Source organism: Chrysemys picta, chromosome 6 (assembly GCF_011386835.1).
Source record: "Chrysemys picta bellii isolate R12L10 chromosome 6, ASM1138683v2, whole genome shotgun sequence".
NCBI classification, from domain to species: Eukaryota; Metazoa; Chordata; order Testudines; family Emydidae; genus Chrysemys; species Chrysemys picta.
The window spans coordinates 131,391,019-131,463,107 of record NC_088796.1 but is presented as its reverse complement, the minus strand read 5'-3'; the positions used below and the strand labels follow the sequence as shown (position 1 = coordinate 131,463,107).

Sequence of the window (72,089 nt, the reverse complement as noted above, 5' to 3'; positions counted from 1 at the left end):
AGCCCCAACTTACCTGCTATCTGCCTGCTTCAGGCTTCCCGTGAATCAAATGTTTGCAGGAAGCAGGGGAGGGGGAGGAGCAGGAGGGCGAAGCGTTCAGGGGAGGGGGCGGAGTTGGGGCGGGGACTTTGGGGAAGGGGCGGAGTTGGGGCGGGAGCGGGACCCTGTGGAGTGTCCTCTTTTTGGACACTTAAAATATGGTAACCCTAAAACCCACTTCATCGGATGCAGAGTGCTGGGCTATTTAGACCTATATAAGTTAAGCCAGCATGTGAACTCCTCTCAAAAACTAACCAGCAACCAATGTACTGGTATCATGTGCTCATGATGGGATCCACCGCTTAACAAGCATGCTAAGTATCAACACAGAGCAAGTCTGACATCTGGGTTCTAAGTAAGCCCCTGAGAAGAGACCCCCCCTCTCTGCTCCGGAGATCTAGAGCAGAAGTGCTGCAGGCACAATTTTAAAAAGACCATCATGTGTGATGGGGTCACTATAATGAAACAATGAGGCCCAATGAGCAGTGCATTTCTGGACGATCATAAGGCACTTCTGATAGAAGACACCAAGCTGAAGAATGGGTTACTTTTGCCATCTGAACACTGCAGTAATTGATCTGGAATGTCGGCCTCGATTGCCTTATTACCGTTCACTTACTGATAGATTGATTCATGCCGTGCCCTCAAACACTTATTTGAGCACGTGTACAAAACCTTTAAACTGTCACTTCCAATGGCCAACAGCTAGCCACAAAAACCAGACTCCTTGACCTCATCAGCCCACGGCCACCACTAATAAAAACCCTCCAGGGCTCTAAAATGCTCAGTGGAACAGATGCATCTTGTTATGAATTGGATAAATAAAAATTAAGTGAACATTTTGGCTTGCGCATTTACTGGGCCGTATAGACAACGATTGCACATCCTGGATGGCCAACTACAAAGCTCCAGTTCTCTGATCCAGACTGTCCTAGGCAGTTTTGATGTGTGTGTTTATACATTAGTATGGCTTGGTAAGACGTTCCTTCCCCTCAGTGAGAAACAGACTTTCAATGTTTGGGAGGCAGCATGATCTAGTGGATACAGCACTGGACCCAGAGTCAGGAGATGGACGTACTGTTCCTAGCCCTGCCACTGACTTACTGTGTGACCTTGGGCAAATCTCTGTTCCTCTTTCCCCTCTTATTCTTTGTCCATTTTGTCTCTTTGGGGTAGGAACAGTCTCTCATTATGTGTATATGCAGCCTCTAGCACAACAGGCTCTGACTCGAGCGGTGCAAATAACTGATTTGTGGGATTAGTGGTCACACCAAAAAATATTGTTTGGGATCAAACCAAACGTCTAGTTTAACCCAAAAGGAAACAAAACATTTCTTTTTCAAGCTCTTTTAACCTTTTTTTTTCCCAATAAAATTGAAGTCAAATTCAAAACAAAAAGTCATTTTGAAAATGTGGAAACAAAACATTTTGATATTTTGGGGGACATTTTCTGTTCGGTTTTTGTCAATTTGGCGAAATTGACATGAATTTGCAAAAGGTTTTGTTTGACCCAAATCAGCATTTTTAGGTGAAAAAAGCATCAGCTGAAAAAATTCCCCTAGTTATAGCTGATTTTGATTGGGTTCTTACTGTAATGTAAATAAATGATGGGGCAGCTGCTCTTCTAGTTATTTGTGTGTTTTCATACTCTCTGATATTCGAGAGGAAGAAATCAGTACACTCCCGGCGGGGTGAATGAGTTAATGAGAATGGCAAGGCTGGGGGTGTGGCTTTTTAGTCAAAAAATGGAAACCGAGGACATTTCAACCAGCTCTAATATTAATAAAAAGAAGAACAGGAGTACTTGTGGCACCTTAGAGACTAACAAATTTATTAGAGCATAAGCTTTCGTGGACTACAGCCCACTTCTTCGGATGCATATCCGAAGTGGGCTGTAGTCCACGAAAGCTTATGCTCTAATAAATTTGTTAGTCTCTAAGGCCTTGTCTACACTACGAGAGTAGTTCGATTTTACTTGCATCGAATTTTTGTAATCGATATTGCAAAGTCGAACGTGTGTGTCCACACTAAGGACAGTAATTCGACTTTGTGCGTCCACACTAACGGAGAAAGCGTCGACATTTGAAGCGGTGCACTGTGGTCAGCTATCCCACAGTTCCCGCAGTCCCCTCTGCCCATTGGAATTCTGGGTGTAGCCGGCAATGCCTTCTGGGTAACAAAATGAGTCGAGGGTGCTTTTGGGAAACTGTCGTCATCCGTCCATCACTCCCGCCCTCCCTCCCTGAAAGCGCCGGCGGGAAAACAGTTTGCGCGCTTTTCCAGTCATTGACAGCGCGGACGCCACTGTACTCCGAGCATGGAGCCCGCTGCGACCATCGCTGCAGTTGTGGCCGCTCTCAACGTCTCGCAGCTTATCATAAAGGTTTCCCTGAGGCAGATGCAGAAAAGTCAGGCGAGGAGGCTACGGCACCGCGGTGATGTCCTGAAGTCTGAGAGTAGCACAGACCTGTCAGAAAGCAGGGGACCCAGCGCCGAGGACATCACAGTGGCAATGGGTCATGTTGATGCCATGGAACGGCGATTCTGGGCACGGGAAACAAGCACTGAGTGGTGGGACCGCATAGTGCTGCAGGTCTGGGATGAATCCCAGTGGCTGCGAAACTTTCGCATGCGGAAGGGAACTTTCCTGGAACTTTGTGAGTTGCTGTCCCCTGCCCTGAAGCGCAGTGACACCCGGTTGCGAGCTGCACTGAGTGTACAGAAGCGAGTGGCCATAGCCCTCTGGAAGCTTGCAACGCCAGACAGCTACCGGTCAGTCGCGAACCAGTTTGGGGTGGGCAAATCTACCGTGGGGGTTGTTGTGATGCAAGTAGCGAAGGCAATCGTTGATGTACTGCTGCCAAAGGTAGTGACCCTGGGAAACGTGGAGGCGATCATAGATGGTTTCGCAGCGATGGGATTCCCAAACTGCGGTGGGGCCATAGATGGAACTCACATCCCTATCCTGGCACCGGACCACCAGGCCACCCAGTACATTAACCGAAAGGGCTACTTTTCCATGGTGCTGCAAGCACTGGTGGACCACAGGGGACGTTTTACCAACATCTACGTGGGATGGCCAGGCAAGGTTCATGACGCTCGTGTTTTCAGGAACTCTGGTCTGTTTAGACGGCTGCAACAAGGTATTTACTTCCCGGACCACAAAATAACTGTTGGGGATGTGGAGATGCCTATAGTCATCCTCGGGGACCCAGCCTACCCGCTAATGCCCTGGCTCATGAAGCCCTATACTGGCGCCCTGGACACTGAAAAAGAACTCTTCAACTACCGGCTGAGCAAGTGCAGAATGGTGGTGGAGTGTGCTTTTGGCCGTCTCAAGGGGAGATGGAGAAGCTTACTGACTCGCTGTGATCTCAGCGAAACCAATATCCCCATTGTTATAGCAGCTTGCTGTGTGCTCCACAATCTCTGTGAGAGCAAGGGGGAGACCTTTATGGCGGGGTGGGAGGTTGAGGAAAATAGCCTGGCTGCTGATTACTCACAGCCAGACAGCCGGGCGATTAGAAGAGACCAGCGGGAAGCGCTGTGCATCCGGGAGGCTTTGAAAGCAAAGTTCCTGAGTGAGCAGGGTAACCTGTGATTTTATAGTTTGTGTACTGAGAAGCTAAACCTGCCCCCGTTTCTTTACCCAGGTAATGTTGACTATCCTATCCAGTTACATACCCCCTTCACCCCCCCTCCAACACACGTGTCGAAATAAAAATAGTTCTACTTTGTTAAAGCACACCGTTTTCTTTAATACTGTTTTCGCGGGAATTTTTTAAAACTGGGACGCAGACTGTGGTGCGGAGCGGGTGTAGTGTTGTGACGCGAATGCAGCTTCTAAACTCAAGGATTGACAGGCTCCGCTGCGGTGGGATGCTTGTTTCAACGGAGCCTGTCAACCCTCCTGATCGGGACTGTGTGTATGGGGGGTCTATTTGACTTTGTGGCAGGGGGAGGACGGTTACAGATCCCCTGCTGTGTGGCTCTGTGATCCTGCCTAAGGACCGGCGCTCAAGATCTGTAACTGCCCTCCCCCGCCACAAAGTCACAGAGCAACCCACCCACCCCCAACATTACATCAAAACAACCTCCCAGACTAACCGGGGTAACTAGTCACTGCATCACTGCACTGTGTATGTGCCCTGCTGCTGTGCCTGCCCCCGACTATGTACCCTGCCAAAGGAGACTGTCCTGTCCAATTACCAACCCCCTTTCCCCTCCTCCTCCAAAAGAACATGATTGAAACAGTAGTTAACAGAAACGAATTTTTTATTATCAACTACACATGGCATTGGGAGGTGAAACTTGGACGTGGGCTTCTGTCAGGCGGGAAGGAAAGAACTTTTCAAATTTTGGGAAATGAGAGCCTTCTGCTACTAGAGCTCTCTGCAGGGGTGGAGTGAGACTTAGCAGGGACTCTGCCGCCTCTCCTTCTTTGCACTTTGGGTGAGGTGGGTATGGGACTTGGTGGCGGGGGAGGGCGGTTACAGATGGACTGCAGCGGGGCTCTGTCCTCCTGCCTCCGTTCCTGCAGAACATCCACAAGGCGCCGGAGCGTGTCCGTTTGCTCCCTCAGTAGTCCAAGCAGCGTTTGAGTCGCCTGCTGGTCTTCCTGCCGCCACCTCTCCTCCCGATCCATGTTGGCTTGGTGCATTCGGGTCAAGTTCTCCCGCCACTGGGTCTGCTGTGCTGCCTGGGCTTGGGAACAGGCCATAAGCTCAGAGAACATGTCCTCCCGTGTCCTCTTCTTCCTACGCCTAATCCGCGCTAGCCTCTGGGAGTGTGATTCCAGGCTAGGTTGTGAGACAGTCGCAGACGGGGCTGTGGAAATGGGAAAAAGGGAGTGAATTCCTAAGAAAGATAAATGTAGTTGTGAACAAAGAACATAGTCTTTCTCTGTGAACAAGACCATGCACAGCACCTTTCACATGCGCACTCAGCACAAGGTCGAATTCTCGGCCTTCGCATTCAGTGCCTGGGGTCTTGCACAGCACATTTGAGAAGCGAGGCAGCACAACGGAATTTCTGTTGCAGGCAGACATGGTAAGCCGTACACTTGTGGCAGTTTAAAACTTTTATATTACCACTGGCCTCATTTCACATTTAAATCAATGTCAGTCCCTGCTGCCAGCAATCCGGCAAGCGGGAACTCTGCCCCTGTCCCACCCCCTCGCGGCTGTCCCCGGGAACGATCCCTTTTGGCTGCCCCTCTCCCGCCTCCACCGCGTGGCTGCAAACCAGCGGTTACAGTTCTGTAAAGGAACGGGAAAGCAGTCCCAACACTAACATTCCCCTACCTAATTAAAAGCAGGTCACCATGGCCGACATCACCCTGATGAGGATCTCCGAGAGCGACAAAGAGAGAATGCTCCGGGAAAGCCTCCAAAGACCAGGGCCGTATGCCGCCCTGCTGTGCAGAGCAATGATCCCGGAGTACTTGATAATCTCGTGGCGCGGCAACGTGTCGTACTTCGGAGGACCCAATAAGGCCGCTCTCCCCAAGAACCTCATGCAACGGCTTTCAAGTTACCTCCAGGAGAGCTTCATCGAGATGTCCCAGGAGGATTACTGCTCTATCCCCGGACACATAGACCGCATTTTACTGTAGCTGCAGTAGCAGGGAATAAACAGTAGAGCGGCTTGTGCAGGACAATCACTGAAAACCGGACATTGCTAGATTTCTTTTCAAAACTTGCACTGCCCCTTACTAAACCGTTAAGCGCCTAGGGCACACTAATCATGAACAACCCATTCTTTTAATTGTTAATATTCCTGTTTTGTTAAAAATAAATGTTTAGATGTTTACAACACTTACTGGCTGATCCTTCACCAGATTCTGTGTCCGGGGTAACGGCTGGGGACGCTTCGTAGGGGATCTCTGTAAGGGTGATGAAGAGATCCTGGCTGTCGGGGAAATCAGCGTTGTGAGAGCTGCCGACTGCCTCGCCCTCCTCATCTCCTTCCTCATCTTCCCCGTCCCCTAACATGTCCGAGGAACCGGCCGTGGACAGTATCCCATCCTCAGAGTCCACGGTCACTGGTGGGGTAGTGGTGGCGGCCGCACCGAGGATGGAATGCAGTGCCTCGTAGAAATGGGATGTCTGGGGATGGGATCCGGAGCGTCCGTTTGCCTCTTTGGTCTTCTGGTAGCCTTGTCTCAGCTCCTTGATTTTCACGCGGCACTGCGTTGCATCCCGGCTGTATCCTCTCTCTGCCATGTCTTTAGAGATCTTCTCGTAGATCTTTGCATTCCTTCTTTTGGATCGCAGCTCAGAAAGCACGGACTCATCGCCCCACACAGCGATGAGATCCAAGACTTCACGATCAGTCCATGCTGGGGCTCTCTTTCTATTCACAGACTGCACGGCCCTCACTGCTGGAGAGCTCTGCATCGTTGCCAGTGCTGCTGTGCTCGCCACGATGTCCAGACAGGAAATGAGATTCAAACTGGCCAGACAGGAAAAGGAATTCAAATTCAAATTTTCCCGGGGCTTTTCCTGTGTGGCTGGTCAGAGCATCCGAGCTCGCACTGCTGTCCAGAGCGTCAACAGAGTGGTGCACTGTGGGATAGCTCCCGGAGCTATTAGCGTCGATTTCCATCCACACCTAGCCTAATTCGACATGGCCATGTCGAATTTAGCGCTACTCCCCTCGTCGGGGAGGAGTACAGAAGTCGAATTAAAGAGACCTCTATGTCGAACTAAATAGCATCGCAGTGTGGACGGGTGCAGGGTTAATTCGATGTAACGGCGCTAACTTCGACATAAACGCCTAGTGTAGACCAGGCCTAAGGTGCCACAAGTACTCCTGTTCTTCTTTTTGCGGATACAGACTAACACGGCTGCTACTCTGAAATCTAATATTAATGAATGTACTCTGTGCCAGCACTGAAAACATCCCCTCCCTGCACTGCACAACAGGGATAGGCAGAGGCATATTTTATTAAACACTTTGTAACTAGCGTTCTGTTGTCTAGAGACAGAGGAAGGATGGCCCAGTGGTTAGGGTGCAAGCCTGGGACATGTAGGTTCAAGTCCTTCCTATGCCACAGACTTCCTGTATGACTTTGGGCAAGTCACTCTCTCTGCCTCAGTTACCTATCTGAAAAATGGGGATACATCACAGGGGTATTGTGAGGATAAATACATTAAAGATTGCACAGTGCTCAGATACAGCAGTGACAGGCCCAGTATAGGTAGAGTGCAGCTCAGTGTCTATCTGAGAGACCACTCCTCTCTCAAAAACAGGGGATCTGAAGCCACATCAGCTTACTAGAGACGGCAGATGTTTCCCGCAAGGGAACTTACACTGTGGAATTCCCACCTGCCGACAGTCTGAAATAACCTCAGTCTGGGGACCTTCAGGGTATTCTGCCAGACCTATCTCTTGTCCTCAGCTTTTAGGGAAGGAGAGGTACATTGAGGGTTGGAATTTGTGGTTGGGGTGGTTTTTGGTTTTGCTCTTTCCTGGTTTTGGAGAAGTTGCTGGGTTTACTTTTGTTTGTACACGTATTTGTATATTTAATATACGACAAAGCTACCTACAATGCTGGATAAACAGTGGGTTAGTGTATTTATTGTGTCAATCTATCTATCTAGTTTCTATAACATACTCATCACTACAGTATCTGACCACAAGATTTTCCTTTTTCTTAGGCTCTGGCTTTGCTAGAGAGCTTACAGTGGCCCAGCTGAACCCATGGAGCTAAGCTGCTGTAAGCTCTCTAGTGGAGCCGCTTTAAACTGAAGGGAGAGACCTTTCCCGCCAGCTTCATTAATCCACCCCCAACGAGCGCTGGTAGCTAGGTTGGTGGCTTATTCACACCCCTGAGCAACATAAGTTATACCGACGTAAGTGGTAGTGTAGCCACCCCCTCTCCCCACATACTGTAGTCTGACGTTTGTTAGCGTCTTGTTATCATTGTGGGGAAGCTACATCAACTAAGTGAGTTCTGCCTTCATTTTGTTCTGAAAGCAGCAGAGTGTGTGGTCTTTCTGATCTCTTCCCGGACATCTGCCGAGAACTGCTCTGTCTCCTTTGTTCCAGTGGAATGTGCCAGGCCTGGGCCTTTCCTTAGGTAACTTGGTCCAGCCCCAATGAGGGCTTTGAACGTACGCCCCATTTGATTATGTGGCAGCTTAGCTTCCCGTAGCAGGCTTCAGGCTGGGGCCAGCAGGCCTAATGGCCAGGCCATGGCCAAATCGTCTCTCCAAGTCTTGGGACAGCTCTTCTGGGCCATGCTGGGGCAGGGGCAGTGGGCAAGGCACAATTCATTGCCCCCCCTGGAGTCCTCCGGGATCTCTCAGGCGGTCAGGGGAAGGAGGGAAGTGTAGGGGGACCTGGGACCTCCCTCTCCACCTGGTCCCAGCCCAGGGCCCCTGGGGGGAAAGGCAAAGGATGGCTCAGTTGCTTCTGGCTGCTACGCCAGATTAGCTTCCCCAGATTGCTTCCCAATTCCCTGTTTTCCTTTCAATTTGGGCGTGGCCTCAGCCTCTTCCTTGCACGGTCTCAGTGATTCAGAGCCCCAGCTGGGGGAGCTTCCTAGCACGCTCCCAGAGTCCAGTTGTTCCCCTTGTCAGGGAGACGGGAGAGGGGTCGGGTCAGGCCCCTGGTCTCCTGCCAAGTTTTACTCACAGTCCCAGTCTTCTTCCTATAGATCACTGTGCTTCAGCAACTTCTGCCTGTCTGCTTTCTTGTAGCCAGGCTCTCCTTCACTCATCCCCCCTGCCTGACTTTCAGAGCTCCGTCTCTAGGCAGGTCCTCCATAGGGAGCATATCCATCAGCTGTTGTGAGGTGGGCTTCTTCCACCACTCTGAACCTTAGCATGGGGTCCGTAACCCCCATCACACCCCCACAGGCCATTTATTAATTTTAGTACATTTCTGTGTAGGGATAAAAATTGGAAGGGAGTTTAGATTACAAAAGAGATAGGGGCAATATATTCATATCCACGCAGCCCTGTAAGAAGGGTGAGAAAATGTGCATCCTTTTGAGGTCAAAGGCCTCCAGTGTAGCCCATAGAGGATAATTAATGAGATCTGCTATCCATGTGGGTATGAGCCCTGAGGGATTTCAGGTTCTTAGAGTAGCAGCCGTGTTAGTCTGTATCCGCAAAAAGAAGAACAGGAGTACTTGTGGCACCTTAGAGACTAACAAATTTATTAGAGCATAAGCTTTCGTGGGCTACTGCCCACTTCTTTGGATGCATCCGAAGAAGTGGGCTGTAGTCCACGAAAGCTTATGCTCTAATAAATTTGTTAGTCTCTAAGGTGCCACAAGTACTCCTGTTCTTCTTTTTTCAGGTTCTTAGGAACCCAATGAAAAATCTAGGATTAAAAATGATCTTTGGGGGGGGGGGGAGATTTTTATGAATGCAGCTAAAGCAGAGTTTTGAGGTAGAGATCTAGAGCAGATCTCCATTGTTAAAGAGTGACCAAGAGACAGAAGGGAGGAAAGGACTTCTATCATACTTACACCCCCAATTACTGTAGTAATGGTGCCCCTCATAATCGTCAATGTATTGATCTTCACAACATGCCTGTGTCGTAGGGAAGTGCTGTTATCCCTATTTTACCTGATGGGGATCTGAGGCACAGAGAAACCAAGGCCCGGGCATTGTTGCACTCAGCTTTAGACTCCTAAATCAGTTAGGCATTGCAACACTGAATGCAGCAGTACCTAAATGCCTTTAAAAACCTGGGCCTATGAGCGCCCATCCGTCATTCCTTGGACTTCCCAATGAGCCTTCCACAAAGCCAGGGAAGATCCAACGCGACATTGCTGATGTTATTAAGAGAAAAGCGCAAGCAGAAAGGAAACATTATTTTAAAATCATAGTAATAACAACAGCGCAGGCCTTCCCGATACATCAGCAAGAAGCAAAAAAAGACACAAGCCTAATAATTATAGGTTACCTTCAAGCAAACCTCTGGCCCTTGTGAAGAGGACTTCCCCAGGATAAACAGGCCACACACTGGGTAGTTCTGAGACAAGGGTTCAGGGAGTGAAAGAAGTTGAGTGAAATATTAGAAGGGGCTTTATTTTTACTACTCTGTGTCAGGTTTGGACAAATATCAACTCGCACATCATTATTTCCTTTCACAACCCAGCAAAAGAGCTCCTCTTGCTCAGGGAACCCTTATCAAAGATAGGAAGCACTAGATTCTTTGCATTCCTAGAAGAGATGCGGGGTGTGGCTGAGAGCAGTTTTGAGAAAGGAGAGTTCACTAACACAGAGAAAGCTTCTTCCTGTTCTCCAGGACAGCCTACCTGAGAGCAACGTGGTTACATTCAAATGAAGGCAGAGATAAGGTTCCACTAGGCCACAATTCTGCTCCCACTGAAACTAGTAGGAATTTTCCCAATGACTGCTCAATGGAAACAGGGTTGGACACCCTTTCTAAACTGCAGGGCTGTTCTGGCCTCTGCTGCATCCCCTATAGATGTCTCTAGAGGTGTACCTAGGGGCTACAAGCGATCCACAAGAGACCAGACGAGAACTCCCCCAGAGCGGGAGAAGTGTAGGACCAATGTAAGCAGCCCTGTTCATCCCTCCGTCCAAAGCCCCTGGGTAGGGAACATGTTGCAGGCTAGGCTAGAGAGCAAGAAAGGGTGTATAGGGAGTGACTGTCAGACTCAGGCTATGGAGAGTGTGGGCTGAAGTGCATTCCAGGAAAGGCTGCAATAAGTTAGAGTGACCCCAGGGCTTCTCTAACTTAAACCAGGGCCTATTTCAGCCACTGCACTAGCCCAGAATCCCAGAAACATCATGGTGACCTAAAGCCACCTTTGCCCCTTCTGCCTTTGGGTTTCACTTCCCAGAAACCACAGCACAGAATCTGTCCATCTATTTATGAAATACACCATAACTGAATCATCTATCTCGTTAGAGACTGAAAGCTGACACTTTGAGACACCCACAAATCATCTCCTAGGCTAGGGTTACCATATTGTGTGCCTCCAAATGGAGGTCACTCCACGGCCCCCGGCCCCGCCCCCAGCCCCGTCCAACCCCGCCCCCTCCCCAAAGTCTCCGCCCCCTCCCCTGCTTCCCGCGAATATTTGATTCGCGGGAAGCCTGAAGCAGGTAAGGGGGGTGTGGGGGGAGGAGGCGCGGCCCAGGCTGGCCCCCCGGCGTCCCCAGCCTGGGTCAGCTCGGGCCCTGGGGTGCCGGCCCCGGCCGACCACCCCCGGCCCGCCCAGCACTGCCGGCCCCCGGCGCACCCCCCGGCTCCCGGCTCCCCGCGGGCCCGGCCGACCTGGCTCCCCGCCGGCCCGGCCGACCCGGCTCCCCGCCGGCCCGGCTCCCCGTGGGCCCGGCCGACCCGGCTCCCCGCCGGCCCGGCTCCCCGCCGGCCCGGCTCCCCGCGGGCCCGGCCGACCCGGCTCCCCGCGGGCCCGGCCGACCCGGCTCCCCGCGGGCCCGGCTCCCCGCCGGCCTGGCCGAACCGGCTCCCCGCGGGCCCAGCTCCCCGCCGGCCCGGCCGACCCGGCTCCCCGCGGGCCCGGCTCCCCGCCGGCCCGGCTGACCGGCTCCCCGCGGGCCCGGCTGACCTCCCGATTTTCCCGGACATGCCCGGCTTTTGGGGATTTCCCCCCGGACGGGGATTTGAGCCCCCAAAAGCCGGACATGTCCGGGAAAATCCGGACGTATGGTAACCCTATCCTAGGCCCTGACCCTGCACTTATGTAGGAGCTTTGCCACTGACGTTAGCCGATGGAGGATCAGGTCACTAGGCTATAGCTGAATAAGCAGTAGACAAAGTTAATAATACCTCCCTTTATCTGAATATATTAAGAGGTGAAAAGAAAACAAAATTCCATGTACTAGCAGTTGCACCCCAGGAAGAGGTGAGAAGAACCCACTTTGGTTTGGGAGTCCAGCCCCAACTTTATTTCTAAACAGAGTCACCATTGCAATGAGTGCTGTCTAGATGCATAAAACATCAGATCATAGCTGCTAGCAAAACCTGTAATGTTTGGATAAGCACCCAAAAAATGCCAGTCTGAGCTTCTTTAGAGCAGGAACTCTGAGTTGAAAAAACAGCTTTTCTTGTGGCATTTCTGCTTCTTAATCCGGCTGGAACCAGGAAGTAGAGAGTGGTTTCAAAAATGAAAGTGAAAAAGATAATCAAATTTTGGGTGGGGAAATGTCAGATTGATGTTCAGTTTGAAGGGTGGATGAAGTTTCATTTCAGTTCTTCCCTGATCCAAATGAGCTTGCCTTTCCCTGTTTATATGGTTGAGATTGTCAAAGCTGCCTATGAGATTTAGACACTATTTACATTTACACTGTGTACAAATCCCCCTAGGCAGCTTTAAAAATTTCAGTACTGTTTTGAGCTGGCTGGAAAATAGAGACTTTTTTTGCAAAATAAATTGTGAACATGTATTCCTTTTCCTTTCATTGGAAAATTTCAAAAGGTATGTTTTTTTTAAATTTTCCAGCCCGCCCTCCCCCTAGTATTTTTCAGGTTAGGGCAGGCGTTCTCAAACTTCATTGCACAACATTGCCCCAAACTTCATTGCCCCTCTGACAACAAAAATTACTACCCGGCCCCAGGAGGGGGGCCTGAGCCCATCCGAGCCCCCCCACCTCAGGTGGGGGGCAAAGCCCAATGGCTTCAGCTCCAGACGGGGGCCTGTAACCTGAGCCCCGCCACCTCGCACTGACGCCCTAGATCTCCAGCTTTGGCCCCGGGTAGTGGGGTCGGGCTTGGGCCCCAGGCCCCAGCAAGTCTAATGCCAGCCCTGGTGATCCCATTAAAACAGGGTCACGCCCCACAGGTTGAGAAGCACTGGTTTAGGGTATTCTCGTTCCGGGTGTGTGAGGGGATTGTCTGGTTAACTTTGGATGTTTCACTGGAGGACAAAACCTTTCTGGAAACCTTCAGTGCTAGAAATAAGAACTTGTACATCTCTGTTTGAAGCTAATAATTAATAAAAACAATTCTAAAAACATTGGATTTGTTTTTACTGATTAATGTGTGTTACTGAGATGATTGGAGACATATTTCTAAATAACTTTTCACTCTCTGTTCAACTGGTGAGAACTGCCTCTGAACTGATGTGAACTGGCGTTTCCTTTCTGAAACATGTCCATACGCTAAAGTTTGATGCTTGGGTGGCAATTTAGCCCTAGAGAATTCAAAACCTTTTGCTTAAAAGAAAAAAACAAAAAACGTAGTGATCCAAATGCAACAGAACTGTTCCACAAGGTTACTTGTGGCCAGATCCTTGGCTTGTGTAAATAGATCTCCACTGCACCTATGACAATTTACACCATCCAGGGATCTGCCTATTCAAACAGGGCCAAATGCCCTTAGTCTGAGAAGCTTTTTACCATGTGCATGGTCCCATTGGTTTCAATGTACTTAGTCACTCATCGATTAAGGGGCTATATTTATTTGTATTGTGGTAACACCTAGGAGCCCCAACTAGGGGACCCCAATGTGCTAGGTAACACCTAGGAGCCCCAACTAGGGGACCCCAATGTGCTAGGCAGTGGCTATCAGAATCTAACCTTTAATGAGTCAGGTTGGACCTTGCTAGAGTAGTGTGTGTCACATGGTATTTTACACGGTGAGGCCTACCTCTCTTTACTATAGAGACGGCAATCTGTGTGTGTTTATAGTACTTCGTGTGTACTTGGCATTGCTAAGAGAGAGAGGTTTAAGTAAAACATTTTTTTTCCCAGTGTATGCAGCGGGGAGAACTTTTTAGTCTGATATTTATTTGCTGGCACACTTGTGCCTCTTCATAATAACACTGACTCTATGTGTTGCCAGAGCACCGGATGCAGTCCCGAGAGGATCGCTGGGAACGCAGCTGTACTCCAAAATGCTGATGCCATGATTTCTCATATGTGCCTGACCATATTTCTTGTCTGCTTTGGTTACAGATTGGGGAGGACCAATACTAAGGCTCAGATCCTCAAACGTATCCTCAAAGATCCAATGGGAGTTAGGCACCAAAATACCTTTGAGGATCTGGGTCTAGCCTGTCTCTCTAGGCCCCTGTTCCCCATCTGTCAAATGGGGTTAATAATACATCCTTTGCTGGTCTTGTCAATGTAGAGTGTAAGTTCTTAAGGGCAGAGACTGTCTCTTACTATGGATATGTATGGCACCTACCACAATAAGGCCTAGATTGTGATTCTGCTAATACTAAGATAATGGGCCTTATTCTCACTTCCACTTTGGCACTGACTTCAGGGGAGCTACTACTGATTTTACACCAGTGTAAGTTGAAGAGAAAGAGGCCCAGAGGATGCAGCCTCCTATCTAATGCTTTCTTAGCTGGATTGGTAATACCCAACTATAATTCATCTAAACCTAGTGAGGTCTTGAATGAATCAGCTAGCAGGGTCTGTAGCAAGATAAGCCAGTGTTCAATGGACCAATGCATCCTCCTAAATTAGGTGGCTTTTCATTTTATTTACACTGAGTTTAACTTAATATGCTTGTATGCTAACTTCCTGCTCAGCTGGATACCACATAAGCATATGCCCAGTTCAATTAGGAGCAGAATGAGAAAAACAGAGCATGCTGTACATTTAAATAAGCGAAATAAAATGCCAAAGCCATTGGGTGTGTTTATATATGTGTGAGAGAGAAGCAAACAGTAGACATGGATGGCCCCAATACTCAGATTGTGAAATTGGAGATCATCCTTTCACAGCAGCTGGAAATTTCAGCTGGGTTCAACAGCCAAGAGCCCCAGATTGGGGATGGTACGGTGGGTGGGAGGAAATATTAGCAATAAATCAGATCAAGCCACTTTGCTCAACGTTCACGAGTAATAATAAGTGGCCAACTGGAAGGCATGGCAGGATCCCTTCGTAATGTCTAAGTCATGCTGCTGAGCCTTCTCAAACACAAAGAGCTAGGAGCAGAGTTTCACAATTTTCCACCATGTGAGTAAACTTTATTTTGGATACCAGTGAGGCAATAATTGTTCTATGAGGTTGGGGGCGGGGTGTGTGTGTGTTTAGTGAAAGGAAAGTACAGCTTTCAGGCACTCAAATGATTCTATCTCTGGATGAATCAGAGGTTGAGGCAAGAGAAAAGAGAAGTGAAAAAGCTTTGAAACAGAGAGTGGGATATGAACCAAAGCAGGAGACCCAGAATATGTGGTTCAAGCTAATCTACGGGGTCAGCTTCCATGCAGGGCAGCTACAGTGATATTCCCGGTCTTTCGTTGCTTAAGGGGTTTTCTCTTACCCCTAAAGTGTGATTCAAGTTTCAAAAAACCTGCCTTAGAGCAGTGGTTCTCAACCAGGGGTCTAGGGCCCACTGGGGGGCTATGAGCAGGTTTCAGGGGGTCCGCCTAATTGTAGAAGAGCACTGAGGGAGACTTGTAATCACATAGTCAATAAGCCAGGTAAATACACCACAGTCTATTTTGCTGCATTGTGTCAGCTGGCAGAACCCCAGCAGTGACACAGACAAAGGATGAATCTGGCAATTAGCAATCAGCAGGCACCAAACAACACTCCCAGTTACACAGATGAGAACCTCCTGGTTCACCGAGTCCAGTACCAGGCCTTTTTGACAGGCAGATTCTAGGAACTGTTGCCCTGGCCCCGTTTGTGGTGGTGCTGTACTCTCTTGGGAGCACATGAAGGGATCAGAACTTGTGTTTCTCTGATCATGGGGACTGTACTTGTGCTTGACCCTCACATGGGTTGCACAAGTGTATAGGTCCAATTCTCCTGGTGTGAACTGGGAATAATGACTAAGGTGGTTTCATGAAAAACATTTCAAAATTGGGTTTCATTTCACTTCGGAACAAAACTGAAACCTTTCCAAAAGTTTGTGAGAAAACAAAAACTGAGAAAGAGAGTGCCCAGAATTACTTGATTGTTGTGGCACTCACCTGGGAGACCCAGGTTCAAGTCCCCTTTCTGACTGATTCAGAGTGATCTGGGATGAAAAATTTTGCATCAAGTGGAGCAAGGACTTGCACTGGTGTCTCCTATAACCGGGATGAATGCCCTGGCACTGGGCGATTGGCTATTCTGGGATGGTGTGCACACACACACATTTATCTTGGACCTGAGAAACTTTCCCAATGAAAATTTCAGCAAAACCATGAAACACTTCCAGTTCAACAAAATGGCATTCGCCACTGGGAAAGTTTCATCCAACATTTTTGGACCAGTTTGAGTAATGAATGTATTGACAGTGAAGTAAAATTGGTCTAGGTGAGAATCTGTTCCCCTGTGAGCTGGGGGGAGGAGAGGAAAGAGGAAGGATCCATAGACACCAACCCACCCTTCTGCCCCGCAATACACAGGTATGAACTGGGGACAACCTTTTGTTTTATTCTTCGAGTTCTGTTTTTTGAATTCCAACTTCATAATGGCTTACCTTTTATAAACAGCCCTTTCTGTAGATTAGAAACAGATTCTCCAGAATCGTGCTAGGCTGAAAGGAAACCCCACTGGGATGCAGACTCAAGAAATGTAAAAGCTGTATATAAAGAAACTGGAATTATAGCAGCTTGGGGGGCTTTTGCAAAGGTAGGTTGAGCCCCAAGAAGAGATGATCTAATATTTTCAGATAATAAACCAGTGGGATTTGCGTAAACACAAAAGTTCCGCTTGAATGTCAGATCTGGGCCCAAAGATTTGGGTTAAAAAAAGTTCCAAGCTAATAGCTGGCTTTCAGCTCCACATCCTAGAGGGAGAGACAGCCTTGGCAGAAGCTGATTCCAAAGGATTCAATTTATGAGGGTACACTTAACTCAGAGGGGTTTGTATTTCTTCCTGAGCTAAAGGCAGGCACGTGCCATTTGCCTCCCCACCAAGTCACAGAGCAAAGAGAAGGCACTACCCAGGCCCACACAAAAATGGATTTGTACTGATTTGAAATTCCAAAGCAATCAGGCCTCCCATGTCAAACAAAATATGCAGAGGGAAAGAAATGACTCAATCGATGCTGCAGCCTTGGAAGAGAGCACTATGGTGCCATCGCATCCACATTGCATGAGAGTCCAATGGAAACACTGAAAGGGTGGGGGGGACATGTCCTGGCAAACGCATGCCTCCTGAGAATTGAGGCCAGTCCTCCAATATCCTCCGTGCTTCTCCCATCCCCAGTTCTGGCAGACAGGACCGTTTACTTTCCCATGCTGTGCTGCCTGCCATTGGCAGGCTCCCGGTCTGTTTCATATTCTGGCACCTTGAATTGGTACATGGATGCCACAAAAGGGAAAGTAAATGCTGGAACTGCCCGTATGAATGCAAGTAGAAATTTGCTATCTACATTATGGTGAGTTTTACATGGGGATATGTTATGCAGAGAACCAGCTTATCGCAGGACAGAAAACAGGCGGGCCACTGAAATTCCCTTTATCTTCAGTATTGCATTGGGTGGAATATGTACTGAGCCAAATGCAGCCGTGCTGTAATGCTATCTAGTTTCCCAAGCGTTTCTTATTTACTGGGCACTTGCAGAGTTGCGCTAATGAGCAGTGCCAACCCAAAGGTCTTTCCAACTCAATCGGCTACAAAACGAAGTCTGAGCTTATTAAAACAACAGCTTCCAATCAAAATTAATGGAATCATCATAAAAAAAAGAACATAGGCCTGTTATTCTGTGGTGTAAGAGCAAATTAAATCTGCCAGGGCAGAACCTTAACCTGAACTACAAGAACACTCCGAGTTGCTCTCAGGGACATGCAAACGACATGATCACGTGGCACCCTATCAGTCGCCAAAAGGCTGGAGAGCGAAGCAATGCCAGTGCAAGTAAGCTTTGATTGGTCACTTTTTATATTAAGGATCCATTAATAAATGCTGACTCAATTGTTAGAGTCCAATAGGTCAGTAGGTTGCTTATAACCACGGCTCATAACCATCTGTAATACCTTACACTGATGTGCTTATAACCACCTACAGTGCAATACTCTCCTATCTATCATATGCTTGTAATAGCCATTAACCATGTATTAACCATTTACAAATGAAACCTTAATATAAAGTGGGACCTCTCTATTTTTCTTAATGCAAATGGAAGGATGGCCTTATTGTTAAGCAGTGGATTGGGACTTGGGAGAGAGGTGGGTTTAGTTCTTAGCTCTGCTACAGACTTCCCTCTGTGCTCTTGGGTAAGTCATTTAATCTCTCTGGCTCTTAATTCCCTAACTGTAAAATGGGGATTGTAATGCTCCCCATCTCCATTGCTTGTCCATTTATGCCATAATCTTTTTCAAGGCAGGGAATGCCTTTTAATATGTGTATGTACAGCACCAAGCACACGGAGGCCCCATATTGGATGGAGTCTCTAGGCACTACTGTAATACAAATAACAATCCTAATTGGGGTGGGGGAGGAGAGACTGAAGAAATTGGTCTCCCTTTCCCTCCTCTGCCGATTGTTCCTCTTCCTCTAAAACCTCTGTAAAACTAGCAGTGAGATGGCAGCCAAAGTCTCTGAGTGTCTCAGCAAGGCTGGAGCTCTGTGCCAAAGCCGAGCATATCCCTGATAAGGGACGCCTGTCTGCGGCGTGTTGGGCCGACCTTTCTGCCCAGCTGCACTATGGGCACAGACAGAAACAGAGGTAAATACAATGGAGAAGGGACCATAAAAAAAAATTAAGATAAAATGAGATTCCCTTGCCTCTTAATCATGTAAATTTGTGAATGTAGCTTGATGACAATGACTCAGAGGAAAACAATTACCTTATCAGCAGTCCTCGATAGCCCTGTGCTGTAAATGAAAATCAATGATCAATTGACGTTCCCTACCACTTCCCTAGTGTCTATTGAAGAGTTTATTTCTCCCTATCAGATCTATTTCCTTTCGCATGCTCAGCATAAGGAGAGTCTGCTGGCTCTTCTTAAGCTCTTTTCCCCTTTAAGAAAGTAGACTATAGGGATTCAAGCTATAACGCTCACTTTATCTTGGCTTTAAAACGGCAGCGAGTGGGCTACCCTGCTTGACAGGACACCAGCAATGTGAACAATCGTATTTCTCTGCCATCATTTTATCGCTACTGAGCCCGATTCTTTTTTCCCCTTTTACACCATTCTGGAACTATGAAGGATAATTATAGCCACGCTAAGGCTCCTCTTGGACTGCCAAATAGGGTGATGAGATGTCCTGATTTTATAGGGACGGTCCCGATTTTGGGGTCTTTTTCTTCTATAGGCTCCTACCCCCGTCCCGATTTTTCACTTTTGCTGTCTGGTCACCCTACTGCCAAAATGGTGCCCTGGGGCAATGAGAATAATGCACAGTTATTACAAATCGTACCCAGGATCACTAGACCAGAAAGCAGACTGCCTGCTGAGCGGAATGCTGGGCCTGTGCAAAGCTGCCTTGGCGTCATGGACCACAAGGGGAGACTGGGGTGGGGTTTTCCACCAAAAAAAATCAGTTAGAAAAAAAATCCCACTTTTTGTCAAAAAATGTTTTGAATCATTTGGACCGGATCTAGCCCCTAGTTAACTCTATTTTTCTCTACAGCTAGTGATATTTTTAGCTGACTTAACCTGAGACATATTTGCTTTGAACTATCTTTTTTTTTATGATTAGTTCCCTGGGGATTCCTTTTTCCTAATGAATTTGGTTTCATTTAACATGGTCTTCATTAGATTAGGTGGGCTCTGATGTTAAGCCTGGCCAGACGCTCGTCAGAATAACTCTAATGTCTGAACTCACGGTCGGAGTAACCGGGGCAGATTGAGCGAAGTACTTGGTGGAAGGGAAATCTCCAAAGTTTGCTGCAATCAGCACGTAGGTGCAGGGAGAGCCATGACACCTGGAGTGGGTTTGTATTAGATATATTAATTTTTCAGCAGACACTGGGCCTGATTCTCATTCACACTAAAATCCCTTTCCATTGCCAGACTGGCATAAAGGGGCCTTAGAGCAAAGAAGAATTAGGCCCCCCCATCACCCCAATACGTCACTGTATTAGGAGGTCATGCTGTCGGGTCCTTTCCTTTCTGTCCTGCCATTAGGTACCTGCATGCCACTAACACATGTGAAATGAAGGTAATATAGGATTCTCGGTCTACTAGGAGCCTGGGCATAAACCAAGGGTCTCTTGTTTGTTTGCATCCAGTAATAAGCTTTACCAGCTCACTTTGCAGTTCCCAAAAATGTTGGCTGTGTAAGCAGAACCAAGGTATGTGGTATGAGTTTGGGTCATATTTTATCCTGTCGTTAGCTAAATAGAAATACTGGTGCTCTAAGTTACTCCAATTTTAGGCTGGTGTAACTCCAGTGAAATCCAAGGAAATCCCCTGGATTCAGTAGAATGTATATGGCCCTAATCTAGCAAAGCACTTAAGCACATGCTTCACTCTAAGCATATGAGTAGTCCCATTGACTGCTCAGGGACTGTCACTTACTGTGTATTTGTCCAGCACCAACCTCAATGGGGGGGATCTGATTGAATGTTAAATAATAATACTCGTGCTTAAAGCGAAGCATGTGCTTAAGTGTTTTGTTGGATAGGGGCTTGTGTGATAGCTGAAGCATGAATTAAGATTTTATTGTTGCAGCTGGTCTGTACCTCGTCAGCTCCACTCCCTCCCATTGCTCGCACTCTGACACCGGCATTTGTACATATCAGGTAGAAAATAAGGCAAGGAGAGAAGAAAAAAAAGCAGGAAGATAGCAAAAAGGGGAAACTCCCAAAAGACAGAAGTCTGTGTGTTTGCTGCCAGCTATTATAACCTAAAGGCCACAGAGCGGAGATTTTGCTGTCTCCTACCTGACTGCACGGAATGCCAGGACTTTAGCCTAACAACTCAGTCAGAGGGTGAAGACACTGAACTTGGGACTCAGGTTCTCCCGATAAAGGGAGGTGCGACAGGCAGAGCAAAAGCTGGAATCTACCTTTTGCACACTGAGAGTAATCCCAGTTTCGTGCTGATATTTAAAAGATCTTTGCCCTTTAGCTCAAACAGGAAATCTTAAAATGGAAAATATGCAGCATAAAGGAAGGGGTGAGGCTCACTTGAAATGTAAGAATGTACATGGGGATAGGAAACAACAGGTTGTTAAGAAAATAAAATTCAGCTTTAAAAAAATCAAGGCCCAATATAGAATTTGTTTCCATTTTGGGTCAGGAATATTATTAATATTGTTCTAGGTTTTGCAGTCAGCAGAGAAGGTTTTGCAAGCAGCAGGGAAAACTCTTTTTCCCCCCTCTCTTGCTCCTATTTTTTTGCTCCTCTGTTCATGGGCTGGCTCTGAACAGAAATTTGACATGCAAGAGTAAAAAAAAAATAAACACAATGAAAGTGCATTTCAAACAGATCACGAGGAAGAAAAACCAGGGAGATGAGCTGAACCCCCATCCTGTAATGCGTTCCATCTTGGTGGACCCTTTCCCCCAGCTGGAGATCCAGAATGTGGGTCAGATCCTCAGCTGGTGTCAATTAGCATAGCAGAGATGCACATTGACACCAGTTGAGGATCTGGGCCATTGGCTTTAATGGGGCTCTGGGCCGGTACATAGGACTGTCTGTTCAGAGCTCCTGGCAGGATCAGGGCCTGTAATTGCCTCTAAACACAGGGATCACCAGGTAATTCTATTGCTGCTATTACATCAATGCTGTTGTTAGCTGAGTTGCTGAGGATAATTTTATTTACTTGCCCAACTGCCGTGCTTAGTAAACTGCCTTGTTTTTTTTATTTGCTTGCTGAACCCAGATGCCATATAAAGGCGATGGCAAGAGAGGAAAAAGTTAACTCAGTATCATCAATACTATTTTCAGTAATATCCTCCAATGCTAATTAAAGAAACAGCTAATGCCAAGATATACACTGTCCCACAAGCCAACTGGGAACACTCCCAACCTGTTGGCAACAGGCAGCCTGGGAGAGCACTGGAAAGCCTCAGGACTGCAATCATGAACAATGACACTGAGTCTACAAGCCATGGCTCTAGATTATCGGTCCCCGCTCCTTGTAGAGCAGCTGATACAGCTCTCTAGAAGCTCCAGGGTGGTGGCTTTGCCTGTATACTCCTGTCATTCATCCAGCAGCAGTTAGAATAGGATTAAAGGACAAGTACTGTCCTTGGCCTCGAGCCCCAAGAGGCTGTTTGCCAATCATACAACCCTCCTTTCACTCTCGAGGCTGTATTGGGCCTATCAGTAATTCACTGTAGCCATGGCACCAAAGCAGGAGGCCAGATTCTCAGCTGGCGTAAATCAGTGGAGCTCCTTTGGCTTCAGTGGAATCACGCTGATTGACCCCAGCTGCGCATATGGCCTCTAGTCTCTCTCTGGCTTTCACCAACATGGCTGCAGATCTGCTGTAGTGTCCTAATTTTACACCAGATCAGTGCTCCTCTCAGTTATCACAGCTTTACATCATGTAATTCCATTGGCTTCCATGGAGTCACCACTGTCTTATGCCTCCCGTGGGCTGCCAGACTGCGGCTGCGCTCCGGGGCTCCCTCCAGCATGCTGGGAGGCTGAGGAGCACGTGCTAATGCAATTCCAAGCAGCATCAGGTGACCCCCATGTGGGTTGGGTTCTACCTATCTTATATGGCCCACGTCACCATAGTATCCGTGTATTCATCCTCCTAGCACCCCGATGAGGTAGGGCGGTGCTGTTATCCCCAGCATACAGATGGGAAGTCAGGCACAGAGGGGCTAAATAACTTGCCCAAGTTCACACAGAAAATCTGTGGCAGAGCAGGGGATTGAACCGCTAGGCTAGTGCACTAACCGCTGTACCATACTTCTTCTCTTTGTGCATCATGGACCACACAGAGCAATTAACTGGGGCCTCTGGTCACAGCCCTGTTTCTATATTGTCTGCCTGCTCTGCCACCTGATGCTTGTGCAGAGGGGATGGTCCCTCCTCAGCATGAGTAAGGGAGACTGATAGCAACTTCCCAGCTCTCTAAAGCCTGTGAAGCCGTGATATGTCAGCACAGTTATTCCTTCACCTACTCTGTCCCGAATGGCATCTCCAAGGGGACAACAAAATATGTGACGAGGAAGGGGAAGTTACAAGATTTTCTGTGTCATTTTACTTTGTGTCTCTCAGAATCTGGTTCATGGATTTCCACTGGGAACAGTCGCGGGCTGGAGAGTCTCAAAGTCAAGGCTTAGGTTATGTGGTCGTTTAAAGTCAGTTGTTCTGCCAAGGCTCACCTAATGTAGCTCAACTGTTTGACTGGCAGGAGAGATGGTTGAAAAGCTTCCAGCTACCTTGTAACAATCGACATTCTGTTCATTTGTGCTAATACAGAAAATTCAGCCTCCTATATGAAGCCAATTGTTTGTTTTCCTCTGCGGGGGAGCAGCCAGATCTCACTGTGTCTTTGCTGTGACAATCTGTAGTGTTCTGTTTCATTATACAACCAGATGTTTTGCGGCTATACAAATGTGTAGTGGATTCTCATCAAAATTAATAGGGCACTTAGAGCTGTTTGCTCGACTGATCAAACAATTATAAGCCTCTCGTTCTGAATGTAGAGTGCCTTGAACAGTCTAAGAGTGATGTAGGCACTCCAATGCAAAACCTTAGTGGAGACAGGGGAACCACTTTCCAGCCGGGGTTAGCTCCATCAGTGCAAATGGGAGCTTTTCCTCTCGGCATGAGGCGGTTTGCACTGGTGCAGACAGGCTGCTGGCTGGGCAACAGCTGGGTAGAACTAGGGCAATCCCCAGTAAAGATAAGGCCTGAATCAGCTGACATTTAGGACATGCTGCAAGGCTCTAAGGTGCCACAAGTACTCCTGTTCTTTTTAGGCTGGTAGCTGAAGAAGCCACTTTGGCTCAGATCCCTTCTTGCACTCGGCCATTTAACTGTGCTGCTTGACCACGGTGGGCCAGATGTTCAAGAGAGCTCTGGGCCAGAATTTCAAGTGCTCAGCACCTGCTACTAAGGCCAGATTTTCAAAAGAGCTCAGCTCCCATTTAGGCACTTGAAGGGCTCAGCGGTCTGACTGGATTGTCAAGAGCTCAGCATTTTGGGTGCCGAGCACTGTTTGAACATTAGGCCACTCGTCTGTGGTGCCTAAAGGGAGCTGAACTCTTTTGAAAATCTGGCTTTATGTGGCCACTGAACCTTTTCCCCTGCCCGCCCGTGGGGGATGGTAGCCCACGTACTCTGCATGGGCATTGTCTGTCTGACCGGCACCTCTAGAGGATTTCAAAGGGTCACATAACCTAGACGTAGAGTTTCTCTCTGAAGTCTCTGAAACAGCTGTCATTTGGGAGAGAGGGCAATGCCAGGGCCTACCACCAGCAGTATGTGAAGATCCACAGGTCTTGAACCCAGGTCCGCTGCCAACCTTAACATCCCAGGTGCCATCTGGGAGCTTGCTAGTAGCTTGTGGGTTGAATGGCCAATGGAACCCTGGCCTCACCAGAGGCATCGCACATGGTTGTATTAATTGGAGAAGGGCCCAGCCCCACTGATTGGTTGGGCTGTGCTATTTAAGCCAGAAAGCGGCACAGGAAGTTGTCTGTGTGGGTTAGTTCATGGCTGCGATGTTGGACCTTGACTTCTTACCTGACTCCTGGTTCCTGCTTCCCTCACCTGCTCCTGGTTCCTGTCCCTGTTCTCAGCTTCAAACTTCACCACCAACCTGCAGCCTGTCTCTCTGACTCTGATTCCAGCTCTGACCTTGGCTGTGGTATTTGGCCACTGACTCCAGTTCTGACCTTTGGCTCCAATTTCTGGCTCTGACTCTGGCTTGACCTGGCATCCAACCTCTGATTCTGGTTCTGACCCTCAGTTCTGTTTCATGACTCCTGGCTCCTCCTCCAACCATTAGCCCTTGCTCCTCCTCTGACCACTATCTCAGACTGCCCATGTCCTAGTCCCTAAACTGAGCTACCAGGGTGGGGGGAAGAAAAAAGGTACCCAGCAGCCTCCACATGGTTCTATTCTGTGCGTGGGGTTGTGCTATTTCAGATCTCTTTTGCCCATAGTAGTTGCATGGTCGTCACTCAGGGCTTCAGCAACTCCTTGTGCTGCAATGGAGGCAGAAGGATTGGGGGGGGGGGGGTGACAAGTGCCTTCAAGGGGATGGGAGAGTCACTATGTCCTCAGCAGGGATGACTGACTGGGGATTAATTACTGATGGCCTAAAGCATGGTTTAGAGCCATTAAACCCAGCTGGTCACTACTGTCCCAATAAATGCCCCACACCTAAGGAGTGCTATTTTAAAAATGGAAAAATAATATAGGTGTATGGATTTTTTAATGGGTGTTGCAGTTGCAGTTTGGTATGTGCAGATATTTCTAGAGAATTAATGACCTTTACATTAGCTAGTCAGACTGATTGAATCATCTCTTCACGTTGCATTTGGTTTATAAGTTCTGTTCCTTGTACTTCAGTCAGGCAAAGCAAAGTGAATAACTTTTTAAAATGTAAAGTAAGTCTAACAAGCCTCTTAAGTGCTTTTGTTTTAGCTTCACTGTAATTTGAGATCTTTTTAGGTTTATGAGCAGGATAAATTTGGAAAGCGTATTATAAAAAAAGGTAAGTGAGGTCACTCACACAACACACGTTTTCTCAGGACTGCTTTAATCAAACATTTTAATTAAAGTTTTTAGACTCACTTGTTCATGTCAGATAGGATGGTGTAACCCACTGTAAAATAGCAGATTGGTCAAACAGCGATGGGAAGTGCTGCTAAAAAATCTGCTTGAGCATTACCCAGAAGGGAAAATACTTGTAATGAACTGAAATAAACGAAATGAAGTGTAAAAAGGGAATTCAGAATAGGCTTTTAAATCACTAATTTCAATCACTAACTTTGTTATGAGGGGGAAAAAGCACCTCACCTTGGGTCATTCGATAGTTTAAAAAATGAATGACTATGTTCAAATAACTATAGTTTTAATTCAAAGATATTTAAAAAATTATAATCTTGCCTGTCATTATTATTTGTATTTCTTTTCAAAAACTATTTGCTGCACCAGATGTACTCAAGATTCAAATCTCTGCTCCTTTTTATATAGCTAGATGATAGCTGAGCTGTTGGCCTGGCCCTGTCTGCAGTCTACATAATCATAGCAATTAAACACAATGATAATTTATAATTCAGGTAACTTATTAACTAATTTCTTCAAATGCAGTCCATGCACAAAGTTTCAATGGGTCTAAACTACATGAAAAGTCTTAAGAGTTTGTGTTGTTTTTAAGGCCAAAAAAAGATCTGAAATGCAGCCCCAGCTTCCCCACAGGACCCATTTTTAACTTAATTTTAACTCATAAACTAATTAACTGTAAGTGCTCAGAAAGTTCATTCTGTTCTCAAAGAGTAAGAGCCTCTTGTTGGGGAAGAGACACTGGAGTCTTCTGATATCACAAAGTGGTTGAATTCCAGCTTTCAGTGCAAAACTCAGCTCAGTTTTCTCTCTGGAACCAGACCTGGCACCTCTGCCAGTGGACATGGTGCTTTACAATACAGAGGAAGATAGAAGGCTTGATCCTCATTCATGCTAAGGCCAACTCTGCCAGTGTGAAAGGGCCTTGAAGTGGGTGTAAAATTCTCCATTCCAGTTAATGGGAATTCAGATAAAAATATGAGGCAGCTTTGAAAATCTCAGCCTTGGTGCAGCCACTCCATAACAGCACAGGAGCTGACATGGGACCAGATTATGGAACATCTTACGCACATAGGTGAGCAGTTACTCTCACGAATTGTCCCATTTACCTCGCTGGGACTACTCGTATGGGTAACTGGAGGTTCATCATCTAGCCCTGATAGCTTGACTGTCAATAATTCTAGGTATTTTAAAGCTGAATAGTGCCTAGAGGCCACTGGACTGTATTAGAGGAGAAATCTTTTGTGTTGTCCCCTGATGTTCAGGGAGACAAACTAGCTCCTACACCCAACAAATGCCCCCCCTTGCACCTCACTTCCTGTACATTCACAAAACAACCTGCCAGAATCCAACCCTTAGACTGCAATAAGAAACAATCTTAGTTAGGGCCAAATTCTGTGTTCTCACACACCCTGTGTAATCCGATTGACACCAGTGGGCTGACTTGTGTGTAAGGTGAACTGGATTTGACCCAATATCTTCTAGTATATTTAATATCAATATTTATATTTAATGAAAAGCTGATGTGCTGTGACAAGGGATCATACAAGAAAGCTTAGATAGACAGATTACACCAGTCATCATTGTCTTGCTGTTACCTAGTGCTTCCCCCATCTGTTTGTCATATCCACCTGTTGGCTCCCATTTAGCAGGGACCATCTTTTTTTATTTAGTGGTATGGACAGCCCCTAACGGATGGGGGTCCTGATCCCAAATCGGGGCTATCAGGCACTGCCGTATGACAGATAATAAGCAGGATGAACTCTTGTAAAGTTGGAGCTGTTAAACTGAATTTTGTCTGAAGTATTGTATTCTGGGTCCAGTGATGAGAACTGAAGTAAGAGGGGGTAGAGGGGAAGCTAGGAATGGAACTAATCCATACACATTTACCGGGGCAGGAACTGATCCATTTCTAATTTCCAGGGAGTCGTGTACTAGTTGTACAATTACTTGCAGATCTGGGGTCTGTTTCTCTATTATCGTTCACCTGGAGGTGTTTACACCAGCGCAGAAAGGGTATAAAGCACTAGCAGATCCAGAGCACAGTGTTTTACACCCAGTTTACTTTGCCTTAGTGTAAATGAGAATCCAGCTTGCTTTGTCTAATTTTAGCTGCTCATAACAGTTTATTGCAACCAGAAGCAATTAGTCCAGTATGGACTAGCTGATGCCACTGCTGTTGAGAAGAGGACAAAGTTTAACAACTCTTGGCAAGAGCCTTCTAACTACCTCACTAAATGGATCTGCCAGCATATCCGGATTTGAAATGTACCAGATCACTGTGACGTATGGGGTTTATGGCTTTGCATAGCTTGGCATTATCCTCGAATGCACATTGCCTGGGGAAATGTATCATCTGGTCCCTAATAACAAAAACAACAAAGATGTCAGTTCTGGTTTTCATTTCTTGTCTAGGGAAATTAATAGGGACTTCAATTTATTGCAGGCCAGCATGATACAACATGTAAGCATGTGAGCTGTGGCAAATAACATGTCTTCACTCTGATTTTCAAAACCCTTTGGACTAAATTGATGCTAAACTACAAAAATGAGGCCACTGTGAAATTGTCAGAGTTCATAAAATGGGGGGAGCTGGTCTGCTCAATAGTTGGGTGGGAGATCCAGGGTGCTGTACATGAGGAAGCAGTGTTAGGGGTTCGTTAGAGCCTCCACTGATCCAGTGATTCATGGTATTAGGAGGTATAGTGTTGCTAAACGTGCCATAATCTGCAGGAGATTTATAGCACTGAAGTTAATAGATGCCGTGTGTTGAAATCTCCCAGACTGCTTTAGTTTTAATTTCTATCAATATTTACCTTTGAAATCGGCCAGGGCTCTGTAGAAACCAAGTCAGCGGACACTTCTGATGGAGTTGTGTTAAACCAGCACATTCTCCTGCTCTTCTGGCTACACCCATTTCCTGGACAGAACTGCCCTGTGTCAGCCTTCTACAAACTTCTCCTTCCACTAACGGGCATTTGAGGATGCTGTTTCTTTGTGCCCCTCTGGCCTCTTTCTCTGCCAGCCTTTCTGCCACTGAGGAACTGTCCAAAGCTCTCCAAGCTGGTGAATCTGACCCCATTTGCTTCCTTCCAGATCAGAGAATTGGAATCCAGATATGGTAGCATTTCCAGCATGATGTTGCCCTGCCTTAATTTTTCAGGTAGACTCCAGTACGTGTTATTTACACAGACATTTTGCTCCCAGGTTTTTATTGCTTATTTTATGATGTTTTGGGTGAGGTCAGAGCCTTTACAATATACATACAATTGTCTCCCCTGACTTTAGTTCAGATTTCTCCCCAAAGAGAGAGAACTGGTGATGAGAGGACCATGTACACATAGTGATGTATCATCTAGCTGTTTCTTCCATTACTCCACTAATGCTATGGGGACACCCTAACAAAACATAGAAAGGCTCCGTCAGTATCTCCAATAGCCATCTTCTCCCCCTCTTTTAAGGCTGTTTTTATCTGGTCATTTATTTTAATTAGAAGGAGAAACAGAATTTGACTTTTTTTGGTAGTTTCAGATGCTTTATTCCAATCCTGTAATTACAAATAAAGAGCATCATTGTTTAAATCAGTATGTAATAGGTCTTTAGTCTGTCATGTAGATTAATAACAGTCTGTAGTTATCTACAGAGGTTAAAAACAGTCAACCAAGTTAAGTTACCTTTGAAAAGCCATCATTGTGAATTGTGAAGGATTTAGGCATTAGAAAAGTTGCACCAGTTTAACAGAATCAATATAGTTAAACCTGTGTACCCCACTCCCCATGTAGACAAATTTAAACCACATTAATACTTGTTTAATTTGTCTTTGCTTCTGTCTGTAAATTATTAAATTAAGCTAAATCCATTTAAGCAAGGGTTGAACAGGTTTAAGTGCATCTATATTAGGGGGTTGCACTGTATCAATTTTAAATCATTTTAGTTACATTGTTGCAATTTTCACAATACAGGCAAGTCCTTGTGGCCCAATCCTGAACATTCAGAACTTCCTCTGAAATCAACGGGACTTTTGAATTGCCAAGGAATATGGGTCTGGATCCTTATTTGGCAAGGGTGAGTTTTAGTTTTACAAGTGACCCAGTTTAATGTGAATTTCTCCTCTCTTCTGCTCTCTGAAGCTCAGGATTGATCTAGGACAACCATGGATAAGCAATCAGCCTTCTCCTGCCATACATGCTCCACATACAAGACCAGAATTAATGGGCCAAAAATGGAGAAACCACTAATCTTCTTCTGACACCCCAAGTCCAGGAATAAACCCCTGGAGTGAAATCCTAGCTCCACTGAGGTTAATGGCAAAACTCCCTTTGATTTCTATGGAGCCAGGATTCCACCCCTCTAGTACAGGGCTCTTCTTGGCCAGTGGCACACAAGGTCAGATTTGCAGTCAGTTTCAGTGTGCAATTGCAAATATACACCTACCTGGACCACAGAGTTACCACGATTGGCTAGTGGCTTTCGGGCACAATAACTATAAATGCAGACCCATAAGAATGGCCGTACTGGGTCAGACCAATGGTCCATCTAGCCCAGTATCCTGTCTTCCAACAGTGGCCAATGCCAGGTGCTTCAAATGGGAATGAACAGAAAAGGGCAATTATCAAGTGATCCATCCCTTGTTAATTCCCAGCTTCTGGTAATAGAGGCTAGGGACACCCAGAGCATGGGGTTGCATTCCTGCCCATCCTGGCTAATAGCCATTGATGGACCTAACCTCCATGAACTTATCCAGTTCTTTCTTGAACCCTGTTATAGTCTTGGCCTTCACGACATCCCCAACAACAAGTTCCAAAGATTGACTCTGCATTGTGTAAAGAAATACTTCCTTTTGTTTGTTTTAAATCGGCTGCCTATTATTTTCATTGGGTGACCCCCTCCCCCCAGTTCTTGTGTTATGTGAAGGATTAAGTAACATTTCCTTATTCAAAAAAAATCATGGAGCAGGTCCTCAAGGAATCAATTATGAAACATTTAGAGGAGAGGAAAGTGATCAGGAACAGTCAGCATGGATTCACCAAGGGGAAGTCGTGCCTGACTAACCTAATTGCCTTCTATGATGAGATAACTGGCTCTGTGGATGAGGGGAAAGCAGTGGATGTGTTATTCCTTGACTTTAGCAAAGCTTTTGATACAGTCTCCCACAGTATTCTTGCCACCAAGTTAAAGAAGTATGGGCTGGATGAATGGACTGTAAGGTGGATAGAAAGCTGGCTAGATCGTCGGGCTCAACGGGTAGTGATCAATGGCTCCATGTTTAGTTGGCAGCCGGTTTCAAGTGGAGTGCCCCAAGGGTCAGTCCTGGGGCCGGTTTTGTTTAATATCTTTATTAATGATCTGGAGGATGGTGTGGACTGCACTCTCAGCAAGTTTGCAGATGACACTAAACTAGGAGGCGCGGTAGATACACTAGAGGGTAGGGATCGGATACAGAGGGACCTAGACAAATTAGAGGATTGGGCCAAAAAAAACCTGATGAGGTTCAACAAGGACAAGTGCAGAGTCCTGCACTTAGGATGGAAGAATCCCATGCACTGCTACAGACTAGGGACCGAATGGCTAGGTAGCAGTTCTGCAGAAAAGGACCTAGGGGTCACAGTGGACAAGAAGCTGGATATGAGTCAACAGTGTGCTCTTGTTGCCAAGAAGGCTAATGGCATTTTGGGCTGAATAAGTAGGGGCATTGCCAGCAGATCGAGGAACATGATCATTCCCCTTTATTCGACATTGGTGAGGCCTCATCTGGAATACTGTGTCCAGTTTTGGGCCCCACACTACAAGAAGGATGTGGAAAAGTTGGAAAGAGTCCAACGGAGGGCAACAAAAATGATTAGTTTCAGAGTAGAAGCCGTGTTAGTCTGTATCCGCAAAAAGAACAGGAGTACTTGTGGCACCTTAGAGACTAACAAATTTATTAGAGCATAAGCTTTCGTGGACTACAGCCCACTTCTTCGGAAGAAGTGGGCTGTAGTCCACGAAAGCTTATGCTCTAATAAATTTGTTAGTCTCTAAGGTGTAAAAATCATTAGGGGGCTGGAGCACATGACTTATGAGGAGAGGCTGAGGGAACTGGGATTGTTTAGTCTCCAGAAGAGAAGAATGAGGGGGGATTTGATAGCAGCCTTCAACTACCTGAAAGGGGGTTCCAAAGGGGATGGAGCTCGGCTGTTCTCAGTGGTGGCAGATGACAGAACAAGGAGCAATGGTCTCAAGTTGCAGTGGGGGAGGTCCAGGTTGGATATTAGGAAAAACTATTTCACTAGGAGGGTGGTGAAACACTGGAATGGGTTACCTACGGAGGTGGTGGAGTCTCCTTCCTTGGAGGTTTTTAAGGCCCGGCTTGACAAAGCCCTGGCTGGGATGATTTAGTTGGGAATTGGTCCTGCTTTGAGCAGGGGGTTGGACTAGATGACCTCTTGAGGTCCCTTCCAACCCTGATAGTCTATGATTCTTATTCACTTTCTCCACACCAGTCATAATTTTATAGACATCGATCATATCCCTGCTTAGTCGTCTCTCTTCCAAGTTGAAAAGTCTCAGTCTTTTTAATCTCTCCTCATACAGACGCTGTTCCATCCCCCTAATCATTTTTGTGGCTTTTCTCTGAACCTTTTCCAATTTCAACAGATTTTTTTTTGAGACCCAAATTATCTGTGCAGTTGCACACGTAGGCCCCAGCCCTCTGCATGTGTAAAATGGCTATTTCATTGACTCTGACAGAATTACAATGGTTTACATCAGCCAGTTGTGACCCTGGACTGTATGAAAATAAGGTCTGAAATGTTTGTTAAACCAAAATGGCCACACATGGTGGCTTTGGGTGCACTCCAATTCCCATGTGAACCATTCATCTGGGATTCTCATAAAGATTCAGAGTGATGAATTGTCAGACTACTGATGTGTTCAACCTTCCATTGAAAATCTAACTGGTATAAAAGAAAAAATTCACAATAGCATCACTAATTTGGTTCAGCTCAGACACAATGGGAATGTCCCATTCATCGCTTCGATAGAGGAGCCCTTAGGAGCTAAGCAAAATGTTCATACAGATTCATATGAGAGATGGATTTAACACATACCCCCAGATCCAAATTCTCCCAAACCTGGAGAGCTGATAAAAATTGAAACCCAGATTATGAAAATGGCCACTAACTTTATTAAGGGCTGAACCAAAACCGGGGACCTCAACAACCCCTGAACTTTGGAACATTTGAAATTGGAATCCAGATCTGAATGTAGCTTTGAGCCTCTCTCATTTCATAGCAGTTCCTTTTCTTTCTCTTGAACAGTATTACAAAGATTTATGAACATTGCATGATCCTTTGTGCCACATAGCTCCTGTAATACCAATACACCCTGCTCACACTTTATATTAAGAGTTTTATAAAAGGTTAATAAATTATTAATAGCTTTTTATTCAATAGTTAATCAATCATTCTCTATTGTTAGAGTCCAACAGGTCAATATGTTTATTACTATGGCTTATAGTTATAACCAACTATAATACTTTCTCCTAATGACTTTATAACAATCAGAAATACATACTACTCGCATCTGTTTCATACTTATAACCTATATTAATAATTTATTAAACCATTATAAACTATTCATAAATGTAGCTTACTATAAAATGTGACTCTAATTAAATGTGTGCTAAAAGCCTTGAAATGAGGTTTAGGCCCAAAATTTGACTAACATATTTGTTTCACTGAAAGTTTTTTGGGACAGGAAGGTTTCAAAAATGAATGTATCTGTTGCCTTAAATGTATTTCCTCTCCAGGTCAATATCAGCTGTCCAGTAATCATGTACAGCCTTCTAATAACAAACTAGTTTATCCATGATATAAAGAAAATAGATTTTTAAAAAAATATTTCAGATCAACCATGTTGGTTTTAACAAGTCTACAAAGGAAAATAGCTCCTGCATAGTTATTAAGGTCATTTTTATTGTGAATTCCCAGGGAGTAAATTAGATGCACAGAGTGTGATTCTGAAGACTTCACTGCCACGAAACTCCCGTTGGCTTGAATAGGATCAAAGAATATCAGGGTTGGAAGGGACCTCAAGAGGTCATCTAGTCCAACCCCCTGCTCAAAGCAGGACCAACCCCAACTAAATCATCCCAGCCAGGGCTTTGTCAAGCCGGGCCTTAAAAACCTCTAAGGAAGAAGATTCCACCACCTCCCTAGGTAACCCATTTCAGTGCTTCACCACCCTCCTAATGAAAACGTTTTTCCTAATATCCAACCTAAACCTCCCCCACTGCAACTTGAGACCATTACTCCTTGTTCTGTCATCTGCAACCACTGAGAACAGTCTAGCTCCATCCTCCTTGGAACCCCCTTTCAGGTAGTTGAAAGCAGCTATCAAATCCCCCCTCATTCTTCTCTTCTGCAGACTAAACAATCCCAGTTCCCTCAACCTCTCCTCATAAGTCATGTGCTCCAGCCCCCTAATCATTTTTGTTGCCCTCCGCTGGACTCTTTCCAATTTTTCCACATCCTTCTTGTAGTGTGGGGCCCAAAACTGGACACAGTACTCCAGATGAGGCCTCACCAATGCCGAATAGAGGGGAATGAGTCTTCTGCCATAGCCAACAGCAATGAGGCGACTTAAGGACAAAGTGGCAGCTTGAGCACCAAGTCCATTGTGAGACCAAGGTTGTTACGTTAGGGTTTGATCCTACTCACCTTGGAATCCATTGTAAAATCCAACTGTCCCAGATCAAATCTTTAATGTGCTGAAATGAATCAGATTGAATCCCACCTTTTAACCACATAACTATCCCCCATCTCTGGGAAGCAGTGTGCTTTTAGCATACCCATCATCTGTGACACCCAAGTAGGGCTGGATTTCTAGCATTCTAGCATAGGTTTGGGATTTCGGAGTCATTGTCTGCTCAGATATCACACACACACCCTGGCTCCTGGTACCTTGTGCAAACTGTGCTCTACACCTGTGCAGAGTGAGTCCAAATGTTCTACAGCCACTTTCACTCACTTCATCCAGGTGGCACAAGAATGAAGAACCAGACTCTGACTACCATGGCCTGGAAGCTGTACCAGAATCTTCATGCTTCTCCTCTTGGGAAGGTTGAAGTCAGTGTTGCACACACACACACACACCCATGCGGCCAACACTCAGCTTGTGAGAACAGGAATAGCTCCATTGTAGTGGATCTGGCCCAAAGTAGTAAAGTAAGCTGATGGATCTGCCATACCTATCTTTAGTCAGTTCAGCAACTGTCTGCAACAACACAGTTCTGACTATGTATCAGGCCTTGGCTACACTTGAAACACTGCAGCTGGGGTGCAGTGATGTAGCTGGGTCAACCTAATTTTTTAGTGCAGCCCAGGCCTTCAGCATAACTCTGACTGTTAGCAAGGGCCATATAAATTACATGGCCACCAAAGTGGCCATATAAATCCCAAAATATAATACTGGGTTCACTATTTTGTAAGTGTTCAAGTTCATGCTTTCGAGATCATCAGTGCATTTCATTTAATACATGAAGAGCCCAAATCAGTGGTGAACTCCATCTGATGCAATCCATCCAGCGGAATTGGCCAGTTAGTGCCAATTTGTGTCTGCTTTGCTTCGCCCGAGTGGTGAGAAGCGGCAGACCATCCTGGCAAATCTAGTCACAAAAGTCTTCAAAGCAAGCTCCAGATTTAAGGTCTCCTTCAGCCTTAGACAAATATGATATAAAGCTTGAAAGAGAGAAAAAGAACTAGATTAATGAGAATTCAGCCCTCATGCCTGTTCTATTCAAATGTAGATAGGTTCACAAAGTCACAGTTAGGGAGACCAGACAGACAGACAGAGGGTGGGGGCGGGGTAATAGGTGCCTATATAAGAAAAAGACCCAAAAATCGGGACTGTCCATATAAAATTGGGACATCTGATCACCCTAGTCACAGTCAGGCCATTGGTCTGCTACTGGGAAAATGTGCAGTCCCTTACTCTGGGCCTGCGGAAAAGCCACCACTAAGCCCTTGTTTTGTTACATCTCCAGCTGTGAGCTTTCCACTAAAGTGGATCATAAGCCCCCCTTGAAATCTAGCCATTTGTTTAAATAAACTTATTTTGGCTTGGCTTGCCAGGGGGAAATACTGTTCTCCATCATCTCATCTTGTTAAACCTGTGCATTAATGATCATTGTGAGCGGGGGGGAGACGACACATAGTTTAATGCCAAGCACACATTAAAGTCAAAGAAAACAAAGACATATGTGCACTTTCCCTAGAGTTGGGTTTTCAGTTTGATAAAGAGGAATCCCATTACATTTAAGCTATCAACACATATGAGTAGATGGGCTCAGTCCACTTCCTACGGGACAATTGTCTCAACTTGCAGAAACCTATTTATCTGAGGTACTTACATGGCCCCTCACCGTTCTGTATCCTCAGTGTATTTATCCTCACCGCACCGCTGGGCGACGCAGAAGTGCTATTATTCCTGGAGAACTGAAGCACAGACAGATTAAGGGTATTCTTTCTAACTAATCATTTAGAGCACTGCGCTGCCCCTAGCTAAGCAACCACACAGGACAGTAAGTCTCCAGGACTCAGGCACCTCACTTTTGAAAATGGGAATTAGGATCCCCGCAGGGTAACATTTTCCAAAGCAGCTAAGGGCCCGACACCCAAAGATACAGATTTCCAAAAGTTCTAGGCATCTCGCATTGATTTCCACCTCGCTGCAGATTTAGGTGCTTGAATACTTTAAAAATCAGGCCCCAACTGAATTGCCCAAGAGCTCACACTGAGTCTGCAGGGGAACTGAACCTAGACCCCTTGAATCTCTGGGGCAGGCCCTGGCATTGCTCTCTGAAATCGCCACTGGCACTGGTACTAATTGCCACCCTTATGAACCATCCCAGCCAAGAGACCAAGGGATGAAAGGCTGCTAAGACTGAACCGTTCTCACACCCCGCATTGTCCCTCTGAGTCAGGAACATGGCACGTGGCAAGGGCAATGTGGAGGAAATTGCACTGTTACTCCCTGGGCATTAGCTCGTCTGTGGTAGACAGATGAGCCCTATCTATAGGGCTCTTAAAGCAGCACCTTTCGCAATCACTCGCTCCATTCCCAAGTGACTTTATAGAAATGGTACCCTGGGGTCCCATGTTTGTGTCTCACTGATTCCAGATCACAGGTGCTCACTTTGTGAGTACAAAGATGCTTTCTTCTAACTGCCAGTTCACCCTGGACTCTGAAATTCAAGCTGGTTCTTTCCTTCTCATGGATTATCATCAGTAATAAACAGTTTACAGGCTAAAGAATTCCCTCAGTGACACCAGGCAAGCTAGCTGGCTTCAGATGATGTCTTCACTTACACCTGTACAACCCCATGGCTAATAGCCTCAAGGTTAATGGGGTTAGATGGGGGCATCATTTGAGAAGCAGAATCTCTATTACTGGTGAAGAGGCATAAAAAGAAAAGAAGCCAGCTTGGCTTTCAGGGCCTAAATTGGATTTGCCAGGCTGGCAGCTAGAAAAATGTGTAAGCTGAGTATATTGTATATGGATCCAATGGGACACAATAAAGGTGAGCCTTCCCCCCGCGTGACTGCCTTTTTACAGATTTGCCTTCCGAAGAAGAGAGACGTTGGTAAAAGCAATTTTTCTAAACTGTAGAAATGAACTTGTTTTGTTGTATTTTGTTGTACTTCCCATTAGAATCCCACTTCTAAAGGCAAGTCCATGAAAAGAAACCGAGCCTCGCTGATTTGTCCCACTTTGAGGCTAGTATAGACAGACATTACTAGACTCCTTTACATGTGGTTCAGATGATTATGTATATCAGGAACTCGGTACCATAACATGGATGCCTTGTCTTTGGGTCTAACAATTTCCCAAATTGAGGCTTGATCCAAAAATCACTGAAGTCAATGGAAAGTTTCCCATTGACTTCAATGGGCTATTGGATCCAACCCTGGATCTGGTGTCTCCCTTGGCAAGCACTCACATTTTCAGAATTTCCTTTAATTGGGCTGTTTATTCAGCTGCTGAAATGTCATTCAGTTGCATTTCTGCTCAATTTAGCGCTTGGTTTGAGCAGAGAACTCAGCAGAACAGACGCTCTCTAGCCTCCAATGTCTTTAAAGAGAAACCTCCTCATGGCTGCCTTCCTGTAACAGCAGCAAATGGGTTCTGACACTCATTGCTAACACTTCCATGCGCATCATAGCTTCTGACAGAAAGGGTCCATCTATACAGTGATCGGTAATGGGCAATAGCAGTGCACTGTCTGGCCATGAAAGAAAACATGGATTAGCTTAAGCAGGGTACCAGTAACACTGACTTGCAGACTGGGCGTTTCCAGGGGCCTTGGCCTCTTACGGGTTTCCTGTAAGGTCATTTTGCAGGAAAGGGGCCTCTAAGGTCTCTGCCCATGCAGAGGAACTTGCCCAAATAACACTTAGTGCTGCCCACCCCCCCAGAACTGCAAGAGCTCAGCTCGGCTCCAGCACACGCGAGGATTGGGCTCATCATGTTCTGCTAGGACTCAGTTCCTAAATCAAACACACTGCTTGGGTATAAAGAATGACCTTTGCATCTAATACACGATTTATGTCTTCATCCAAAACCTCTTGGCATGCTCTTGTAGCAATTACAAGCAATGTTGTAAAAATGCGTGCATGGTCGTCTGGAAAAAGCTGTTAGAGATTGTAGGAGATTTATAACTTCTAGTATGTATTACTCATATTATTTTCTGATGGTACCATGGAAAGCCAAGTGTGAGCAGGTGCTAGATGCTGCAGAGATACAGAGTAAGAGACAGTCCCTGTCCCAAAGAGCTGGCAGTCTAAACAGACAAGCCAAAAAGTAGGAGAGGAAACCAAGGCACGGAGCGGGGAAGTGACTTGCCCTGGGTCACACAGCAGATCAGTGGCAGAGCCAGCTCTCCTGCATTCCAGTCCAAGAGGCTGGAGTAGATAGAAAGAGAGAGAGATGTGTTCATCCTCTGGCCAAGGGAGTGAGAAACCACCAGGAAAACACCATCCCTTCCAGCCCTACATTTCTGTGCTTCTACGAGCTCTGCTCCTTAAATTAGGGGGCATTCAGACTCTGAGCCTAAGTGGCTGCTGTTTGTGTTCATCCTCAAAGCACACGGAGGTCTACTCCAGCTAGAGCCCCCACACCCAAAGAGTAAAGGTTTCCTGGTTGCTTCTGATCCTACAGGTTCCACAGGACAGTATGCCACGGGGATGCATCCAAGCCACCTTAAAATTCACTTTTACACAGCAGCTTCTGCACAATTTAGCTCTCAAGAATGCTATTTTTCAACTTGTTTTAATTAAATCCAACCCCCTCTATGCGAACATGCCTTGCATTTTCCACTTCCTCCACCCATATTTCTCTCTCTTTCAATCTCTCTCTGACCATCTGACGCATTCTAGTAGACATGTCATCAGACACCAGCCCCAGGGAGGAGAAGCACCATCCACTGCTGCATCTCACATTAGCATCCCACCCTTCTCTTGGGAAATGGAGCTGATGGGTTTGGCAAGTGTCTACACTGAAGGAAGACATTTCGAGTTTTTGATGGAATATGTGTGTAAGAGAGAGAAAGACTGGGAAAGAACACGTACGTGTGTATGAATACCCATACAGAGATTCTATTTGCCTAAAGACTTTAGCTGACCTTCCTGTCCAAACAACTCTGTTTCAAACACCAGTCAAAGTTACTTTAAAAAGCTTATTGTAGTTAAGTGACAATGTGCTGTTTACCTATAGCACCATTTGCAAAACCCAAGCGCTTAACTTAAAAGCAAGGACATGAACAGTTGAGGACATCATAAATCCTAGGTTGCTCACATAATAAACATAAAGACATTGGACAAGAATTCCAAAAGAAGGAGCCTAAAGTTAAGGTTTAATGGAGCCAGGCAAAAATTTTCAACTGAAACCTTTTTCAGCCCGCCACCCCACCAAAAAAAAACAAACCCCACGTGGATTCAGCAACACCAAAACATTTGTGTCACTTTCACTGACTGGTTTGGTTAAAACAAATTATAATCAAAAATTTTCACTGACATTTTTAAAACAAAATGTTTCAATTTTTTGATTCAAAAACAACTTTTCATTTTGAAATGTCCTTTCACTTTATTTTAAAAAATTGAAAAATGCTCAAAAACTAAATTAACTGTTTAGTTTTGGGTTGAGTAAACTATTTTGTTCAGTTTGTAACTTTTTATTATTATTTGGAATATGCCCGCTTCTTTTAACCTTTCCTTATTGCTCAAGTTTTTTAAACCTTTTATCATTTCTGTTGCTTTCCTCTGGACTCTCTCCAATTTATCCACGTCTTTCCCAAAGTGTGGCACCCAGAACTGAACACAGTACTCCAGCTGAGGCCTCAGAAATGCCAGATGGAGCAGGACAATTACCTGCCATGTCTTATGTATAACACCTCTGTAAATATACCTTAGAGTGACATTTGCCTTTTTTGCAACTGCATCACCTTGTTGACTCATATTCAGTTTGTGATCCACAGCAGTACCAGCACCCCGCCAGGATTCCCCATTTTGTAGCTGTGCATTGGATTTTTCCTTTCTAAGTGCAGCACTTTGGATTTGTTTCGGATACTGTACATTTAGTTGAATAGAAAAGTTAATTATAGACTATCAAACTATGGAGAAATGATGTATGACGTGTATGCAGAGATAGGTCCAGCTCCTCAGGTGGGGCAAGTGATGTCAATGGAGCAACACTCTACCGACTGAAGATCCAGCCCATACTTTTCATGTTTCTTTTTCAGAAGAGTTTTGTGTCGGGTTTATATTTTGAGATAAATGGTAAAAGAATCATATTTAATGTGGGTCAGAGCTATGGTGGTGCTTGCATGAAAAATGCATTTCTTTGTACTTGATAAGAATAGTGGGCGGCATTCTCCACTCTGTGGCATTAGCTATACACCACTGCGGCTCCACGGACGTCAATGAATTTATACCAGCTTAAATTGGTGTTATGGGCTCACCAAGGCCAGATCCTCAAAAGGTAATTCTCATTGGACTTAATGGGAGTTAGGGGCCTATATACCTCTGAGGATCTAGGCAAAAGCTCTAAGGGGGACAAGCTGGACTAAATCAGGGAAATGTCCTAGCTCAGGCAGGCCCTGACTTAAGTGGGAAATTGACAAGCATTATCTGGGAGGCAGCTCAGTTCTAGTGCTGAACAGCTCTGGAGAGCTGAGGTTTAGTCCCAGTCTTTCCACTGATCTGCTGGATGACCTTAAGCAAGTAATTTCACCTTTCCCATCCCAACCTCTCTCTGTCTCATCTATTCAGATTGAGTTCTCAGGGCAGGGACTGTCTCCTGCTATGGGGTTGTGCAGAGCCCAGCACAATGGGGTCCCAAGCTCAGCTGAGGCCTCTGGATGCTACAGTAATGTTGCAGTCCCTTTTTATCCTGTCCCACTGTGACGAACTGGGACTGTTCTTAATGTGGTCTTTGAATGCTGAGTGGGGAGTGTTCGCCTGGGAAGGTTGCAGGGGAGTTTTGCTGGGACGGTCTGCATTGGGAATGGGAGACTGGCCTTGAGGGAGGAGACCTGAGCACGTAACGTGAGAACCCAGGAAGGGGGTTGGAGGCCAGGTGACACCTCTGCCCGGGAAATTGGACAAAGGCTGGGGGAGGAGCCGGAGAGAGGCTGAGTGAGAGGCTGGAGGGAGTTTCTGTCTGGAGCTGGCTGGGGAAATGGAGGGGAGCCCAGATGGGCTCGGGCTCCCCAAGGGGGCTGTGGTGTCCCTGGGGCCCCAAGATGGACCTAACTGAGGGGTCCTGCTGTCTGTACCTGCAAGACCTGTCTTGGACTGTGTCCCTGTCGTCTAAATAAACCTTCTGCTTTACTGGCTGGCTGAGAGTCATGGTGAATCGCAGGAAGCCGGGGGTGCAGGGCCTTGTCTCCCCCACACTCTGTGACACCCACATACATAGTGCTTGTGGCTTTCTTATCGGCATATGTTGCTTTCTAAGTTGTTCTTTGCCCAAAAAGGTGTTTAGGCCCAAAGGGTTCAAATAAGCATCCAAACCACCAAACATTTTGAAGTTTACCCATCCATCATCCTAGCACACCCAATATTACCACCACTTTCTAACCAATATACAGAAGACTATGTGTCATTGGCTTCTGGAAAAAGCATGAACCCTCTTGCCAAACAGTCAGCAATTGTTCAGCGAGTGATTCACAGCCAAGAATCGAAGATGCAGGCAGCAAAGCCTCTGTCAGTAGCAAGCGATCTGCAAAGAATCAAGAAGGGCAAGTACACATGTCCAGCTCGTTTACAGGGCTTGCAAAACAAAGGTGGTCGGGGGGTTTCTAAACATGAAACACCAGAGAAAAATTGGCACAGTGTCAAATGAAAAATGTGTTTGTTTTCCCACAGCTCCAGAGTCCCTACACCCTTGGAATACCTACAAAGAAACGCTTTTCCACAACTAAGAGACCTGAAGCACTAATCTACAGATCGATACGAGCCAGATTCTGTACTGAACTGTTTGGAGCTATTTTAACCAGCTGAGGGTCTAGGCCTAAATGTTAAGAATATATGCTGGCATGGGCAGCAAAATGCAACAATCCAAAGGCTAAATTGTGCTTGTAGACAGCCACGATTCCTCCCCAGACACCATCTTGCACCAGGGCAAGGGCAGGGGCAGCTCTATGTATTTTGCCGCCCCGGCATGGCAGTCAGGCTGCCTTCGGCGGTGCACCTGCAGGAGGTCTGCCAGTCCCCCGCCTTTGGCGAACCCGCCGCCGAATTGCCGCTGAAACCGCAGGACCGGCGGACCTCCCGCAGGCATGCTGCAGAAGGCCGCCTGACTGCCGCCCTCACGGCGACCAGCATGCCGCCCCCCGCGGCTTACCGGCTCCAGGCTTAGCGCGCTGGTGCCTGGAGCCGCCCCTGGACAGGGGAGAGAGATTATTTACTGTCACCTGCAAAAGGTGGAGTTTACATCCTCCCACAAACCCAGCCAGCTGTGCTGCCTAGAGAGGAGAAGCCATGACTCTGCTTACTCCCTGCCCCCTCCGCCCCCACCCGAGTTTGGTCACTGAATCTGCACTCCACAAAGGACCTATATTCAAGATGCAGATAACCCATCCTTCCTCCCCTACTCTCCTGCCTGGTTGTGCTAGGCCTAGTCCCAATCTAGCCCACTCTGCATTGTGCACACTTCCCCTTCTCGCCTGGTCTGTATTGGCTAGTTGTACTTTAGCTTTGCCAGTGTTTGCTGGTCTCAGAATAGTCCAGTCTGGGACTTGGCTTTGCTGTTGGTTTACAGTACAGGAGCCCAAGCCATCTCCCACCTAATGCTATTTTGTTTTTCCTCTGATGGGGTCAGCAGCAGGGAAAGGCCATGAGTTTGCCTCTCTTCTGCCAGCATCTGATGCACTCTGTTCTGCAGAAAATTTCGATATGCTTTCAGAAATAGGAGGGCCTGATTGTGCAATCCCGTGCTCATGTGCTTAGTACCAATGGGAGTAGTCCCATTTCGACCCGTGGGCCTGATCCAAAGCCTACTGAAGTCAATGGGAATCTTTCTACTTGAAGGCGATGGACGATTTTTATTGACTTCAGGGGACTTTGGATGAGGCCCAGTGCTAATAAGGGTTTGTGGAATGGGACCTATTATACAGAGCGGCTGCTTTATTAGTCTGAGGCTACACACCTTGCTGGAGATAGTTTATTTGCAAAATAAGAATTTTTAATGCATCATAATTGTTGAAAATAGAGAAACGTGGATCAGCACGATAAGAACCTAGGCTAGGATTTTCAATAAGCCTAAGGAAGTTGTGCACTTGGGAGCTTGGCACCTAACCCCCTTAGATACCTTTAAATTCCAACCCAAACCTGTATTTGAGATTTGCAAAAGTTGACAACTTTTGATATGTATCTAAACTCTGTTCTTCAAGTGGCCTCCTTCTAGCCTCTCTCAGGTCTAATCTTCTTGCTCAGGGCTGGTCTACACTGAAAACTTACAGGGCACAAGGAAGTATTAGCTCTTCCAAAGTTTACACTAACAGTAATTCTGTATAACACATCCCCCTTTTTAGAAGAATCCATTTATAGTACCAACAGCACGTTTACAGGGAGGCACTAAACTGGAGACCTGGGACCAATCCCTAATTTTGTGGTCAATCTGTTGGGCAACCTTGTTTGTATCACATCACCCCTCTGTGCCTCAGTTTCCTCTATTAGAAAAACTGGATAATGGCATCTATTCACCTTTGTAAAGTTGTTTATGGCCAAAGGGTTACACAAGAGCTAGTTATTACTATTATTAAAAATAGCACAATGGATGTAACTCAATCGCCCTCATGACCCCAAACATAATCTTACAAAAGATCCATGTGCCTGGAATATGGTTATAAAAATATGTCTCTCAGTATTTTTGTTGTGGGGGTTGTTGTATAAGATAATAGCAACAATAAAGTTCACTTTGCCTCCAACAACTGTTACAAGTCCAATAATGATGAACTGAGGTTCAATAGCCTGTGTTATGCAGAAGGTCTGACTAGATGTTGATAACGGTCCCTTTTGGGCTTAAAAACTAGGACTGAATCTGTGAAGAAATCGCAGTTATCGATATATGGCCTAAAGGCCCTCTTAAAAGTACAGACCCTGATTCAGAAAAACGTCCCTAGTCAGCAAAGCCTGTAAGTGTCTGCTTAAGAATGAGGACAAGGCTAGTGAGGTGACATCTTTTACTGGACCAACTTCGGTTGGTTTTCGCTAACAGACAAGCTGTCGAGCTACACAGGGCTCTTCTTCGGGTTTGGGCAAAGTAATCTGAGTGCCGAGCACGTATCTAACTCCCAGTGACGTCAGCAGAACTTACAAACATACATAATGTTACGCACTTGCGTAAGGGCTTTCCTGAATGGGGTAGACAACGGGTGCTTACGTGATTTTCTGAATCTGAACCACAATGAGTTAAAGCAAAAACACTGCATTACATTTGCAGAACAGTGACGTTTGGATTCCAAAAAGTGACTCCAAAAGCAGTTTACAAAATAACAACTACTCTTATAACGAGACCAAAGTCTGTCACTGCAACCACATTGGAAGATTTTACGGGCATCTAAGAAGCTTCCTTTGGGGGGCACAGTCTGGCTTGACCAGTGTAAGAGAGAATTCAAACAGCAACAAAAAAGGGGGAAAGCAGCAAAAGGAACAAAAGGATAAGAGCGAGATGGAAGAGTGTAATAGGGTCTGCTGCCTCTTGAACAGTTACAAGGCCTGGCTTGCCCTCTCCCAAAGAAAAACTTAACTTTTCAGCTATATCTTCTTATCCAGCCCTAACTCCCTTCCTTGGAGATAACTACAGGAGACCCGCTCTGTCCTCACTGAAATGCACTCTGACCCTCTACAGCCCACGTGCAGCCTCACCCCATTAATTAACGGGGAACATTGCTGTGGCACAGGGGCACTGGGCCTATTTTAATCACAGGGGCCAGCCACAGTGTGAGAAAGAAAAATGGGAATAATAGGACAATAGGCAGAGGCAGTCAAATAAGATGGTAAGTGAGAAAAATTTTATGTGAGAGAAATATCAAGAGGGCTGTATGGAAAGAGAACAGACAAGTCGGCTACCTTTGTGGTTATGGTACTGAAGAGGGACTCAGATGATCTGGGTTCAATTTCCGGCTCTGCCACAGATTTTCTGTGTAACCCAGGGCAACTCATTTAATTTCTCTGTGCCTCAGTTCCCCTTCTATAAAGAATAAGAAAAAAATAATTGTGACACTCTGTATCTCGGGGGAACACCCTGCACCCCCATATTCATCCTTATCTGATTGTGACTAATGCAAAGTTTGTTATGTTGGGTGTCTTCGGAAGGCTCATGATGCACTGAGCATTGTTGTTGTAGTGATGTTATAGGTTGTAATTTCATGTATCTAGCGATGAGGTTGAAAATGTATCCTCATGACTTAAAACAAGCCCAGGCAAAACTCTCCAGGAACGGAGGGGCAGTTCACATCTCATCAGGGCATGTATGGGACTCAGACCATTTCTCCAATTTGTCCAGATCATTTTGAATTATGACCCTGTCCTCCAAAGTAGTTGCAATCCCTCCCAGTTTGGTATCATCCGCAAACTTAATAAGCGTACTTTCTATGCCAATATCTAAGTCGTTGATGAAGATATTGAACAGAGCCGGTCCCAAAACAGACCCCTGCGGAACCCCACTCGTTACGCCTTTCCAGCAGGATTGGGAACCATTAATAACAACTCTCTGAGTACGGTTATCCAGCCAGTTATGCACCCACCTTATAGTAGCCCCATCTAATTTGTATTTGCCTAGTTTATCGATAAGAATATCATGCGAGACCGTATCAAATGCCTTACTAAAGTCTAGGTATACCACATCCACCGCTTCACCCTTATCCACAAGGCTCGTTATTCTATCAAAGAAAGCTATCAGATTGGTTTGACATGATTTGTTCTTCACAAATCCATGCTGGCTGTTCCCTATCACCTTACCACCTTCCAAGTGTTTGCAGATGATTTCCTTAATTACTTGCTCCATTATCTTCCCTGGCACAGAAGTTAAACTAACTGGTCTGTAGTTACCTGGGTTGTTTTTATTTCCCTTTTTATAGATGGGCACTATATTTGCCCTTTTCCAGTCTTCTGGAATCTCTCCCGTCTCCCATGACTTTCCAAAGATAATAGCTAGAGGCTCAGATACCTCCTCTATTAGCTCCTTGAGTATTCTAGGATGCATTTCATCAGGCCCGGGTGACTTGCAGGCATCTAACTTTTCTAAGTGATTTTTAACTTGTTCTTTTTTTATTTTATCCGCTAAACCTACCCCCTTCCCATTAGCATTCACTATGTTAGGCATTCCTTCAGACTTCTCGGTGAAGACCGAAACAAAGAAGTCATTAAGCATCTCTGCCATTTCCAAGTTTCCTGTTACTGTTTCTCCCTCTTCACTAAGCAGTGGGCCTACCCTGTCTTTGGTCTTCCTCTTGCTTCTAATGTATTGATAAAAAGTCTTCTTGTTTCCTTTTATTCCCGTAGCTAGTTTGAGCTCATTTTGTGCCTTTGCCTTTCTAATCTTGCCCCTGCATTCCTGTGTTGTTTGCCTATATTCATCCTTTGTAATCTGTCCTAGTTTCCATTTTTTATATGACTCCTTTTAATTTTTTAGATCGTGCAAGATCTCGTGGTTAAGCCAAGGTGGTCTTTTGCCACATTTTCTATCTTTCCTAACCAGCGGAATAGCTTGCTTTTGGGCCCTTAATAGTGTCCCTTTGAAAAACTGCCAACTCTCCTCAGTTGTTTTTCCCCTCAGTCTTGATTCCCATGGGACCTTACCTATCAGCTCTCTGAGCTTCCCAAAATCTGCCTTCCTGAAATCCATTGTCTCTATTTTGCTGTTCTCCCTTCTACCCTTCGTTAGAATTGCAAACTCTATGATTTCATGATCACTTTCACCCAGGCTGCCTTCTACTTTCACATTCTCAACGAGTTCCTCCCTATTTCTTTTGTAGTTAATAAATCTGTTTGTTTATTCTACCTGAAACAGTGTGTTTGGTTTGAAGCGTGTCAGAGTCACAAGTTTCAGAGTAACAGCCGTGTTAGTCTGTATCCGCAAAAAGAAGAACAGGAGTACTTGTGGCACCTTAGAGACTAACAAATTTATTAGAGCATAAGCTTTCGTGGACTACAGCCCACTTCTTCGGATGCATTGGGATAACAAGCCTGGTACATATCAATTTCTTTGTTAAATTAACAAACTCATATAAGCTTGCAGCATCCAGTGGGCATAACTGGACACTGCAACACGGAGGTTCCTGGGGTTGTGTCTGGGACCGGAGCTATTGGCTAGTGTCATTCAGTTGTACAATCAAAGCAGCAGCTTACATGCTAGAGGCCAGTCCAGGAGTGGGGTTCTCACAGCAGAGCAGGGTAAGGCTGACTCCCAGAGTCGAGGATTGGAGTGACCTAGCATATTGCCGGTCCAGATAACACCAGGGGAACGTCACAATAATACTTCCCTATTTCACTGGGATGTTATAAAGATAAACCTGTTACTAATTGGGAGCTGCTCAAATACTGGGTGATGGGGGACGGAGAGTGTGTTATGAATACTTAGACAGATAGTTTACAGCAAACCTGATGAGAAATCTAGGACAAAATGTTGTGACCATTGAGAGAGTTGTAATAATTTTCTATGCCATCCACTAAACATAAGTGCAAACATTAGCTAAGCGGGTTATACAATAGTTCAGAACTGAAGTGTTCTAGTATGAAAAAAGCTTAGGTTTGTATAACCAAAACTTTTGTACACTTTTGTAATCATTAAAACACCCACTGATGTTTATCTTTTATTTGCAAAAGAACCCTTAATTGCTTGGAAGAATACTCTCTTCCACAATTATTATCCATCTGGAGGCCTTTAGCTTTGATTTAAATCAAAAACTTTGCTAGGTTTGTCAAAGAAATGTGTCAGTTCCTATCCAAGAAACTCTCAGTCTGGCAAAGGAATCTTGGGGGAAAATGTTTTTTATTATTTTCATGCAGAATTTATTTTTACCCTTTTTTGGCCCTTTTAAAGCAATTTTTAAGCTGTAAAATTCAAGAATTTCACTAAAAATGGAGTATATCTGGGATGACGAGTGGGAACTCAATTATAGACAGGGAAGCCCTGCACTTGTAATCCCTCATCCTCTGGTGGAGCCCCATTCATGGAGTTTCCTGGCAGCACAAAGATCCATCCAGGTAGCTCTGATTATAGGTTTGGGGTCATCAGTAGGTAGCTCCTTTTCTATAATTGGCAGTCTTGGAAAATAAGAGTTACCCTCAATAGTCAAGAATTTAGGCAGTGACTGAATAAATTCTACAGCACTGGAGTTCTTGAACATTGTGGAATGGCAACTACTCTCATGTTTGACTTTTTATGGCAATTTCCCAGGTGGTGAAGCTTCTTCAAAGAGCTATTTCTTTCTATTTTTTCTTTATCCTTCTCAAGGCTTGAAATACCCTTCTGTATTACAAATCCTTTCCTCTGTAACATTTGTTCTAGAATTCCAGTCAGCCATCACCTGAGACATACTTCCGGTTAAAGATGAGCAAATTATTTAGCATTTTGCCCAGCTTCTGTCTATTGTGTTCTTCAAAATAATTCTCAAATCTGATTCATCTTCCCCTTCTTCCTCCATTTTGGAATCATCTAGTAAGTCTACTCAGTGGTTCAGAGACATTTTCAAGCAGATGCCTGGGACGCTCAGTGTGGCCTAGTGGAAGGGCACTGCTCTGGGACTTGGAAGGCCTAGATTTCATACTGACCTGCTATGTGATCTTTGGCAAGTCACTTCACATCTTGGTGCTTCTCTAATCCCTTTCCATCCTTTATCTATCATATTTATTTGAATTGTTACTCTTCAGAGCAGGAACTGTGTGTTTGTACAGCACCCAGCATAATGGAGCCTTGATATTGGTTGGAGCGTCTAGGTCCTTCTCTAATAATAATAATAACATTTACTCCAAGAAAGAAGTAAATTGTGTGACAGACCCAGACCAGTGGGGTACAGGAGTCTGGTAGAGGGCAAATATACTGGTCACTGGATGAGTAGTTTTCTGTTCCCTGAGTGACCAGAGAAGGGGCTGCACTAGAGTAATCAGGAACCTGCTAGAACCAGTTAAGGCAGGCAGGCTAATTAGGGCTCCTGGAGCCAATTAAGAAGAAGCTGCTAGAATCAATTAAGGCAGGCTAATCAGGGCACCTGAGTTTTAAAAGGAGCTCACTTCAGTTTGTGGTGTGAGTGTGAGGAGCTGGGAGCAAGAGGCACAAGAAGCTGAGAGTGAGAGGGTGTGCTGCTGGAGGACTGAAGAGCACAAGTGTTATCAGACACCAGGAGGAAGGTCCTGTGGTGAGAATAAGGAAGGTGTTTGGAGGAGGCCATGGGGAAGTAGCCCAGGGAGTTGTAGCTGTCATGCAGCTGTTACAGGAGGCACTATAGACAGCTGCAGTCCACAGGGCCCTGGGCTGGAACCCGGAGTAGAGGGTGGGCCCGGGTTCCCCTCAAACCTCCCAGTTGACCTGGACTCTGGGTTCTCCCAGAGGGGAAGGTCTCTGGGCTGTTCCCCAACCCACATGGTGAATCTCTGAGGCAAGAAAATCCACCAACAAGTGCAAGACCCACCAAGATAGAGGAGGAACTTTGTCACAATTGGTAAAATAATGTTTCAGACGAGTTAAGCATTTGATGTTGGTTTATTGTTTTCCATGTGCAGTCAATAAAAGTGGATTATTATTGTTGTTGTTTAAGAAATCTAAAATAAGATTGTAAGAGGGTATTTACACTTTTAAGGGCCTTGGGCCAATCAACCCTATTCAGTTAACCCTGCTCCTGTGCAGGGTATGGGCCTTGGTAGTCCAGCAGTTGAGGGCTGCAGTATGAAGAAGTGATTCAATCAATGAAATTATATTGCTAATAGCAAAGTTTATTACAGATCAGGATACATGCGATCCCAGTGTATATCAGAATAACAGGGAACTAAATGGCAGATGAAGCAGCTAAAAGCAGTGTAAGAAATAGAAGATTGGCATAGAAATACCCTTGAGTAAACAGAAATTCAAAAGCCTACTACAGAAAAAATTAAAAGAGGAACAGCAAAAAATTTGGATCAAGAGAAAAAGAGGAATAAGAGGTTTCTTTGAATTGTGCCCTAGCATCGAGAATAATGACATACCCAAGGGCCCGGATAGGAAAAAATGAAGTGATTTGGTTTTGAGTACTAGCTGGCCATTGTGGTTTAAACAAAAAGTCTTTTTTGAATAAACAAACGCAAAGATGAACTATGTGCGCGTCACCTTTTAGGGGCATGTAAAGGCTTGGGTGAAGAAAGGAGAAAGTTCTTTGAAGAATTTAAATGGTATAAAGTAACAAAAGTTGTACTACATTATTTAGTAAAAATACCGGGGAAAAGGGGGAGTGTTAGACATGGGGTACTATTACATGACCTGAAAGACATGGGGCAGAACGAGAGACTATACACCGCTAGGCATTTAGGAATTATAGTTGGTGGTGGCCATACGCTATGCAGTCAACCCTGCTTTGTCACAAAAAAGGAAAAAGAAAACTGAGGGCTGGCTTTGGGGAAAATCGAAGGTTGCCAATTGTTTCATTAAGCTTGCAACGTATGGCAAATTTTTCTTTGAAATTCTCTTCAGAAAGGGATATAATGTTGTCGGACACCAGTAGTTTATGCCTTGTGCTTGAAGGTAAGACTGAATTTACAGAGACCTGTAATTAAACATAGCAAACATAATTTTAACAATGAGCTACATTACAGAATGCAATGATCTATAGATGGAAATGTTTGATTTTTAATTCCAACCATTGCTTATCTCAATAAATCCATTTGCTTTACTGTAGCAAGGTTCGTTTTTAAGCCTGTTTCTGTAATAATTAGAGATGAACCCAAATCACAAAATTCTGATCCAAATCTAGAGCTAAATTGTCCCAATTGTTCTGAGATGTTAATATTCGGGCTTTTATACCTGTAACAAAACAGAGGCCAAAAGTGATGTTTGGCTCTAGATCTAAGCGCTCCCAAAGAATGTTTCAGACCATAGTTTTAGTTTGGTTGTATCTCAAATAAGAATGTTGTTTTGTTTGTAAACAAACACTTACTATCCTATCTGAATTGCTACTGAAGCAGCCAGTCAAATCACATGGGACTTGATGTCTATTTCACATGTAGATCCTTACAACTAATTGAAAAATTGTTGCATGTAGGCATTAAAGAACTTTTGAATTTATGCTGTTCTTCCTGGTTAGTATGTTGCATTCTTTTGTGTTGCATAGAATTTCTTCTAGGACATTTTGTCCCCCAGGCTTCATTAGTTAGGGTGGTTTTTCTTTTTCCCTGATTGCATAACTTTAGCCAGGAAGTTAACTCTCTTTCTGTCTAGCTCCACATAACCCTGTTTGCTCTCATAATTCCTATACGAATCTACAAATGCAATGCTTATCTGCATAATGTGGGTGTTTATTTTAGTCTTTTCAGAGGGTGGTTCACTGTACAGAGTAATGTTTTTGTATCAAACTGCTAAATGCTCCACTGTAACTGGATGAGTGCAGTGATATCAGAAGAATATTGTACAGGTGGGTTTTTCATAAGCCCATAAGGGACTTATATGCCCCATTCCCATTGATTTTTTTTTTTATGGCATTTGGACACCTCGCTCCCTTAGACACCTTTGAAAATCCTAGCCTGGGTTTTTATAGTAGGAGGCAAACCCTAAACAACTTCCATAGACCGCTAGTAAATAGGATCACACTGTGCAATTAAACACATTAACTCCATCATGCTGGTTAGCTCTGCATTCAGCAATGACCCATTCACTTAATAGACCTATCTATCTCATAGAGCTAGAGGGGACCTTGAAATGTCATCAATTCCAGTCCCCTGCCTTTACAGCAGGACCAAGTACTGTCTCCCTGACAGATTTTTTGCCCCAGATCCCTAAATGGCCCCCTTAAGAATTGAACTCACAACCCTGGGTTTCGCAAGCCGATACTCAAACCACTGAGCTAGCCCTCCCCTCAACTTAATAGCCTGACATCAAATGCTTGTCGACACTGGGGAGTTCAGCCATTGGTGCACAGCCACAAGTTTTCAGGTTAGGAAGAAAACCTCAAAAAGTGGATCAAACATAACCAGTGCAGAGGGGCTGTAGGGAGCCTGGAACAATAGCTCAGAGAGGTGTGAACTGCCTAGAGGGGTTAACTCAAATGCCCAGTGATGATCATAGACATCACCATTGTTAACTATTCCACACCTCTGGATAGGAAAGAAAGGGAGGGTCACAGATCTGCACAGGTCATTGTGAGAGATGCCTCCCTTGGTGCCACAAGGGGTAGGCTTTGGGAGATACCACTACTTGTATTTCCCCCCAGTCAAGAAGGAACCGAATCCCAAAGCCCAGGGACATATTCAAGACCCAGAGAGGGGAAGCTCAGTGGAGCCAAGTGGCAACATGAGTATATTTTGAACATCTGGACAATCTACTGTGAGCAGCCTCTCATTCTGGCGAATCACTTGGATGAAGCTTATTTTGTGGGTGCAGCTTGGAAGAGTAGCAACATGCATTTTTTCCATTCTGACCTTTGCAGGGTGGGTGTGATGTAGCAGCTCCATGGAAGTTGCTCTTCTCCACTCCCAAGTACAGCTACCACTACCCATAGACTAGACAGCCCATAGCAAAGAGTAAGGGGGCGACTTTCATCCCCAGAGTTCCTGGGCAGCCATGCAAGGTGAGCCATAGTTTGGCCCTAAATAAACCAGACAGGCATAGGAAGGATTATTTGCCTCATTTTAGAGGTGGGGAACTGCACGCAAAGAAATTCAGTTACTTGCCCAGGGTGACATAGGACATTTTTAGCAGAGCCAGGAACTGATTCCAGATCTCCTGAGCCCCAGTATAATGTCTGCATCCCATGAACCATCCTTCCTCCTGTATTTGACTTAGCTTTGCAATCATCATCATCATAAGTAAAAAATATGTGATGGGGGTGGGGGAACTTATAGTTATAAAATAGTTTTTAAAAACGTGAAAAGTTCTGAGCTATCACAGGGCTGAGCACAGCATGGAAGCTGTAGATAGATAACAACAGATTAGGGCTCCTTTGAAAATCCTAACCAAAGAAAGAGTGTTGACCATGCTGGGGATACTGTGATCAGCCATGAACATTTCATGTGCGTACCATTAAGATAACCAGAACAACAGGGAAATACTTTTAAACAGAATCCTGGGAGATGAAAAGCATAGGTCCTGAATTTCATCAATTGCTCTCTAGTAGACAGGAAATTCCAAATGAACAACAGTAATTGTAAGAGGGCACTTCTGAGTAATTTAAATGTCTGACCTGATTTTCAAAAGGTTATAATTAGATACAAAAGTGAGCAGAAACCCCAGGACAAAACACTCCTCTACTCTGGGAGAGGCCAAGTCTAAACATTCTGAGTTTGCTCCTCTCCCTATAATAGGTGAGACACAAAGCTAGGATTTGTCCATGCCTGAACTTTGGAGTTGGGTCAAAGTATTGTATCTCCAATTTACCTGTAGTTACACTGTAGTGGAGAAGATCCTCGTATTGGTAATAGTCAGCATTTATAGAGCACTAGTACAGAAATTAACTAATTAAAGTTAGAATCCCCCTGTGATGTAGATGGGTTAGTATTAATATCCCCATTTTACAGATGAGCACACGGAGATAGAAAGGAGTAGTTTTCCAAATGGCACATACTGAGTCAGGGGTGGAGCTAGGTTTAATACTCAGGCCTGCCTGACTCCTACCCCGGTACCCATTCTTCCAGACCACACTATCTCGCAAAGCCAGCTTTGACATTTTCAGTCAATGAAGATTTAGCCACCAAAACCACAGTGGAGTCAATGGAGCTATGGGTGCCTTCCACCAGCTGAGGATCTGGACCATGGACTTCAATGGAATTTATATCATTAAAATCTGTGGGATTCTTTGAAAATTAAGGAGTAAAGTCTTTTTTTTTTTTTTATTTTAAACATTCATCACTTTGTGACCAATAAGTGGGGTTGAGCTAGATGACCACCGGAGGTCTCTTCCAACTCTAAACTTCTATGATTCTATGAAGAGCTAAGACGTACTTATGTGGGGCCTAGACAGAAGCAATGCTTTTGTTTCCATACTACTCCAGGCAATTGGAGGCAGCAATGAACTTACCTGTCAGTAAACCCATGTGCACGTTTACACTGGTCACTTCCCTGAAAAGGCTGTTGTGCAAACAAGATAAACTGATGGCTTCACACATTCCAAACAGAGGGAGGAGCATCAGTGAGGTTCATGGAGAGGAGCAACAGCCAATGAACTGGGGAGAGGGACACAGAAGAGAAGCAACAGCTCTTCTCTTTCTCCTCTCTGTTTTTTCCCCAGCAGAAAAATAATAGTGCCCTAGAAGTCAATGCCAAGCAATGGGCCAGGTCCTCAGCAGGGCTTGTCCACACTGGCACTTTACAGCGCTGCAACTTTCTCGCTCAGGGGTGTGAAAAAACACCCCCCAGAGTACTGCAAGTTTCAGTGCTGTAAAGTACCAGTGTAGACAGTGCCCCAGTGCTGGGAGCTACGCCCCTCGCGGAGGTGGGGTTTTTATAGTGCTGGGAGAGCTTTAACGTTGCTCGTGAAGATGTGCCGGGCAAATCAGTGCATCTCTACTGACTTAAATGGAGCTGTGTCAGTTTACAGAATTCCCAGGCTGAGACGCTGAGGTATGAAGTTCAGAGGGACTTTCACAGCAGGGAAAACATGGGTGGCAAAAGAAAACACTTGTACACTTCTTTTTTTAGGTCATTTTCCAATCTTTCCTCAGCTATTGCCAAGAGTGGGGTCTGAGTAAGATTGCTCTCTTCCTTACAGCTCGATGCTGCAGTGAAGTCATAATGTTGGGCTTACTCCATCTGTCTATTGACATGGAGATGATCGTGAGTCACAAGTCAACGTGGTGACTTGACTGCTGTGTGCTACACTGCAAAGTTGTCTCTTTTCCCCAAGTCTCATGAAACAATATTTAATGCTTGTCTTGTGCAACATACCGTACCTCTTGACTTACTTCACTCTTGTCTATGCTGCATTTAGGTCTGCTAAAGGTTATTCATAGTATTATATATACTTATTCATATTACCAAACTGCCCCTGAGCCCTAGTCCTATAGCAGAACACCACTCTCTAGCCATTCCTACGGTATATACCAAATAACTACTTACCTATCAAGCAAAAGATTTTATTCCATCTCTCACACTGGTAGGTCCCTCAATGGTTATTAGCCAAGATGGTCAGGGAAACAACCCCGTCCTCTGGATGTTCCTAGTTTCTGACTGCCAGAAGCTGGGAATGGGTGACAGGGGATGGATCACTCAATGGTTGCCCTGCTCTGTTCATTCCCTCTGGGGCACCTGGCATTGGCCACGGTCAGAAGACAGGAGACTGGGCTCGATGGACCATTGGTCTGACCCAGTGTGGTTGTTCTTAGGGTACATCTAACACATGGGGTCCCAGAAATCTTGTTTAGATTAGGTCTGCACCAGAAAAGGTTTCCTGGTATATTTTGCTAAGGGGACCAGTATAAGCTATATCAGCAAAACACTTGTATTCCAATATAAGCTGCATCTCCACTAGGCCAGGTTCACGGGTATAGCTATCCCCCTGTTCTAAGCAAGGAGCTATACCGTTATAGCCATGCCAGCAAACCCTCCTACTGGTTCCCCCAGCAACATAAGATAGACCCGTAAAAGAACGTGTAAGTCGGTGTAACTACATCAACACTAGGGCTTTTGCCAGTATGAAAATAGCGCCAGAAAATCACATCCCTCATTGACATTGCTACACTGGCAACCATTTCTGTAGGCCTGGACTAAGCATTTACATTTCTTATTTGACCTTTATAAACCCTTGAGAATCTAATTTCAGGCGCTTTTGCCACAGTAGGGCTCTGATATTGGCACATGTCTGGCCAGAAGCGACATGTTCCTCCCTTGGTAACTGTTTTCAATCAGTACTCCCAGAGCTCATCCTGTTCTTTGAGTGTGTGGGGGGGGGCGGGGCGGGGATGTGCTGCACAAGAGAATCCTTCATTCTTTGCTCACTGAATCTCCTTTACTGTAACTTTCCGCATGGCTGCATTAGACTTGTTTTCAGTGGTGTCAAGGAACTGGGCTCGCTATTGTGGAAGGCAAAGGAAACACATCACCCAAACTGGGCCTTCAAAAGTTTCTTATGATTTGGTGGGAGCAGCAGCTCTAATTATCCTCCTGGGACATTTGCGTACTGCAGAAAAGAGCCATGCTAGCATAGTCAGATGCCTCAAACCTTGTGGAATCTTTGTGTGTTGGAGGAAGGTCTTCAAAAAGGCTTAAGGGAGTTTGGAAGAGTTGAGTGCCCAACTCCCTTAGACACTTTGAACATCCCACCTGTAAAAATGACCTGCTATGTTGGAGACGAAGGTACTAACTGAATACAGAGCAGCCTTACTTGTTAAATAACGGTAAAGGGGAGGATATGAAAACTATCTAGAATAGCGTGAAAGGTGTAAATATCAAGGAGGGAAAGGATTTTATTGGGGTGGTCCATGGGGTGTCATTGCTGAAATGAAGAGAAACTGAGTCAAGGAAACTTTAGAATGAATGACTGAAAATGTTTCCTTACGGTAAGTTTTACTAGACTGTGCAAGTCTCCTAAGTGCTGGAAATAGAGCTGGGTGAAATTTTTTGCACAAAAAAACTTTTTTTTTTCAGTGAAAAATGCAGATTTGGTGACATCAAAACATTTTTGAATATATATTGATTTCACCTAATTTTTTGTTTAAAAAAAAAATTCAAAAAAATTCTGGAAAAAAAAAAAAGCAAAACCTGACAATTTGGGCAATTTCAAAGCAAAACATTTTGATTTTTCTATTTGAAAAACTTTATTTGAAAATTTCCTTTAATTTTATTTTTAAAAGATTCAAAACCATTTAAATACTTGACATTGGAACAAAATGTTTCACTCGACTTGAAACAACATTTTTTTGACTTTTCAATTTGCAAAAAAAAAATTTAATTGGTTTGGGTCCAGCCTGAAACTTGTTTTTAATTACATCTTTGAAATCACCACAAACCAAAAAATCAATTTTTAGCCCAGCTCTAACGGGAAATCCCATCTTTTGAGTCATTTAAAGCTAGATAGAACAAAATACGGGAGAATATGCTGTTGGGAACAATCCAGCACTGGCAGGGGGATGAACATGCTGACCATGGGTCTTTATTTATTTTAGGTTTTTTTATGGGTGTGACCCTACAGTCCTTAGCTAAAACTTTCATTGCATGCAATGGGAACTTTGCCCAAGTACCTGAATTCATGACTGGCTCTAAAGATTATATGACATGACATAGGTGACATAGGTGCCTTGGTGGGAGACTGAAACAGAACAGATTGGTCCCAATTATCCTGATCTGGCTAGATCGTTGGGCTCAATGGGTAGTGATCCATGTCTAGTTGGCAGCTGGTATCAAGCGACGTGCCCCAAGCGTCGATCCTGGGGCTGGTTTTGTTCAATATCCTCATTAATGATCTGAAGGATGGCGTGGACTGCACCCTCAGCAAATTTGCAGATGACACCAAACTGGGAGGAGTGGTAGATATGCTGGAGGGTAGGGATAGGATACAGAGGGACCTTGACAAATTAGAGGATTGGGCCAAAAGAAATCTGATGAGGTTCAACAAGGATAAGTGCAGAGTCCTGCACTTAGGACGGAAGAATCCCATGCACTGCTACAGACTAGGGACCGAGTGGCTAGGCAGCAGTTCTGCAGAAAAGGATCTAGGTGTTACAGTGAACGAGGAGCTGGATATGAGTCAACAGTGTGCCCTTGTTGCCAAGAAGGCTAATGGCATTTTGGGCTGTATAAATAGGAGCATTGCCAGCAGATCGAGGGACGTGATCGTTCCCCTTTATTCGACATTGGTGAGGCCTCATCTGGAGTACTGTGTCCAGTTTTGGGCCCCACACTACAAGGAGGATGTGGAAAAATTGGAAAGAGTCCAGCAGAGGGCAACAAAAATGATTAGGGGGCTGGAGCACATGACTTATGAGGAGAGGCTGAGGGAACTGGGATTGTTTAGTCTGCAGAAGAGAAGAATGAGTGGGGATTTGATAGCTGCTTTCAACTACCTGAAAGGGGGTTCCAAAGAGGATGGATCTAGACTGTTCTCAGTGGTACCAGATGACAGAACAAAGCCCTGGCTGGGATGATTTAGTTGGGGCTGGTCCTGCTTTGAGCAGGGGGTTGGACTAGATGACCCCCTGAGGTCCCTTCCAACCCTGATATTCTATGATTCTATGATTCTGAGACCATTCAAACACTGCCCCAGACACTGATGATGGACCCAGCTTTTGATACTTTGTGACATTACCATGTGCTCTGCTTAACCTTGCTTGTGATGAGCTGGCCACTAGCCAATCATTTCCCAATGGAAGAGGGATAGGGCCCCCTGATATTGGCAAATCCTATCAGCCTCCCCTCTCAAATAATCTGAGAGACAGTTTATCAGAGACTCTGCTTGAGTCCCAGCTCCATCAATCAATCAAGATGGCTGCTTAGGCACAAAGAATGAGAGCGAAAAGATAAGAGAGGAAAAGTTCTCCCCGACAAATAATTTAGTCATAAAAAGAAAAGAATGAGTAAAAAAGAAACTGGGACAGCCAGAGAAGAAAAAAACTGAAATGACATTGGCACAGAAAAGGCTGAGTAGAACTGGTACAGAGAGTCAGAAAAGGAGATTTGAGATGCAGTCCAAAGAAAAACCATTGTTTGAAACAGAAAGATTTCCCTGAGTGATGAGGTTACGCAGATTAACCAGGACCCACCCTTATGTAAAGGGAGGTGCTCTAAGGTGGTAATGAGGGTACTGTGCTTGTTGTCTCTCAATGATTTCCCTATCAAATATGATCAGGGTACAAGTATAAAAACCTGTTTCCTATCTGCTAGCACTGCAAGCTCAGCCTGAAGCAGACAGTTTAGATTCATAGAGTTTAAGGCCAGAAGGGACCATTCTGCTCTTCGAGACTGACCTCCTGCATAACACTGGCCATAAACTTGAACCAAGTGTCTCTGCAAGCCCATAACTCTTGGTTCAGCTACAGCATCTCTTTTAGAAAGACACCCAATCTTGCTTTAAATACTTAGTAATGGAGAATCCACCACACCCCTAAATAACTTGCTCCGAAGATTCATTATCCTTGCTGTTAAAAATGTGTCTTATTTCTAGCCTGAATGTGCCTAGCTTTAGGTTCCTGCCATTGGATGTTATGAGCCCTTTGTCTGCTAGAGTAAAGAATCCTCTACTATCAGAAACCCCCTTTTGTAGGTATTTAGAGACTGTGATCAAGTCACCTCTTAACATCCTCTTCGTTAATAAACTAAATAGATTGAGCTTCTTTAGTCTCTCACTAAGGATATGTCTACTGGTGCTACAGCAGCAGATAGCTGTGTCTACAGGGGAGGTTAGGTCATCCTAATTTGTAGGTTTAAGATCAGGTCTTAGACAGGTTTTCCAGACTTCAAATTATTAGTCCTATCTTTCTGGATTGTGCATCACTAACAATAAATTTTCCATGACAGGAACTTAAACAATTCTGATGATGATGCATGAGACTGAAAAGAATACTCTCACTCTCCCATAGCTGTGTTGGCTCTGAAATGCTAACTGAAGTAAAAAGTACAAACTTATTTTTGTCAAAGAAGTCGGCAGATACAACTCTGAATACATGCAAGGAGAAGATCTGTGGTGTAAGAAGGTGCCATTTTCTGATGATAAATACACTTTGAAGTTTTTCAGTCCTAGTAAAACTTTAATCATTTAAACAGACTTCTTGACCAAAATCCAAGAGCTGACAATTTTGTGACATGTTGTGACGTACTGAAAAGTTGACACATTGTGCAACACAATAGATTGTCACATAATGCAGAAGAATTTATCTATGGATGGAGGCATTCTTTGGCAATCAGGATTCAGTCTGAGGATAAAGTCACAGATTCAGCTGACAATGAGTGTTTGTTTGCTCATGGGAGTCTGATTGGCTTCTGAAATTATTAACTGATGCGAGTGTCCCACTATTTTTTAAAAGCCTTGGTTGGATAGGTCCTTGCAACTATATGTGCTACAGAGATGTGCAAGGTAATTTATATCAGACTATTTTCAAAGAATTTAGTAACAGATTGATATGTTTTAAAGTTCATGTGTATATATATAAACCTTGGCTGGGATGATTTAGATGGGAATTGGTCCTGTTTTGAGCAGGGGGTTGGACTAGATACCTCCTGAGGTCTCTTCCAACCCTGATATTCTATGATTCTATGATCTATACAAACCCACTATATGTGTATTACACTTAAAAACCTATGTTAAAAAAATTGTAGTTGAAAGGTTAAGTACTCAAAAATTGATCCTTTCTTAACGTTCCATTGCAAAAGTCAATCCTGTGCAACCATAATTTGGTCTCGTTGTGCATATGCATCATGCTACAGTCTTTAATGACATGATCACATCTGATTGTTTCCACAAACTCCTGCCTCTTTCAGTGCATATGATGGACAGTGAGCACTTAATGAGCAGTGATTCAACGTTTTGTTTTCTCCTCATTGTTCAATGTGTGACCCCAAGTTTTATTTACTACACGCTGTTCAAAGCCACTCTGAAGACAAAATTATTAATTTCCTCATGGGTGTTTCTATGACACTCATCACTGTAATATCTGAATGCTTCACAAATGTTAATGAATTTATTGTCACAACACCCTGGTGAGGTGAGGTGAATTTATTTAACAGAAATTACAGTCAAAGGTGTGCATGAATTCTGGGTGCAAATTTAAGATATCTTAGGCCTGATTTTTCAAGGAGCATTTCTGGTTAACAGGATTTGCATTCTAAACTGTCCTGCCTACTAGACATCATGGGAGACATCTTGGCCCCATTACAGTCAATGGCAAAAATACCACACAGAACACAATGCCATCCACAGCCACAGGAACAACTCTGACATAATCAAAAAAGCTGACACAGGAGGTGCCGTCATTATTGTGACTAGGTCAGAATATGAACAAGAGGCTGCTAGGCAGCTCTCTAACACCACATTCTACAAGCCCTTACCCTCTGATCCCACTGAGGGTTATCAAAAGAAACTACACCATCTGCTCAAGAAACTCCCTGAAAAAGCACAGGAACAAATCTACACAGACACACCCCTTGAACACCGACCAGGGGTATTCTATCTGCTACCCAAGATCCATAAACCTGGAAATCCTGGATGCCCCATCATCTCAGGCATTGGCACCCTGACAGCAGGATTGTCTGGCCATGTAGACTCTCTCCTCAGGCCCTACCAGCACTCCCAGCTATCTTCGAGACACCACTGACTTCTTGAAGAAACTACAATCCATTGGAGATCTTCCAGAAAACACCATCCTGGCCACTATGGATGTGGACGCTCTCTACACCAATATTCCACACAAAGATGGACTACAAGCTCTCAGGAACAGTATCCCCGATAATGTCATGGCAAACCTGGTGGCTGAATTTTGTGACTTTGTCTTCCCCCACAACTATTTCACATTTGGAGACAATATATACCTTCAAGTCAGTGGCACTGCTATGGGTACCCGCATGGCCCCACAGTATGCCAACATTTTTATGGCTGACTTAGAACAGCACTTCCTCAGCTCTCGTCCCCTAGTGCCCCTCCTCTACTTGCGCTACCTTTATGACATCTTCATCATATGGACCCATGGAAAAGAAGCCCTTGAGGAATTCCACCATGATTTCAACAATTTCCATCCCACCTTCAACCTCCGCCTGGACCAGTCCACACAAGAGATCCACTTCCTGGACACTACAGTGCTAATAAGCGATGGTTACATAAACACCACCCTATACCGGAAACCTACTGACCGCTATACTTACCTACATGCCTCCAGCTTCCATTCAGGACACACCACACAATCCATTGTCTACAGCCAAGCTGTAAGATACAACCGCATTTGTTCCAATCCCTCAGACAGAGACAAACACCTACAAGCATAGGCACCGACTCCGTGGGTGCTTCGGGGCTGGAACACACACGGGGAAAAATTGATGGGTGCTCAGCACCCACCAGCAACTCCCTGCCCTGCCCCCCCCATCGCAGCTCACCTCCACTTCCGCTCCGCCTCCTCCCCGGAGCACGCCACCATGTCCTGCTTCTCCCCCGTCCCTCCCAGTGCTTGCACCACGAAACAGCTGTTTTGCGCGGCAAGCTCTGGGAGGGAGGGGGGAGGAGGAAGAATGCGGCGTGCTCGGGGAAGAGGTGGGGCCGGGGTGGGATTTGGGGAGGTGTCCAATGGGAGCGGAATCAGGGCAGGGCCAGGGTGGGGCCGGGGGCGTGGGCAGGGAAGGCGCAAGCAACAAAAAATTGGTACCTGTGCCTACAAGATCTCTATCAAGTTCTTAATACAATACCCACCTGCTGAAGTGAAGAAACAGATTGACAGAGCCAGAAGAATACCCTGAAGTCACCTACTACAGGACAGGCCCAACAAAGAAAGTAACAGAACGCCACTAGCCGTCACCTTCAGCCCCCAACTAAAACCTCTCCAGCGCATCATCAAGGATCTACAACCTATCCTGAAGGATGAGTCCTCACTCTCACAGATCTTGGGAGACAGGCTAGTCCTCGCTTACAGACAGCCCCCAAACCTGAAGCAAGCACACACCACACAACAAAAACACTAACCCAGGAACCTATCCTTGCAACAAAGCTTGATGCCAACTCTGTCCACATATCTATTCAAGGGACACCATCATAGGACCTAATCACATCAGCCATGCCATCAGGGGCTCGTTCACCTGCACATCTACCAATGTGATATATGCCATCATGTGCCAGCAACACCCCTCTGCCATGTACATTGGCCAAACCAGACAGTCTCTACGTAAAAGAATAAATGGACACAAATCAGACGTCAAGAACTATAACATTCAAAAACCAGTTGGAGAACACTTCAACCTCCCTGGTCACTCAATTACAGACCTAAAAGTGGCAATTCTTCAACAACAAAAAACATCAAAAACAGACTCCAACGAGAAACTGCAGAACTGGAATTAATTTGCGAACTGGACACCATTAAATTAGGCTTGAATAAAGACTGGGAGTGGATGGATCATTACACAAACTAAAAACTATTTCCCCATGCTAATTTTTCCCCTTCTGTTACTCACACCTTCTTGTCAACTGTTTGAAATGGGCCATCCTGATTATCACTACAAAAAGTTTTTCTCCTGCTAATAGCCCACCTTAACTGATTAGTCTTGTTAGAGTTGGTATGGCAATCCCCATTTTTTTCATGTTCTCATATATATATATATATATATATGTATACAATCTTCCTACTATATTTTCCACTGCATGCATCTGATGAAGTGGGTTTTAGCCCATGAAAGCTTATGCCCAAATAAATTTGTTAGTCTCTAAGGTGCCACAAATACTCCTCAATCTATAAACTACAATAGGGCCAGGATTTCATCCCATGATGTCAAAATTCATCTTAGTAAAAGTATCAATGAATCAGTATGCAGGATTTATGTCAAGCATCCTAAAGTAGTTCACATATTGCTCTAATTAAGACATCATGTCTCTGCTGGAGAATGTTATCTTAGGATAATGGTCTCCCGCTGCCGAGACATTTATGGAAAAAATGTTGACACGTGATATTTATTTTCAAAACAGAAGGCATTGATCCTCTCTCATTGTTCTGTTACAATGACTTTGTTTCTGTTCAAATTATCAGAATATATAGCTAATAATTTTCTCAGCTGAATGTTGAAGCAGTAAAGTAACAGATGTTTCCCAAACAGTTATTGACCTGCAGCATTGTGATTCGTTTAGAACAACATATTGTTTGATTCAGCCAGTCAGATCAGTTTATCCATAAAAGCACGTGCAGAGAAAGTTGAGAATGATGATGGGGAGAGGGTGGGTGAGAGGGGCTGAGCTGTTGACTTAAATACTCTTTATGCATCTGATTAATTAGCACAGATTTAAGTTAATATACATCTGGTTTAAAATTAGAAGAACTTTACTACTTACTCTTTACTTTCTCTTCATGTAAATTCAAGCATTGCACTATGCAAACTTGGGGCAGCAATCATGTTGGTTGGTTGTTTGTTTGTTTTCTCCAAATATTGAATCAATATAAATTGTGTTACTTAAAAACATCGCTGTCATTTAAAAAATAAAAACATCAGGCCTGATCCAAATAGAACATGAAAAGCCCACTCAGCCGTTCCTGACCGATGAGTGGGAAGTTTTCCAGGCTGTGTGTGAGGACTTAGAGCAACAATTTCTGCAGAATTTAAGATTATATTTTTAAAAATGTCTTTAACTCTTGTGTATGCAAAGAACCTTCAATCTGTGACCTAAACGTAAAGTGATATTGTCCTGAGTCTGCAGGCAGCTCCAGTGCCTCAGCTTCTGCTGCTCACAATTTTGTCAGGAAAAGGAAATTAAAAAGATTGGTCAGCCTCATAGTTCCTATTCAGAACATTGTGGACAACAGTGTAACATTTAGATTTCACGCTGCTGCTGGGGAAAGCTATGAGAGGCCTCAAAAGCAGGCACTAGAGTTCTGAAAAGAGGAGGAAGAGTGAAAAAGGAGAGGCTGGGGGGGAAGAGACATCTTTTCCACCACCCTCGTCATAACAGCCAAGGAGTCTGGGAGAGTGAAAGAAATATTGGAAACCCCCTCACACAGCAAGCAGCAGGTTCTGTAGGGAGAGAAGAGACAGCTCCTTTATCCTTCCAGCAGCTAAAGGAGGGCAATGTTTTAAACGTTTCAGACACCTAACAGTTAAAGAACCTGAATCTCTAAATAGAACTCAGGGAGGGCATTCTGATAAAAATCCCAGCACCTTCCCTCTTCCGATATTTGGGGAAGAGGAGTTCTCTGGGCTTCTCCCCAGGCCATTGCCCTGATCCTACCCCCTTATATTTCATATTTACTGCTGATTGATGGATTTAACCCTCCAGCTGGTTTAGTGGCTTTAGCTGGTTTTGTCAAGCTCTGTTATTTTCTCTAATTCCTCCATCAGCACAGGGAAAATACAATGGATCAGCCTGGCTGAGTCTCCTCTATGTGTCTTTAAAAATACATTGAATTTACAAAACAATATTATTGTTTATTTTTTGTTTGCACAGGTTCCATTCTGGGAGCTATGTATACAAGACATTGTTAAAGCCCAGGAACGTCTGAGTTCAACTCTTTTAAAATAATGTTTGAACTATAAAGAAAATTATACAGTGATTTCTTTTGAAATGTCAAGCTATTTTGCCCTTTTTCTAAAAAAAAATTCTCTGTGTCAACTAAGTCCTTGGATTGTTTGAAAACAAAATGTATTTTTGCATGGGGAAAATCTTATGTTCAGTACCCACATGAGTAACTCATGGGTGCTGGGATCCTTGCAGGGGGGACACAAAGAAGCACTCTCCCTCCTCAGTATGCAAAATGGGAAAAGACCAATGGCTGGAGTAGCTTCCACTGCTCTAATACCCTATTAAAGTCAATGATTTAGGTACATAACTATAGGCACTCAAGTATGGAAATTTTGGCCTATGTGATTTGACCAGGGCCACAGTGGGAGCCAGTGTCAATGCTAAGATTAGTCCCTTGTTCTCATCCCTGGGCCCACTACACACCATGTTGCCTCTCCTATTTGTCTGCCCCTTTTTGAGGTCAAACGTCATGCTGGATGCTCAGCAGAGGAACTTGTGATGGTCCTAGTGCACCAATGGTAGCCTGAGTGGTGCTGCCCACTCCAGCTGCAAAATCAAAGAGCTTCTAGCTGTGATTTGTCAGTCCTCCAAGGCCAGCCAGGTGACTGTAAATAACTCACAATCATTAGGAAAAATCAGTGTCAAGATTCCAACTCTAGCACTCAGACAACATTGGGTCAATTTTCAAGCGATTACCTTTTATATTCCTTGGTTCCCCCCAAATTAGGAAGGGCCTGTGACCACAGGTCATTGCAGGGTACAAAGGGCAGGTCTACATCCCTTTTCTCTTTGTGCACAGTCCTGCCTGTTACCTTTTCCGTTTCAGTTCTGCTACCGCAGTACTGATCAGCACATTCTTCAGTAGCATAGGGAAGGGCAGGGCAGGCATCATCACACAAGGACTATTACACAGAGACCTGTCAAATGCACACAGCAAACAAATAAAAACAAGAGATGAAAATGTTCTTTTTTTCTTTTAATCCCTTTCAGTGACAGCAACCTCCGTGGCTAATTGTAACAATAGTAGATACAGCGTTTTCTGATTAAAATGATTTTCAAGTTGCAGGTGCCCCTTTATGAACAGTAATTGCGTAGATCTGTGACACAAGTAGTCTTCAATTCCATTAAACCTCGGGTTTTGCTCAATTACATACGATATCTTGGAATTTTTCTGGCATATTCATCATCACCTACAAGACTCCTGCTATAAAAAGGGGTTCTTTATAGGGGGTTGAAATTATTAAAGTAACCCAGCACTTTTCAATTGTAACAGCTCAGGACAAAGTAGATCTCCCTGATCCCACTTATGTACCTATTTAAATGTAACCTAGTTTTAAGGTGGCCTAACTTAGGCTATTGATATTTTTTGACACGTTTTAAAAAAGGCTATTTAAATCCATGCAAATATCTGTATGCCCCACACTTTCTGAGCACGGCAAGTCTGAATCTATCACCTGTGCATGCATCTGCTGTTGCCTGAAACATGCACATGCTGCTATTTGCATGAAAACTTCTACATGCGTGAATAGAGAAGGATCCTTTGAAAATGTGGCCTTTTAATTATATTTAATACTCCACAAGAGTAGCCTAAAAACAACAACGGGATATAATAAAGCCCTGGCATCAAACGAATAAGGAACAATATAAAAAATTCAGCAGAACTTTATAAAGAGGACAGGAACAAAATATACAGTAACCATAAAACCAACAGATAAAACAAATCCCAGATTTCCCCAGGTGCAATCTAACAGGACAATTTTGCGTTCATAACTCTAGCAATACTCTCATCTACTTCAGCATGTAATGATCCTGTCTAAGGTATTCAGGAGACAATAAACTCTGGCCCCAGTGCTTGCACATGTTCACTTTGTTGAGCGTGGCTCACATATCTGGACCTCCCAGCTGTTAACAGCTTCGACAACCTCCCCTCTGTCTTTGCTTCTGTGTATGTCACTTCATTCTGGCTCTGCAAGGTTTCTGAAGTCCCAAATGCTGCTTGTCCTTCTGTAAATCTATCCCAGCTGTATCCCTCCTCCAACTGCCTCCTTTGGGGTTCGATTCTACACCATTGAAATCAATGGAATTTTTTCCATTGACTTCAATTAGAGCAAGATTGGGCCCTCCAGCAATTTCCACCCTGTTCTTTCTATTATGATTTGTACAAATCAGGGTCCGGGCCTCATTGTTCTAGGCACTGTCTAACAAAACGATGGCTCCCTGTCCCAAACATTATGCAGCATCATCCAAAAGATGCCAGAAATGCAGTCCAGTGAATTACCTTGATAACCCCTGATGTAATCTTTCTTAATGTCTGTGGTTTCTAATTCTATCAATTACTAGACAATTAAATTAAGGGGGTTACGTTACACAATAGTTTCTGAGAGCAACTGTTTTGAAAATCCAGTTAAAAATGTATTTTAAAGGTAAATAAATGTATAGTTTTTGCCTGAAGCACAAGCCATGTGGATTTTTTTAAAGTGTGTGCTACCATCTCCAAGCCTCATCCTCTCTCCAATGAAATCCCTCTTCAAATGCCTGCACTTTTTCATTTCCACCCATGCCCTTTCCCTTTTTGCCTTCACAGAGCTATCTCCGTTCCTGCAAGCTAAGGCTGGTGGGTTTACACTAGGAAAACTACCCATTGCTACAGTGGGTTCAGCACCAAATCAGCTCCACGTGGTTTAACTGCAAGAGAAGAGCGGGATAAACTGTGTCCAGAATCTTTTCAGAAAACTGTTTTCACTATAGCGAAGGCCACTGTTTTCTGAAAGGTGTTTTATCCTGATCTACACTTGCAATTAAAACATGTGCAGCTGAACCACTGCTGAATGTGTTGCTGATATCAATTGTCAGCAACAAGTAATTTTCCTAGAATCTAGGGTAGTGTAGGCCTAAGATGGGTGAGAAACTCTCACTTCAAAGTCTATCAATGTTGCTCTTGAAATGACTTAGAGCGATAGCCATAAAGTGACTGACTACTGGCACTCTATTTTTCTCCCAGAAAGATGAATGTGCTGCCTCTACAATCTTCTCACACCCTTTGTGATATACTGGGTACTGCAGAATCTGGAAAGATCATAGAATCATAGAATATCAGGGTTGGAAGGGACCTCAGGAGGTCATCTAGTCCAACCCCCTGCTCAAAGCAGGACCAATCCCCAACTAAATCATCCCAGCCAGGGCTTTGCCAAGCCGGGCCTCAAAAACCTCTAAGGAAGGAGATTCCACCACCTCCCTAGGGAACCCATTCCAGCGCTTCACCACCCTCCTAGTGAAAAAGTTTTTCTTAATATCCAACCTAAACCTCCCCCACTGCAACTTGAGACCATTACTCCTTGTTCTGTCATCTGCTACCACTGAGAACAGTCTAGATCCATCCTCTTTGGAACCCCCTTTCAGGTAGTTGAAAGCAGCTATCAAATCCCCCCTCATTCTTCTCTTCTGCAGACTAAATAATCCCAGTTCCCTCAGCCTCTCCTCATAAGTCATGTGCTCCAGCCCCCTAATCATTTTTGTTGCCCTCCGCTGGACTCTTTCCAATTTTTCCACATCCTTCTTGTAGTGTGGGGCCCAAAACTGGACACAGTATTCCAGATGAGGCCTCACCAATGTCGACTAGAGGGGAATGATCACATCCCTCGATCCGCTGGCAATGCTCCTACTTATACAGCCCAAAATGCCTTTAGCCTTCTTGGCAACAAGGGCACACTGTTGACTCATAACCAGCTTCTCGTCCACTGTAACCATAGGTCCTTTTCTGCAGATCTGCTTCCTAGCCATTCGGTCCCTAGTCTGTAACAGTGCATGGGATTCTTCCATCCTAAGTGCAGGACTCTGCACTTGTCCTTGTTGAACCTCATCAGGTTTCTTTTGGCCCAATCCTCTAATTTGTCTAAGTCCCTCTGTATCCTTTCCCTACCCTCCAGGGTATCTTCCACTCCTCGCAGTTTTAGTGCCATCTGCAAACTTGCTGAGGGTGCAGTCCACGCCATCGTCCAGATCATTAATGAAGATATTGAACAAAACCGGTCCCAGGACTGACCGTTGGGGCACTCCGCTTCATACCGGCTGCCAACTAGACGTGGAGCCATTGATCATTACCTGTTGAGCCTGATGATCTAGCCAGCTTTCTATCCACCTTATAGTCCATTCATCCAGCCCATACTTCTTTAACTTGGCGGCAAGAATACTGTGGGAGACCGTATCAAAAGCTTTGCTAAAGTCAAGGAATAACACATCCACTGCTTTCCCCTCATCCACAGACCCAGTTATCTCATCATAGAAGGCAATTAGGTTAGTCAGGCATGATTTGCCCTTGGTGAATCCATGCTATTATTACATCTGCTGAGGCAATAGAGACACAAATTCTGTGCAATTTTCTGTCTTATTTAAGCAGTCCCAAAGTCAATGTTGAACTGACTCAAGGTTTGCAGATGCATATGGTGCTCTGATTTGCTGAGTAGTGGAAGGAGTGTTTTAGGGAAATGCTAAAATGGCCTGAGACGTATCAAATTGAATTAAGAAAAGAATCAGTGTCGGCTTAAACATCAAGTGGCAAACAAATTTCTGTCCCTGTGTAATGACTAACAACTTAGATTATTTATTATTATTATTATTATTTTTACAGCTCCAGACTAACATGGCTACCCCTCTGAAACTTAGATTATTAGAAGCAAAAGAACTGTAAACATTCAGCTTACTTGTCGCTAATTACGCTATTTGTTTAATTTTTGCATTCCTCTTTTGCATTAGACAATGAAATCATTTTCACTTGTGTTTATAGCCAATTTCGTTTCAAGTTCTCATTAGGTGGCAAACACTGCAGGCTGACATTCTTAAAAAAAAACAAAAACACTTTTTTTTTATTGGATTTGTTTAATTTGTGGAAAAGATGTCCTTGGTCTTTTTGGGTGGCATTTTCAAAAGTATTCAGCATTGGCCTATCTTTTTCTGCCATTGATGCCAATGGCAGACTTAGGCTAGTGATGAGCACTTTTGGAACTCCCACTCTTAGTGTTTACAAAATTTAAATTTGGGTACAAATTTAAAATTGGTAAAAGAATCTACATTATTTCAAACTCTGCTATTCATGGGCCCAATCCTGCTGCTCCTGAAATCCACGGAGTTTTGCCATGGACTTCGAAGGGAGCAGGTCACTTCTATATTTGACACATGGGCCATCCTGATTATCACTACAAACGTTTTTTTTTCTCCTGCTGATAATAGCCCACCTTAATTGATTAGTCTTGTTAGAGTCGGTATGGCAAGACCTATTTTTTCATGTTCTCTGTGTGTATTGTATTTTCCACTGTATGCATCTGATGAAGTGGGTTTCAGCCACGAAAGCTTATGCCCAAATAAATGTTAGTCTCTAAGGTGCCACAAGTACTCCTCGTTCTTTATGCTTAATGTTGTACTTCTAATAAAGGATTTAATTCTCATTTTTGCCTAGAGTGACTCTGACTTTCAAATTATATTTAAATATAGGAACTTATGGAATGGTTTAGGAATAAAAATAAATTAACATGTACAGAAATATGAATTAAAAAAACAAATAGGACAATTTAACTGCTCTACATCGGAAAAACCCACACAGAGCTTATTTCATCTCGTGAATTTTTCTGCAGACTAAGCTAAGGGGGAAAAAAGAAAGGGTTTCTCTAATTGTTTTAAACCCTGGATGAAAAGAACCTAACATGATCACCCTTGATTAACATGTTTATTATATAATATATAGACAGGGAAACCAGGGAGAGAACCCTGGGCCACGAAAATAAATAAGGCAGCTTTCACGAGAATCAAAACAAAGCATCATTCAGAGTTTGTAAACAACTGAGCCCGCGGATCCTAAAACTAGTATTATAGGCAGACATGTACCTCTTTCTCTCTGTGCAACATTTAGATAACATCCTTAATTTTTTATTATTCATCATGTCTCCACATTGATCCTTTTTATATTGATAATTCCCAATGCATCCTCTGCCAAGAAATGGACTTTGTGCAGAGAAAAATCCATTTTCTAGTGCCAAAGATATTAATAATTAACATTTATATCATGAAACTTGTAATACCAGTTTGCTAAAATAAAGCTAAGCTTTTTATTATTATTTTAGAGTTTAATTTAGTCATCAAAGGTTACTCAGCTTCATGTTTATAAATTATACAGGGCAGGGACTTAATGCATCTTGATCAACCTGTTTTGGAATTATGACTGTACAAGTAAGGAGGTTCATAACCTTGTTTGAATATCTGCCCCAGCCTTGAAAGAAGGTGATTTATGGGATCGACAAACCCTCATCATTTCAAGAATCTGCATCTGAGAACAAGATTTTCCTCTATAACACAAAGAGCAGAGCAACTCAGTAAGTCTCTACTAGAAGCTAAAACCTTGTTTATGTAAGAGTCATACAAAGTCTGAGAATAGTCTGCCAGTAAAAGTATGGATTTTAGAACAAATAAATAGCTACATACTGCATAAAACATTGGAAGTTTTGAAACTACATGTCTGATAATTCAGCACTAGCCATGCTATAGCATGTTCTAATTTACCATTTGATGTATGCTTTTTGAAAATACCAAAAGTACATATCAGTGGTCACCTAAATCATAGAAAATCCAAGCCCTATTTTACATGTTGGGTGAGACATTGAAAAC

The 72,089-nt window shown here is 44.5% G+C and overlaps 1 protein-coding gene and 1 long non-coding RNA gene across 2 annotated transcripts; one reads left to right on the top strand and one right to left on the bottom strand.

The window, feature by feature from the left end:
* Window positions 1–4,296: 4,296 nt before the first annotated feature.
* Window positions 4,297–6,904, bottom strand: LOC135972316 (uncharacterized). Its single transcript, XM_065549867.1, has 2 exons — window positions 5,861–6,904; window positions 4,297–4,866 (listed from the first exon to the last, which is right to left on the bottom strand). Exons 1-2 carry the CDS (start codon window positions 6,435–6,437, stop codon window positions 4,391–4,393), a joined length of 1,053 nt encoding a protein of 350 aa, XP_065405939.1. The 5' UTR covers window positions 6,438–6,904; the 3' UTR covers window positions 4,297–4,390.
* Window positions 6,905–17,506: 10,602 nt separating this feature from the next.
* LOC135972317 (uncharacterized) lies at window positions 17,507–47,085 on the top strand. The gene is made up of 3 exons (XR_010588742.1): window positions 17,507–17,798; window positions 29,551–29,653; window positions 41,992–47,085. It is a non-coding gene; the product is annotated as an uncharacterized LOC135972317 (long non-coding RNA).
* Window positions 47,086–72,089: the final 25,004 nt, after the last annotated feature.

Bases quoted from the DNA above. Each gene is read 5' to 3' on its own strand.
- LOC135972316 (XM_065549867.1), bottom strand. From the start codon at position 6,437: ATGCAGAGCTCTCCAGCAGTGAGGGCCGTGCAGTCTGTGAATAGAAAG. The intron at 4,867-5,860 runs GTAAGTGTTGTA...CCATTTCCACAG, and splicing joins ATCTGGTGAAGGATCAGCCA to CCCCGTCTGCGACTGTCTCA.